The 60,252-nt window shown below is 45.4% G+C and overlaps 1 protein-coding gene and 2 pseudogenes across 3 annotated transcripts; all 3 read right to left on the bottom strand.

The window, feature by feature from the left end:
* Positions 1-5,601: 5,601 nt before the first annotated feature.
* SDHB (succinate dehydrogenase complex iron sulfur subunit B) lies at positions 5,602-40,632 on the bottom strand. The gene is made up of 8 exons (XM_082664708.1): positions 40,362-40,632; positions 30,336-30,463; positions 15,800-15,885; positions 13,060-13,196; positions 12,298-12,414; positions 9,775-9,876; positions 8,376-8,498; positions 5,602-5,815 (listed from the first exon to the last, which is right to left on the bottom strand). Exons 1-8 carry the CDS (start codon positions 40,431-40,433, stop codon positions 5,738-5,740), a joined length of 843 nt encoding a protein of 280 aa, XP_082520834.1. The 5' UTR covers positions 40,434-40,632; the 3' UTR covers positions 5,602-5,737.
* LOC309825657 (protein FAM210A-like) lies at positions 26,152-27,334 on the bottom strand (annotated as a pseudogene). The gene is made up of 2 exons: positions 26,955-27,334; positions 26,152-26,577 (listed from the first exon to the last, which is right to left on the bottom strand). The product of its transcript is annotated as a protein FAM210A-like (transcript).
* Positions 40,633-49,219: 8,587 nt separating the features above from the next.
* LOC309831894 (polyadenylate-binding protein 4-like) lies at positions 49,220-51,195 on the bottom strand (annotated as a pseudogene). The gene has a single exon. The product of its transcript is annotated as a polyadenylate-binding protein 4-like (transcript).
* Positions 51,196-60,252: the final 9,057 nt, after the last annotated feature.

Genomic DNA, 60,252 nt, shown 5'->3' with positions numbered 1-60,252 from the left:
AGAGGAGGACACTCAGGGAATCCGACAGGACAGCCCTCAGACACATGAACACATAGACACAAAGGGCTGGAAGGAGACAGAGTTGCGATGGAGAGTAATGGTGGGGGAGAGACTCCAGAGGGGAAGCAGGGAAGGCCTTGACAGTATCTGGTCCATACCGAGAACTCAATACATACACTTGATAACGGGGTACATATCGGCAGGACTTGCTGATGCATGGGAGGTGGAGGTATAGGAATGGAATCAAAGATGCCTCTCCTCCCTGGGTTTTGGTCTGAGCAGGTAGGGGGTGGTGGAGCCGTTCGCTCAGCTGGGGCAGGCTGCTGGTGGAGCAGCTTGACCACCTGGGGGATGGGGCTGGCTTCACTCAGTTCAGGTGAGAAGACCTGTTTCTTCTGCTGATGCCTCAGTGAGGGCAGCCTACTGAACTTCTCAGAGCCCCTGTTTCCTCCTCCAGGGCTTAGCTGGATGTCTGGTAGACCACTTAACCAGGGGAACCCTGATTTCCATGGCAGGCAGGATGGCTAGGTTTGTATAAATGACTTGCTCGATGCCCTTGCCAAGAGGCAGTGTGGTACAGTGGCAAGTGGCTGGGCTCTGGCACCAGAGAGACTTGGGTTTGGATGTGCATCAGTTGCTGTCTAGCTGTGTGAGCTTTAAAAAGTCACTTTCCCTCTCTGAGTCTCTCTCCTCATCTGTGAAATGAAAGCTGCTGGAAAGATGAAATGGGGGGCAGGAACTTGGCAGAAGCCAGTTGCTTTCTTGAGATCCTGGTGCTGGGCTAGAAGCCAGTTGCTTTCTTGGGATCCTGGTGCTGGGCTAGAAGCTTCATAACAGCGGGGGGCTTGGGGACTGCCTCGCAAGATTGGTCCCTCATTCTTCATATTGCTACTTGGCATTTAAGAGACTCCATCCTCTGAGCCATCTGGGAAGGAGCTGCACCTGCCGCTTGGTCCATGGTCTTCATGAGGCGGGAGACCAGATGAAGCTTCCTTCCAAACCACAGAGGATGTGGAAGGCCTCGCCTCTGCCCAGGGTTACCTTTGGGGAAGTGGCCCTCACTGTGGTCATCTGGGCGGTCTGTGGGCTGGGCTGCAGTCATCTGTGGGCTAGGACCCATGGAGAAGACTCCCTTCTGGGGCTGTTGCTCCCTTGGGGGCCCACAGGAAGGACATAATATGCCTGGTCCTGCCACCAGGTAGGGTAGGGAGAACCCGGAGAAAGAAAACCAGGCACGGCTTTCTTGACATAAGAGAAGCCGTCTTTTGTGATCTAAGCCTGGCCACGATCCTTGACCTAGAACAGGTCTCAGTAATTAATGATCTTAAGGGAACAAAAGAATAGACAACTGTTATCAGGCAAGAGAAGTAACAATAGCAAAGATATCAGTTGTAAAGACTCCCAGTTCTGTTTCAGTGGTGAAGATTAGCCTGAAATGCTCAACTGGAACCTGAGGGATGATGATGACCTTTTCTGACCCTCGTGACTTCAATCAACTAAAGCTTGGACTCTGTCGAGCACCCAAGCCCCTTCACGAATAGGTATGTACCCTTAGCTTAAAACTTCTCCAGTTTTGTTGTTGGGGAGACACTGCTTTAGGAGAGATCCCGGGGTTCTCCTTACTCGCTGCAAAGAATCAATCCTTCCTTCTCCTGACCTTTGCCTTGGTTGTGTCTTTTGGCTCGACACCTACCAAGAGGTAAACCCAGTTTTGGGGTAACAGTCCGAGTGGCAAAAAGCTGGAGAATTCACTAATTTGTACTGGTTTATTCTAGAGCATTGCCAAACTTCTCAGTTTCTCTAGTTTCACTAGATTTTTGCAACAGAAGGGATTTTCTCACCTAGTGACAAACCCCATGACAAGATTATGGCTGTCTAGACACATAAGGTGCAGTTTCAGCAGTCTGTCTTGTATACAGTTTCCCGGGCAAGGAGGAGGCTGGAAGAGAACTTGAGTGTTGGGAGTCAGCGGCACACCCTCTGGCACCCAGCAGTCAGCGTGATGTGGGAGATGAGAAATGAGCATTTTTAGTCTTGCACAGATAATCCATCCTCTGAACAGGAGGTCTCTAACTCTAGCCAGCCGTGTCGGAAATACACCAGTTTTCAAGTCCAGAGAGCTGTGAATTAATCACCTTTTTTTTTTTTCCTGGCTGTGCTGCGTGGCTTGTGGGATCTTAGTTCCCTGACCAGGGATTGAACCTGGGCCCTCAGCAGTGAAAGCGCGCAGTCTTAACCACTGGACCTCCAGCGAATTCCCAGGGAATTAATCACCTTTGTAGTAGGATTCAGCCTTCCACACAGTAGGTATTTGAGACAAATCAGTTAACTTGAGTTTATGGAGCATTTGCTCAACTGCAAGCTAGATGCTTTTCACATTTATTATTTTTTAAACTCATACATGTTAAGAATTTATTTTTAAAGTTCTTTTTTTTCAGCTTAAGTATAATTGACAACATCGTAAGATATTTCAAGGGTATGATGTGGACTTCCCTGGTGGCGAAGTGGTTAAGAATCCACCTGCCAATGCAGGGGACACAGGTTCGAGCCCTGGTCCAGAAGATCCCATATGCCGCAGAGCAACTAAGCCCATGTGCCACAACTACTGAGCCTGTGCTCTAGAGCCGGTGAGCCACAACTACTGAAGTCTGCATGCCTAGAGTCCGTGCTCCACAACAAGAGAAGCCACCGCAATGAGAAGCCCCCACTCGCCGCAACTAAAGAAAGCCCGCACACAGCAATGAAGACCCAACGCAGCCAAAAAAAAAAAAAAGTGTCTGATGTGATGATCTGATATATCTATATACATTGTGAAGGGATTTTTCCTCATCAATTAACACATCCACACCTCACATATTTACTTTTTTTTTCTTTTTGGCGAGAACTCACATTTATTCTTATGTAGACTTTACCCACAATTCTGAGAGGTAAATGCTCTTAATTCCCATTTTACAGATACGAAAATAGAGGCTCAGAGGTTCAACAACTTGCACAAAGACCGGGTAAGAAGGGATGGCTGGCTTCAGCCCTAGAGAAACTTGAAGCATTCCACAAGATGATTTTTGTGAATGAAAGCACATTGTCTGGACACTATCAGAGAACAGAAGTAGCATAAAGGACAAAACACTGTCTTTCTCTGCTCAAGCCTGCAGTTTTATTAGTAAAGTCTTTGTGACTTGAAATAGAACATTTGCCTGCAATCCAATAAAAGATTAAATAAGCAGTAAGTTAAACTATCAGTTGATAACATATTCTAATTTAGCTTGAGTTTAAATGGGGTGAGTGACCTACAGTTGCAAACTTGACGTCTGATGAAGCTGATTTGAAGTGGCAACACCCCAGCCTCTCCTCAGAAGCTGGCTGGTGCAGAACTCATCTTTACAAGCCATTAAATTAGTCGTGAGAAAAAAACCCATCTTTCTCCATACAGGTCTAGTGATTAGAAGCAAAGTCAAATTACCCATGAATCCAAGGAATGCGACCTTCCGTGGGGCTGTCTGAAACCAATTAGGTGTGAACAGACCTGGAAGGCAGATTTCGCCCTACTGCCCTCCCAGCCCGGGCATGGAGGGCTCCCTGAGGGTTTTCCAGTTCTCACTTCCGAAGCTGGAGCTTTAACATCTGAGGACTGTGTACTGTGTGGTCTTACTGAGGTGGCCAAGAATTTTTAGATGCTAACATAAGGGCAAAGACTGTGTTCTCTAAATTTCTAATAATTTAATGTTTGTTCCTTTTTTCTTGGTGAACTTGGCTCCTAGGTGGGAGGGGACAAATCTTGTTCATCTTTACCTTCAGCACCTCACCTCTCACAATGCCAGACACTAGTGCTTTTGAACCATCCCCCCCTTTTTTTTTTTTTTGCGGTATGTGGGCCTCTCACTGCTGTGGCCTCTCCCGTTGCAGAGCACAGGCTCCGCACGCGCAGGCTCAGCAGCCATGGCTCACGGGCCCAGCCGCTCCATGGCATGTGGGATCTTCCCGGACAGGGGCACGAACCCGTGTCCCCTGCATCGGCAGGCGGACTCCCAACCACTGCTCCACCAGGGAAGCCCGAACCATCCCCTTTTAAAGCCAGAAATGCTCATTAAGATTCATTCTTGGTGAGTCAGACGTTTTTCTTAGCCTCCTAATAAAAGAAGCCTTTGTTTCCAGGATGATCTCAATGCTACAACTTAAAAACAGCCTTGGAGTATTCCTAAGAGTGAAAATAGGGTCCACCCGAATGTGCGTTAGCAGGGGAAATGGGTAAATAAGTAATGATGCATCTACGCCACAGAGCAAGAAACCAGTGGTTAAAAAAGCTAAGGTTGAAAATAAATTTCACACACACACAGGTAGATCTTTAGCACCAGAGGCCCTTGTACATCGTTGGGTAAACGTAGAAAGCTGCTGTTATTCACAACAGCTAAAACATGGAAGCAACTGAAATGTCCATTCATGGATCAATGGAGAAACAAAATATGACACATACGTACAATGGAATATTATTCAGCCTTAAAAAGGAAGGGAATTCTGACACGTGCTGCAACAGGGATGAACCTTGAGCACTTTATGCCTAGTGAAATGTGTTACAAAAAAGACAAATACTATATAATTCCACTTATATGAGATAGAGTAGTCAAAGTCACAGAAATAGAAAGTGGAAGTATGGTGGCTAGAGGCTAGAGGAGGAGAAATGGGGAGTTAGTGTTTAATGGGCAGAGTTTGAGTTTTGCAAGATGATAACAGCTCTGGAGATAGACTGGAGTGAGGGTTGTACGGTAACGTGAATGTACTTAATACCACTGAATTCTCCATTGAAAAATGGCTGAGGTGGTAAATTCTGTATGTATTTAACCACAATGAAAAAAAAAGACAAAATAGAAAGTTGCTAATATCAATATTTTGTACCTTATTTCTGAAGGGGAAAAAACTTCACATATGCTGCGTGTTGTAATGACATAAAGGTCTGGAGGACATGTGTGAACTGTCAACAGGGGATGTGAAACTTGCGGAGTTTCCATTTTTAACTTGACAAACGTTTACACTGTTTGCTTTTTCAGTGTTACCGTTTTTGTAGTAAGCGTCAGAGCCAAGGCAGCAGTGGTGGGAATTCATGCTTCCCGTGCGAGGTCTCTGGAGGTCATTTGTGGAACTAACTGGAGCTTATAGCTGTGCTGGAAGTATCTGTAACCTGGCCTCAATGAGACAGAAAAGAACTTACCAAGATTTGGTTTGAAGAATTCTAATACTGAAAGCTGTAGAAACTGGGGTGCCGTATAATGACGAGCCACTGTTTACTGAGCACCCAGAGTAAGTGCAGGCATCCTCACACCAGGTGGCTGAGGGTGGCACAGCTAGGAATCCCATTTTACAGATGGGCAAATGGAGTAGCAAAGAGAAGGGACTTGCCCAGTGTCATCAGCTGGTGAATGGCAAAGCTGGGAACAAGCCCCAGGTCCTGCGTGACACCAATTCTATGCTTGTCCCCATCGTAGCCACCCCCAATGGTGGCTCAGTTCTGGAGGCCTGGCCCCCTCTTCAAGGACAAGGACTCCTCCTTCTGGCACCTTCACATCCCACTGCAGCAAGTACAAGGAACAGGCTTGCTTTTTTGTTAATAAAGTAGAATAACATTTATTTATTAAAATTTTTATTATATATGCTGTATTTGTGGGAAATCGAGACCTTTGAAGGAACTCAGATAACAAATTACGTTCAGCTGAGCTGGTTACAGTCATGTTTAGCACGGGAACACTTAAGCTGAAGCTTTCTTTTCCTTATAGGTTGCCATCATTTTCTTGATTTCAGCAATAGCTTTCCCTGGATTCAGCCCCTTGAAAAAAGAGAAGAGAAGCAATACCAAATGGTAAGTGAAACTGAACGGAAGAACCCCATGACCTTGGGCGACCCAGGACCTCCTGACCTAGCTGGTCAAAGCACGGTGATTACAAACCAAGTCCTTTAATACCCAGGGGTTTGGACTAAGAGCTCTCTTCTGTTTCCACTCTTAGACGTTTGAAAACGGCCAGCTCTCTCTGGCAGGAGCCCTGTCTCACTGAATTCCTGCTGGTGAGGCTCAGTGTGGCAGGTCAACGAGCCCAAGGAAGAGTCATCTCTTCTATGACTACAGTGTCAAAATTAGCCAGTTATCTCTAAAGGTTTCACATCATTACCATTATCATTCAATCATCATCACCAGAAATCTGCATCTGCAAGCCCTCAAGGTATGTGGGAGAAAGGAGCCTCTGTTAACCTTCCTAAGCACCACTGGTTAAGTGGCCCACAACACTGGATTAGCTGCAGTTGGCCTCACAGCTGTAACATCTGTCCTGCACGAGGTATGGCAATTAAACCCAGCGGGGCCAGTCTCCTGGAAGCAGGAAGTGAGATCACCAAATATTTGGTAAGATCAGACAAGCACTCATCTGAGGCTAGTGAAGCGTCCCCTTGTTCAATTAAATTAAATTGTTTATTTTATGTGGCTCTGCGCTGAGCGGCATGCAGAATCTTAGTTCCCGTGCCCCCCTGCAGTGGAAGCGTGGAGTCTTAACCACTGGACCTCCAGGGAAGTCCTGGGTCCCCTCATTTTAGAAGGACAACTTTAACTCTGAAATTAAAGTGTGCAAAGAAAGAAAAAGAAAAAAGATCTTCGGAGAGACAGAAAGGGAAAGAGAAGACACTCTTTAAAAGACGGATATGGAAGGATCCCCGAAATGTGTTAAGTGAGAAAAGGTAGACACTGTGACAAAGGACACGTGGAACATTTGCGTGTAGCACAAACTACCCCTGGAAGGACACACAGGAAGCTGATACCAGGAGGGGAGGGGGCTGGGGAAGGAGGAAGGCCCTCCACAGCACTTCCTTTTGAACGCTGAGCCTGCCCCATCAAAAGGAATTTAGAGTCAGTAAACAGACTGTACCCAGTCCCGGCGTAGGAAGAAGGCACTGGGAGGCGGGTGGCCTGCTTCTAGGCCTGCCCTGCCCCCAACCTGAGAGTGACCTTGGCAAGATGCCCCCACCCCCAACTCCCGCTCATGGGCTCAGCTTCCGAACCTGTAAAGGGGCTGCACTTGACGATTTTTGAGGTCCCTTCTAGTTCAAACAATCTGGGCCTATGTCTAGCCTCACAGCCCCAGTGTCCACCCCTGCTTTACTGAAGGGGAGGGCAGGACACAGAGAAGTCTGTCCTTGGTTGTCTGGTCTGTCTGCTGCCCTCTGCGATGCAAACATTCACGCCTAGGAGCGCACCGCAGGATCCTCCGCGGAGATTTTGAAGAAATACACAAGCCAGGCCCCAGCCTTGGAGAGGCTGTCTTCTGACTGACCGGCTCAAACGAACAGAAGGTCCCATTAAGGGCTTACTATGTGCCAGGCACTGTCCTAAGCGCTTCAGTGGCATGACTTGCCTCAGAAGCCACAAGGCTCGCTGAGCAGAGCCTGGGTAGAAACGCAGGCAGCAGGATGCGGAGCCTGAGCTCTCCCGCACTGCTCGGGACCCCACCAGGCCCCAGGCCCACCCCAATGCCGACGGCACATGAGAAGCATCTGGCAGGGGAAGGGGGGCCCTTGAAACACTGTGGAATTACCCAGTCTGGATTTCATGTTTGTTAAGATGCGCTGCCTTTTCTTTCTTTCTTTCTTTCTTTTTTAAGCTGCTAACTGGTCGTGCTAGAGTTTTCCATCTCGCTGCCTGCTTACTCACTGCACCTTTAAAATGAAATTGCTCTGCCCACAGTCTCTGCTCCAAGGGCAGCCCTGGCTGTTCCCCGCCCACTGACCGGCCCAGGGCTGGCACCTGACGGTAGCTGGCCGGCAGCTCTGACCGTGCGTGGGCTGTGCCGTGGAAAGCTAAGCTGGGCCAAGGAGACTCCCTCCGAGGAATGTGAGCTGAGAAATGCTGAGAGAAGCCAGGCAGATGCTGAAGCCGTAGGCAGGGTGAATATGAACAGGAAGCAGGAAGTATGAACAGGAAGAGGGAGTGAAAGCTAAGCAAGCAGGAGCCCCGAGACTGAGGAAAGACACGCAGAGGAGAAAGCACAGGCTGGCTGCCAGGGAGCCGCGCGGACCGGCAGCCATGTTGCCACACAGAGACCTTGGGGCCCGGAGAGGGAATGTAGCCCTCACAGCTGCCTGTGCTCAGACGGCTTTCCTCCCGTGGTTCCCACAAAGTCAGGGCAAACCCAGGTTCCTGTTCACGGGTCCTCGTGGCATCCTTGACTCCCACCAGGCCCGTGTGAACCCGACTTGAAAACCCTTCTCAAGGGGGCCTGAGTGAGCCTGTGGCCCGCAACTAAGCGCCAACACCCCCAGGCTCACACGGAGGGGAGAGTGCTCTCTGCTCCCCGCCGAGCACACGTCAGTGCTGGGCCGCGCGGGGGGCCGCAGCCGCGTACCTTGGGACAGGAATTCGTGCAGTTCATGATGGTGTGGCAGCGGTACAGAGAGAACGGGTCCTGCAGCTTGGCCAGGCGCTCCTCTGTGAAGTCGTCTCTGGAGTCGATCATCCAGCGATAGGCCTGGGGGAACCGGGGACTGGTGGGCTGAGCTGTCACCTTAACTGGCTAGAGCAGCCCTCTGGTTCAACTCAAAGCTCCAGGCGCGCAGAGGAACAGGAATTCTCAGCTTGGAAGCCATCTCCACACTTTACTTCTTGCCATCTTTCAAGGAAAGGCTCCCAACCCTTTGTAACGTCTCTTGATCACCTTGACTAATGAGCCCCACCAACCTTTGAACCACATGCCCCTGGTCGCTGGTGCTTAATAATATACCATCAAGCATCACCTTCTACTGATTTCGTGTTGCTCATTAGCTTCCTCCCTAGAACATGAATGAGCGAAGGCAGGGATGGTGTCCTCGACTCTCTTTAATTGCCTTCAGAGCACCTACCCACTGCCTTTGGGTGAACTGGTAACAGACCTGCACAGAGAGAACATCTGTTCTACTTATTGCTTCTTTTGATTAGCATACCCATCCCAGAAGCCTGAGATCAGCCAGCTGAAAGCTGATTAAGCTCCTGGTCACCGGGCCGGCTCCAGCAGTGTTACGGACACCACTTTTACCTTTCCCAACAACTCAGATCACTGGTCCAAGCGCCAGCTACAAATGTACCTCATTACTCAATCTTTAATTTGGCCAGGAATCAATCGGTACTGCTAACTGGTCACACAACCACAGAACTTCTCTTTTTGTGGGAAAATGAGAAACAAGAAGTTTCTTTGAGTTGCTTCAGAGTCTGTGAAGAGCACTGGCCACAAATCTAAAAAGTATGAGCTTTCTGGGAACAAAGACAGTGACTCTGTCTGCCGTGAGCTACACATATAGTGAAAGACGATGAGAAACAACACTACTTTCTTTCCAAGCAACCCCTAAGCCCAGTACTGCAGGCTTTCACTAGCCTGGAAACAATTTCCAACCTTGCAGCTGGGTAACTGCTCCTCAACGAAATTTCTCTCTCCCCTGCTTCCACGTTAAAAATCCCGTGAGAGGGAGATGGGGAGCCTTCTGACAGATGCAGTCCGGGGAAAGCGGGCAGGTGGGCAGGGAAGAGCCAGCAGCACAGGAAACATCTGAAACATCTGCAAGGCCTGGTGTGCCAACCCGCAGCCACCGCCCCTTGGCGTGACCCTCACCACACTAAATGAAGGCATTTTGCAGATGAAGCCCCAGATTTACTGAAAGCCAAGTGAAGGTGATGCAACCAATTACCGTTTGTAATGGATGCCAAAGAAGGAAGCCATCGCCCCTCAGAACGTCGGTTTCCATTTCTCTTACAGAAATGAAGGAGCGCCTTACCTGCATAAGAACCGCGGGTCCCAAGTACTTGTCTCCATTCCACCAGTAGCTCGGGCAGCTGGTGCTGCAGCAGGCGCAGAGAATGCACTCATAGAGCCCGTCCTGTGCGGGGAGAAAGGGCCGTCAGGAGCCCACCATGGAAGAGGTGGTCGTGTTCCGAGCTGAGTAAATGCGAGGTCTGGGGTCAGAGCACGGACGAAGTGCCCACTCGCACGCGAGTTTTCTTGGCAAGATCCTAGGAGTGGTTTGCAGAGATTTATCAGATTCATAAAAAAGATCTTGGAATTGAAATTTAGACATCTGCTGGATTAGAGCCCAGAGTTCTTAAGTCCAAGTACAGTGTATTCATCCTTTAATAAATACCCCTCACTTATCTTAAAAACAAAACAGAAACAAAAACATGAAAAGAACTTACCACCTCGAATGCAGTCTAGCAGAAATTAAAAAGGCCCTGAGTGCTGAGGCATCTGGAGTCTACACCAGCCGCTGCCCTGGCTCAGCAGACACCTCAAGTTTTCGATAGGAACATCAACATTATCCTAAACAGCCAACCAACACTGAGCACCACGTGCCTTACTGACGACCTCATTTGATTGTCACAATAACCCTGGGGTGAGTGCTATGAGGTTCCCATTTTACAGGTAAGGACCTGAGGCTCAGAGAAGTTAGGTCACTTGCCGAGGGTCACACAGCTGCAAACAGCAGAGCTGGGATGGGCCCCCAGGCGGCCTGACTCTGAAATCCGTCCTCTAACACTGCCACACTGACTCAACACGCCCAACCAGTTCTAACTGGACTTTCTGATTTGGAGAACAACAGAAACTGATTAAAAGTGGCAAAACAGGAGGGCACGCTGACATGTGAAGTGACAGCTGAAAAGAGATGACACAGAGTTGATGGTCATGATTGTAACCAAGAGTCTTCAACAAAATTTATGTTCTGTTCAGGCAGCTGGTGAGAGTGTAAACTGGCTCCACTGTCTAGAAAGCATAAGGTCACAGGATTAAGAGCCTTCACGATAGTCATATTCTTTACTTATAAAAGAGTAGTTGTCGATAGAGATTACCTTTGGGTGGTGGAATTATAGATTATTTGAAAATTAGTTTTCTTTTCCAATTACCTATAATGAGCATTATGGCTTTTAAAATCATGAAAAAAAGTTAGGTTCAGCAATATTAATTTGAAGAAGTGAAAAATGCTAAATAAGCAAATGTTTGGTATTTAAATGAGTGAATTTTGACTACCTAGAAAACATGCTCAGGGGAACCCTCCAATCCCTAAAAATAGTACATCAAGGAGATGTTTATAAGCTACAAGCTTTCCTACCTGAGGACTGTGAAATGACAAGCTGGGCCAGGGTGGCCAGTTCCAACCTGGACCCTGGGATGCGTCAGACTCCCTGGAGTTAGAAACTGGGCAGAGCTATGTCCTGAGAACAAGAAACTCTTGGAAGAGAAGGCAGCTGCTTGCTCTGAATTCCAACATCACCACGCTGACCCTCAACATCTCGATGACAACAGAGCTGGGCATTCTTACCAGGACCTTCCTTTCTTAATATTTTATGGGGAAGAGGAGAGGGGCTACATGTTCCCCCAGACCTAAAAGGCAGAATTCATTTATTCATTCACACAACTCATATTTGTTGATAAGACAGCACATGCCAGGATCCTGGGATCCAGAAAGGGGTATAAGACACAGCCCCTGCCCTTGAGGTGCGCTTAGTCTGCTAACGGACTGTCATGTAAACGAATGAAGTGGTGACCCTGAGACAGCACGAGTCCTTCCCTCGTGTAGGCATGATGTTGGGACCTATCTCCATCTGGTCCCCTTCCCACTTCTTCCTCTCCAAAGGACACCAAGTGTGCAGGCAGTGAGTGTGCGTGCCTCCTTCTTAGAGGAGGTAGAAGTGTACACGAGAAAGAGACTACAAGCTCGCTAATAACCCCTTCACTTGCAGAGACTTCATAGCCTGTACCCAGGGGTAGCAACTCCAAGAGTGAGTGGGCCTGCCACAAGCCCACACCGCGTCACTAGACGTGTGGTGTCAGGAAAGCACCAAGTTCTAGTTCCAATTTTGCTATCGGCTTCTCTCACTCCCATCTGCAAACAGGGTGGTGGCAGCAGGACCGCAAACAGCCGGCATGTGTTTTAGTTGCCCACAGGGTTAAAGAGTAACTCTGATTTAGCTGTCAACTTTTCAAGACCTGGCGATCGACATCCTGGTTTCTTTTGAAAAAGACAAATGTCTGGCAACACGGTAGCAGTGAGCCCCTCTAGGCAGAGCACTCCAGGGCCTTGGTCCTCTCTGCGCCCTTCATAGGTTCTCACTACCCACCTGGCCCCGATAGGATGGGTGTCCAACCCTTGGACAGATGGTTCTCAAGTTCCTTTCCAGAAGACGCTGAATGTTCTGCATGATCCCATGCTGTGCCCCCCATCCCCTCTGCCCCTAAGCCCCACTTCCTGACAAACATCTTTGCAACAAAATTCCTCAAGTCAAGACAATGAACAGGGACTAATGACCAGTTTCTCACGATCTTCTATGGACTGCAGATACTGCTTCTTGCCTTCCTGGGATTCATCCTTCTTCTTTAAATAAGGCTCAATGGACTTGTACTGGGCATAGAAGTTGCTCAAATCCTGAGGTTAAGAGGAAGAAGAAGAAATGGGTCAGATTCCACCACCACTCCTTAGCTTTCCTACTTATCCCATTTTTGGGACACCGCCCACTTTCCTGCCCTGTGACAGGCAGTAGTCAGACTCTCCTCCTTTGGCATTGATACATGCAAAGGTCACGAAAGGAGAAGTGGTCACATGTAAGCGTGGTTAGGGAATTTCTCCTTCACCCACTTGGGAAACTTTCCAATCCCACAGTCCTTTCTCCTCAGATGCCCTTGAGAACACCCAGTCAGGGAAAGGGAAGGTGGTCAAATATAGGGAGGTAGACATGAAAACACATAAGAATGGCTGCATTCCCAACTGGTATTTGCCACATGAACTCTTTGTTGTTATGGCCAAATTCTTCATTTCTGAAACTGTTCCAGGTCTAAAATTCTGTGCCCTGTTATTCCCAAACAATCCTCACCAAATGAGCTGCTGGATGACCTTCTAGGCCATTTATCTTCTGCCATTCAAATTCCTTAACTAAACTCAAGACAGGAAAAAACCCTGCCCTGAAGAACTGTAGCACAACACACATACCTCCTGCCCCCCTTAAAAAAAAAGAAGCAGGCGGGAGGTGCTGGGGTGGTGGGGAGACACACACACACACGGGCAGGAACTCACAGGAACAAGATCCTTTATCACATACATATGTGGAAGAGGGTAGATTTTGGAAACTTTGTTGAGGTTGATGTCAATCCTTCGGGTACAAGCGAGAGTGTTGCCTCCATTGATGTTCATGGCACAGGAGCCGCAGATGCCTGAGACACAGCACAGTTAACACTCCCCTACCCAGCTGGAGGCAGTCCAGCTGCAATTCTCCCTTCCCGACTGTCCTTACTCTACCAGCAGGAGTAGCACTGACATGGAATACACCTGTGCAGAGGTGCCCGCTGCCTTTTCTCCTTCCCATTCTTCTTAGAATGTAGATCTAACGGCTGTAGTTCCAAAAACCATGTTGTGAAACCAGGAGGCAACCCTGAGGTTGGAAGCTATCTGCTCAGGATGGCACTGGAACACAGACGAGCCTGGGGTGCTGCTGGCATCACGGAGGGCCCACACCAGTCCTAGTTCCTTGCTTCATGTATTTTGAGAGAAAAACCAGTTTTTTTTTTTTTTTTTAAGTCACTGTTATTTGAACTCAAACTCTATTTTTCTTAAGCTTTTTTTTTTTTGGCCGCACCACAAGGCTAGTGGGATCTTAGTTCCCTGACCAGGGATTGAATCCAGACCCACGGCAGTGAAAGCACAGAGTCCTAACCACTGGACCGCCAGGGAATTCCCTGGACTCAAACTCTTAACAGATATAACACCCCAAAATAAATCAACACTGTCTTGGTCATCTTAAAGTTGAAGCCTGGATACAGACTGTCCAGAGACAGATCTCATTCTATTGTCTCCACAAAGCCTACACTGGGGACATGAAACCCACAAAAGCTGCCTTAGCACTGACTTTTCAAGGAGGATGAGCTAATGTGAAACCAAACCAAAGTAAGCAAAATAAGGTGCTGACCAAGGACCCTGAAACGAGAATTTTCTTAGCCTGGACTCACTTCCTGTGTACGGAATTTCCTAGGTATTTCAGAGTTACAAATGACTACGCGCTCTAAGCCCCTGCTACCACTTCTTCTGAAGCTGTTTTTTCTTTTCTTTTTTTTTTTTTTTGGACTGAAGCTGTTTTTTGAAAGTAGTTAGGCCGGAGAAATGTGGTTACTTGTGAAACTTGGACTGGGTTATCAACTTTCTCTCCCCCTCCCGTTAATCTTAATAAAAGTATAATAGGACACAAGTATCCACTTAAGCAAATACTCCTACAGTTCCGCAAGAGGTCGAATATTATCAGCACATTTCTGTGAGCCTGGCATCCAGCAGAGCAGTGTGCTTTGATAAGAAATGGTATAAATACAATAATAATAAAAATCCAAGGAGACTTCTCTTAAAAAGGCTCCCCTGGAAATTCTCTTCACAAACTACAAGGGAAACAGAAGTAGCCACAATTAATATCATTCTGCCTCATTTTTTTTTTTGCCCACATGGGCCACACCTTGTGTTCTTGGCTCTGAAAGAGTTTTATGGGGAAGCTTACTGAAAAGCGTCTATTTCCTGTGTTGTCAGGACTTATGTGGGAAGGCTGGTACTTAATTACAGCAGAATGTTCCCTAAACAGCAGGATTCAGCCAAACTATCATACCCTTAGCATCTGCTACACTGAATCCAATCCTGTAAGATTAGCTGAATCAAAACAGATGTCTTAGAAGTAGGACTTTAAATGCTTGAGATGTACAGCAGAACACAGATAAAGAGCGATGGGCCAATAGCTATAACGACTTTTTCTTTTATGGAAGGTTATTTTAGGGAGAAAGTTCGATCACAGCCCTTGGTCTTGGCCCCAGCTGCCCTGTTTTGGTTTTATCCCAGGTTTTCCGAGCCCGGCCAGTAAGTGTATCACCTGAGAGTGTAATTCTGGAATCTGACAACTTTGGCTGAGTCCTGGCTCCCGACTCACCATCTCTGTGTCCTTTCAGAAGTCCCTTAACCTCCCTGGGCCTCAGTTTCTTCACATGTACGCTGAGTGTAAATGGTAACAGCACCTGTCTATCTCACGTGAAGTGCACAGAATGGAGTCTGCACAGTCTGTGTTCCACAGCCACCAGGATCAGTTAGCCGTCAGAGCACCCCCGTGTGATTCTTCCCACACCTGAGAACCATCTGAATGATTACTTAGGAGTTTACTTTAAATCAATTCATTTTACCTTAAAATTATATTTAAAAATCAGTTCTATCACTGTTACACTGTCATTAGTAATTATATTTTTCTAGTACATAAAATCGATACATAGCTATTAAAGAATGTTGGTATGCACACTGCCTGGAATCAGCAGCACACTGTAGGAATCGCTGTTTACATCCAGAACATTCCTACTGACCACCTGCTCTGTGCACGTGTAATGCTGGGAGCTGGAAGGGGACGCATGTCCCCCTTGTTGGACAAGTGTTAAGTGTGCACGAGCACCAGCTAGAAATTCCCCACTACTCCCCTAAAGAAGAGCTCTGCGGTGACCAGCTAGCATATCTGAGCTGGTCCTTGAAGGATGCAGCGGCTCACAGGGACTGCCAGAAGCAGTAACCATGCAAGTGAAAGCTCCTGAAGGGAAGCAGACTTAGAAACCAGAACTTATACCACAGTTCAAATTTCCAACACTTCTGCCTAAGAAAAGGAAGTGTGACTTGTGGCAAGGTCACCTGGCAGAGCGCTGCAGCCATTCTCCAGGTATCCCCTGGTATCAGTTCTGGCCAGCCCAGGCTTCTTTTGGGAAACAGAACAAAAGTGTCCAAGCCTAACAACAGGGAAGGAAATGCTTACCTTCTCTGCACGATCTTCGGAAGGTCAAGGTAGAATCAATTTCATTCTTAATTTTGATTAAAGCATCCAACACCATAGGACCACAGCTGACCAAAAAAAAAAAAAGAAAAAAACTCACAAAAATAAAAGACCCAGTTGTACTTATGTGAAGTTCAATCTCCCTACACTTTATCAAAATATGATCTGAGACAGCTGCATATATTAGCTGCTCTTCTTATCCATGGCCTTCTCAGGTCACATTCAGAATTTTTTCCATAGTTTTATTTTTGCACATTCTTAAACATTTTAAGTACAGCAGAATTCTTACACATTTTAAGTGCCACACTGCAAATACATTTCTAGGAAATGGAAAGCTAAAGAAGAAGAGAAATATTTAGCTTAGGAGACAACTTCCATATACTGGCAGTTTTTATTTTTTCTTCTAAAGCTCACTGAAAAGTTTTCCAAAATAATTTATTTCAAATTTTAGTTTTATTTTTTTGGACAAAAATAGTAAGTAGCTTTATATGGTTAGTTAACAGCTTCCTATCTACAAAGCACAGAGAGCAACGCCCACATCTCACAGGACTGCTGCAGGTGAATTAACATAGAGGAAAATGAAACACTCAGAGCAGTGTCTGCCACAGACATTTGGTCTCACTATGATTATCATCATGCAGAGACTGTGACTCTATGGAAATGGCTTATTCTCTCTGAGCCTCAGTCTCTTTATCTGTAAAATGGAATTATTATTTGTATCACAGGATTATTATGAAGATGAAATAAAAACATACAACAACAAGGTCCTACTGTATAGCACAGTGAACTATATTCAATATCCTGTGATAAACTATAACGAAAAAAAATATGAAAAAGAATACATGTATGTTTAACAGAATATATGTATGTATAACTGAGTCACTTTGCTGTACAGAAATTAACACAACACTGTAAATCAACTATACTTCAATAAAATTAAAAAACAAAACAAAACGTGCAATTGTTATAGCACCTGGCACAGAGAAGCGCTCAGCAAATCTACTTCCTGGTTGCCACTGCTACCTGCGCTCCTCTCAGTAATTTTCTATGAATGGGATTTAAAAAAATATGCGACCCCCCCCCTCCAATTTCCTTTCTTTGTCTCTATTTCTTTTTTCCCCTCAGCTTTGAGATTACTGACAAATAATAGTGTGTAAATTTAAAGTGTATAACATGGTAATTTGATATATAGTGAAATGATTACCATAATAAGGTTGATTAACATACCTGCATTATCTGTACGTATTTCTACCAACAATATGCTATACCTTTTTCACTGTACCTCTGCTAACACTGGGAATTGTAACCTTTAAAAACCTCTGCTATTCTGAGAACGGAGAAGCTATTACTGTCAGTGTTTTAATTTGAGATCTCTGAATACTACAGTGATTGAATATCTGTCATAAATTCACTGAGCTTTCCTCACTTACCAATTATTTACTGAAAGCCTGCTCTGTACCAGGTTCTGTTCTAAGTGCTAGAGATACACCAGAGGACAAAACAGATGCAAATTCCTGCCCGCACAGAGCGTTCATTCTAGTGGACTAATTCTATAGACTCAGTCTGTCCATGTTCTTTGCCTCTTTGTTTACTGAAGTCTGGGGATTTTTTTTTTTTTTCTTTTAAAGATCTGAGCCTACCATCTTCTAAAACAAAAACTCTTCTGTTTTTCTGTACTACTAACTCCCAATACTTCACTTCTGGTCACCAAATGTGTGGGTGTCTTTCCCATGCCAAGCAATTCTGCAACACCAAGTGGGTGTCCCACAGTGTAACTCAATTCTGCCACTATCAATCGGAGTGGCTCACAGAATTAAAAAAAAAAAGTTTACTGACTAGATTACTGGTTTATTATAAAAGGATCAACCCTGCAACAGCCAAATGGAAGAGACACACAGGGCAAGGTATGTGGGAAGGGGAGGAGAGCTTCCATACCCTCTCCTGCAGGCCACTCTCCCAGCACCTCCTGGAGTTTACCAACCCAAGCTCTCTGAACCGTGTACTTCAAGGATTTTTATGAAGGCTTAATTACGTAGGGATGATTGACTATACCACTGGTCTCTGGTAACTGATTCAACTTCTACCCCCTCTCCCCTCCTGGGAGGTCAGGGGATGGGGCTGAAAGTTCCAGCTCTCTAATCACATGGTTGGATTCCCTAGCAACCAGCCCCCATCCAGTGGTTATCTAGGGGCTTTTTAAGAAATCATCGCATTAATATAAACTCAGGTGTGGTTGAAAGGGGCTTGTTATGAATAACAAAAGATACCCATTTCACCTTTATTATTTTCTGAAGCTATTTCAGGAACTGGGAACGAAAACAAAATATAACAAAAGATGACCCTATAGTTCTTATTCTTTAGGATTACAAGGGTTTTAGAAGACAGAACAAGACCAAATATATACCACAGCATCACACATCTAATACATCTGTTGCTAATCTTGCTCCCGCCCTCAACCAGCAAGTGGCTATCTGACTTCTGATTTTGGTAATCAAAATTTTTTTTTCACTTTTATTTTTTCTTTGAAGGCCGCTCCACGCAGCATGTGGGATCCTAGTTCCCCGACCAGGGATCAAACCCACGCTGCCTGCACTGGCAGCGCAGAGTCTTAACCACTGGCCCCCCAGGGAAACCCCCAGTAATCAAAATTTTCAAACACACATAAAATTTAAATGTTTACATTGTTAAAAACTGACCACTTTTCCCCTTATGATACTATCCTCTTTTAAGTCTAAAAGACCACACTCCTTCCTGAGGTTTGATGAATATTTTGAATTTTCTTCCATTTTAAAATTATTTCCCCCAAGTTGCAAAAATTGCTAATCAACTGCCCCAAATCACTGACTGACTAAACCCTCTTTTGCTTCTGATTTGTGATGCTCCCCCTCCAACCGCCCCATTCTATACTAGAATTTTATATATAATGTAGTCTATTTTGGAACTCTTTTTTTTTTTCTTTTTTTTGGCCACGCCACGTGGCTTGCAGGATCTTTAGGGGAAAAATCCCCTGACCAGGGATTGAACATGGGCCCTCGACAGTGAAATCATGGAGTCCTAACCACTGGACTGGCAGGGAATTCCCTAGAACTTTTTTTATTCTAATGATCTGTCTATTCTTGTCCTGGCATGTTTTAAATTATGTACATCAATTCTATTTATTCGTTTTCTTTAAGTTACAAAAGTTAGTATTTGCATTTTATAAAAATTTCAAATATAAATAGCTAAAAAGCTAAAGCTCTTCCCTTAACCTGTCTCATGCTAAATTTCATAATAGGTAGGCAATATTAAGAGTTTGGTATAAATTTTCTCAGACTTAAAAAAATGCAATATATATATGATAGTATCTTGCTTTTTTCATTCAAAACAACTCGGCCAAGGGACTGTAATTACGTAACCATTTTCCTATGGAAGAACCATTTTCCTATGGAAGAACACTTAAAATCCTTCCCTGTTACACACAATGCTGCAAATAACATTTTGGTACATAGAAATCGCTTGTTCTGGCTATTCTTTGCCCCTTGCATTTCCATATGAATTTTAGGATCAGCTCGTCAATTTCTGCAAAAAAAGGCTGCTGGGGTTTGAGAGTGATTACAGTGAATCTGTATATAAACTTGGGGGTGCACTGCCACCTTAAAAATATTAAGTCTTCCAACCCAGAAACATGAAATATCTTTCCATTTATTTAGGTCTTTGTTAGTTTCTTTCAACAATGTTCTATAGTTTTCAGTCTTGCATTCCTTTTGCCAAGTTTGTTCCTAAGTATTTTATTCTTTTTGATGTTACTGTAAATGGAATCATTTTCTTATTTTAGGATTGTTCATTGCTGGTGTACAGAAATAAAATTGATTTTTATATACTTATCTTGTATCCTACAACTTTGCTGAACTAATTTATTGATTCTAATAATTTTTTGGTGTGAATTTGTTAGGATTTTCTATATACAAGGTCATGTGATCTGTGAAAAGAAAGAGTTTCCTTCTTACTTTCCAATTTCCTTTTCTTCCTTTTTGTTGCCTAATTTCCCTGGTTAAAACCTTAAAATTCTGAATGGTTGATGCTAGTATAAAAAAATTATTTTTGCATATTGACCTTGTATCCTGCAACCTTGCTAAATTTACTTAGTATGTTCTTGTAGTTTTGTAGATTCCTTGGATCCTTGGAATTTTATATGTAAACAATCAAGTTATTGGTGACTACAGACAATTTAATTCCCTCCTTTTCGATCTTCATGTCTTTTCTTTCATTTGCCTTTAATGCACTAGTTAGAATGTACAGTAAAATGCTGAATAGAAGTGGAGAGTGGACATCTTTGTTTTGTTCCAGGTCTTATGGATAAAGCATTCAATATTTCACAATTAAGCATGTTGTTAGCTGTAGCTTTTTCCATACATACTCTTTTTTTTTAAAAAAAGATTCATTTTTATTTATTTACCTGTCTATCTGTCTATCTTGGCTGTGCCGGGTCTTAGCTGCGGCATGCATGCAGGATCTAGTTCCTTGGCCAGGGATTGAACCCAGGCCCCCTGCATTGGGAGCGTGGAGTCTTACCCACTGGACCTCCAGGGAAGTCCCTAGATACTCTTTATCTGGTTGAGGAAGTCTCCTTCTTTTTCAAATTTGCAGAGTTATGGCTTTTCTCCTTTATCCTTTATATGATGAATTACAATGATTGATTTTCCAGTGTTAAGCCAACTTCATATTCCTGAGATAAACTGAAACTTGGTCATTAAGGCATTATCCCTTTTTATAGATTGCTAGATTTGAATTGCTAAAATTTCTTGAGGATTTTTGTGTCTATGTTCACGACCTATACCAATTTGTAATTTTCGCTTCTGTAATGTCTTTGTTAGATTTTGGTATCAGGTTATGATGGCCTCATAAAATGAACTAGGAAATGAATATTCCTTGTTTATTTTCTGAAAGAATATTTGTGTTAGGTTTTTCTTAAATGTGTGATATGATTCACCAGTGAAGCCACCTGGGCCTGGAGTTTTCCGTGTGAAAATGTTTTTGATAACACATTTAATTTCTGTAACATAGAACTATTCATATTTTCTATTTCATCTTATGTCAATCTGGTAAATTGTATTTTTTCAAGGAATTTGTCCATTTCATCAATTACTGAATTTGCCATAAAGTTATTCATAATACTCTCGGTATCATTTTAATATCCATAGGCTCTCTTTCCATCTTGATACTGAGATTTTGTTTTCTCTTATTTTTCTCCAGTCTGGCTAGGAGATGATCAAATTTGTTTCCAAAAAAACCAACTTTTGGTTTCATTTTTTTCTACCAGCTGTCTTACCCCCAGCCCCCATCCTATTTGCTCTTATTTTTATTATTTCATTTTTCTACTTGCTTTTGGTTTACCTTGCTCTTACTTTTCTGCCTTCTTAGGGTAGAATCTTAGATCATTGATTCTAAACCTTTTTTCTTTTAATGTATGCATTTGAAGCTATAATTTTCCCCCTAAGCACTGTTTTAGATGCATCTTGCATATTTTGAAATGCTATATTTTTATTATCATTTAGTTCAATATCTTCTCTAATTTCCCTTGTGATTTCTGCTTTGATACCTAAAATATCTTGCTGTTACTGCTTTAAATTTTAATTCTACTGTGGTCAGAGATTATACCCTGTAAGATTCCAACTTTCTGAAATTTATTGAAATTTGTTTTATGGCCCAGTATCTTGGTGAATGTAGCATGTGCACTTAAAAAGAATGTGTATTTCATAATCACATTTATGATTGTTATGTCTTCCTGATAAAATGATCCCCTTATCATTATGAAATGTTCCCTCTTATTTCCAGTAGTGTTCATTGCCTTGTAGTCTACTTTATCTGATATTACCATAGCCACTCTTTTTTATGTTTAATGCAGATTGCATGTATATTGTTTTCCACTCTTTCACTTTCAACCTATCTGTGTCTTTATATTTAAAGTGCATTTGGGGGGACTTCCCTGGCAGTACAGTGGTTAAGACTCCACACTTCCACTGCTGGGGGTGAGGGTTCGATCCCTGGTCGGCGAACTAAGATCCTGCATGCCCCACAGTGTGGCCAAAAAAATTTTTAAAGTGCATTTTTTTGTAAATAGCATGTGGTTGGGCTTTGCTTCTTTACTTATTCTGACAATCTTTGCCATTTAATTGGAGTGTTTAGTCTCTTCATTTGATGTACTTACTTATTCTGACAATCTCTGCCATTTAATTGGAGTGTTTAGTCTCTTCATTTGATGTACTTACTTATTCTGACAATCTCTGCCATTTAATTGGAGTGTTTAGTCTCTTTTCATTTGATGTACTTATTGATATGGTTGGATTTGGGTCTATCATTTTACTATCTGTCCCAACACTTTCTCCCTGTTCTCTGTTTCCTGCCTTCTTTTAAGTAGTATTTTTAGATTAAGTAAATGTTTTCAGAATTCCATTTTGGTATACATATATTTAATTTATATATTCCAATTCCATTTTAGCTATATATCTCTCTGCATTAAAAAAAATGGTTACTCTAGAATTATATGTCCTTAACTTTTCAGTCTATTTAGAGTTAATATTGTACCATTTCATGTAACAACATTCCAACCTCTATGTATGTTATATTTTATGTAAGACAATGTTACAATTTTGTTCTGTTTTTTTTTTTTTTTTTTTGCGGTACGCGGGCCTCTCACTGCTGTGGCCCCTCCCGTTGCGGAGCACAAGCTCCGGACGCGCAGGCTCAGCGGCCATGGCTCACGGGCCCAGCCGCTCTGCGGCATGTGGGATCCTCCCGGACCGGGTCACGAACCCGCGTCCCCTGCATCGGCAGGCGGACTCTCAACCACTGCGCCACCAGGGAAGCCCCTGTTCTGTTTTTAAAACATGTTATTATTTATTTATTTAGGCTGCGCTGGGTCTTTTAGTTGCGGCATGTGGACTTCTTACTTGTGGCAGGCGAACTCTTAGTTGCGGCATGCCAACTCTTAGTTGCAGCATGCATGTGGGACCTAGTTCCCCGACCAGGGATCAAACTCGGGCCCTCTGGACTGGGAGCGTGGAGTCTTACCCAATGGACCATCAGGGAAGTCCCTATGATTTTGTTTTAAACAGTCATATCTATTTTAATAAAGTTAAGACAAAAAAATGGTTTTGTATTTATCATATATAGTGCCTTTTATTACTTTTCTAAGAGTTGAGTTTCCACCCGGCATTATTTTTCTTCAGCCTGAAAAACTTCCTTTTTCATGTGGCATAGGTCTCTGGCCCACCTGGTATTATTTTTCTTCAGCCTGAAAAACTTCCTCTTTCACGCAGTACAGGAAGCTATGACTCCTTTTACTTTTTGTTATCTGAAAATATCTTAATTTCATCTTCATCTTGAAGGATCTTTTTGCTGAATACAGAATTTCAGTTGACAGAGCTTTCCTTTTAGTAACTTAGAGAAGACATTCCACTGTCTTTTGGCTTCTGTAATTTCTGATGAGTAGTAAACAATCATTCATATCCCTGCATACAATGTGTTTTTCTCTCATAGCTTTCAAGATTTTGTTTATTTTTACCTTCAGTAATTTGATTATGATGTGCTTGGGTGGTTTTCTGTAATATCTACCCTGCTTGGAGTTCACTAAGATTAAAAAAAAAAATCTATCTATCTATTTACTTATTTATGGCTGCGTTAGGTCTTCGTTGCTCTGTGAGGGCTTTCTCTAGTTGCAGCGAGCGGGGGCTACTCTTCGTTGTGGTACATGGGCTTCTCATTGTGGTGGCTTCTCTTGTAGCAGAGCACAGGCTCTAGGCGTGCAGGCTTCAGTAGTTGTGGCACATGGGCTTAGTTGCTCCGCAGCATGTGGGATCTTCCTGGACCAGGGCTCGAACCCATGTCCCCTGCATTGGCAGGCGGATTCCTAACCACTGCACCACCAGGGAAGCCCTCACTAAGATTCTTGAATATGTAAATTATGTTTCTCACAAGTTTGAGAAATTCTTGGCCATTACCTTTTCAAATATATTTTTTGCCCATTCTCCCACCCCACTCCTTCTGGGACTCCCAATTACACGTGTGTTAGACCTTCTGATACTGTTTCATGGATCAATGAGGTTCTTTTTAAAAAATCTTTTTTTCCTTTTTGTCTTAAGAATAGACACTTCCTAGTAATTTACTTTCAGGTTCACCAAATCTTCCTACTGTCATTTCCAACCTGCTGTTAAGCCTATCCAGTGAATTTTCTATTTCAGATATTGTATTTTTCAGTTCCAGATTTTCCATTGGTCCTTTTTAATTATCAATAGTTTCTAACTCTCTGCTGAGATTTCCTATCCCATCATGAGCGTATCTCCCTTTATCTATGAACACAATTATAATTGCTTAAAATCCTTTCTGCTAGTTCCCACAACTGGGTTGCTTCAAGGCTGGTCTCCACTGATTGTCTTTTCACTTTTCACTGTTTCTTTGTATGATTAGTAATTTTGGGTTGTATGCTGGACCTTATGAGTAACATGCTGTAGTAACCCTGGACTGTATCACGCTTCTCAGAAGAGTGATTTTTTTTTTTTTTTTTACACCTTCAGAGAATGTTTCACTAGAGAATTTCAAAGCACTCCCCAGCGCCTCACTTTCTGTAACTGGACAAACACAACACAATTATGAAACTGGATGGCAACAAATCTCAAATGGGCTGAACCAAAGGTGGAAACTCAGGATTATTAGTGCTTCTAAAACCCACAATTTATCCTCATTGGAAAACACGCCCTATGCAACGTGAAAAGTAAATTTCATATAACACATGATTTTAAACCAGGCAGTCTCAGTGGTTAAAAATAAACAAATTCGTTCATATCTATCTTAGCATTTAATATACTCAAAAATGTGAATTATTTAATAAACAAGCTAAAACATGTTCACTGTTTTTGGATTTGAAAATGTGCTTTCAATTTGAAATCACACGTTCGATCTGTATCAGGAGACAAACCATCCTGCCTTATCAGGCCTGCATGTGGCAGAGTGAGCCCTGCCCCCTCACCACTCCACCCACCCCCACAAAGAAGAGTCCAACCACAGCACAGCCAATATAATGATTAGACGTATCAAATGTAAACATTATTTTCCCTTTAACGTATTCTCAAAATTTGGCCAAACTCAGTATTTAATACGAAAACCCAGCCTCACAGCAGTGATGCCTGTGGGACTATTTCTGGCATTCTCTTGCCTTATCAAATCACCCATAACAAAGACAGTCTAGAAAGAGGCCCGTTCCCTCTTTCAATTCAAAGGTTAGAACTGAAGTAAAGGCAGAGCAAGAGGAAACACACAAACACATCCTCAAACACACCCACACAAACTGCGGCAACTTCCACATCTGACATGACTGAATTTCATTCCAAGCAGGTTTTAATGATAGCTTTGCTATTTAGAAAATTCAAGTAAAATGCTCAAGTAAGGATGTTTCAATGCAAGAGGAAAACAGCGGCTACAACCTTAAAATTTTACTCCAAAATGGAATCAAGACCGACTCTGGCTGGTGGAGACCAGGTGGCAGGGACAGGCAGGTCCCATCCTCCCAAACCTGCACTGCTGAGAACCACAAGCTCCAGGAACTGCTAAGGGTGTCTGATCTCCACCATAAACTTAAGGTGTGATGATTTTCCCTTTTCCTCTGAGAGATCAGTTGGAGAGGACATGATGCAGGAATTACAGTTTTACGTTCTGGGTGAGAAAGTGCTACGCTGCACAGATTTGCTTAAAAAATTTGATTCTGGCAAGCTTCAGGTAAAAATCGTTTTTAAAGGGTCAATTTTTCATTTACATATAACCAATACATCTTATTTACATATACATGACCCAATTTTCATTCAGCTTTCTTCATATGAAGCCTACATTTTAACTGGTATGTAACCGTTATATACTGTCTTTATAGAAAGACTAAATATCCTCTTATTCACAAACAGTTCTGATGATAACAGTTTGTCTCCACATTGAGAACTGAATATAGTTAAAACCTCAATGAATAACAAAGATGAAGACCTAGAGTTAAATCTGTGGAGGGCTGCATCAGCTATTCAAGGAGAGAGCAGCTGCATCTAAACACAAAGCAAGGATGACTGAAGACATGGACGACTGCTTAACGCTGCTACAGACGTGAAATTCTTATACTGGATTCATTTTTTCTTTTCAAAAAACACTGATTTTTCTAGTGATGTTTAACTTTAAAAAGTTATCTTAGTTCTTTAACCCTCAAAGAACTGCTATATTTAGGCTGCTAACCAAAAAAATAATCAAGAGCATGTACCTTTGTCCATAGTCTCCAAGGGTTAAAGTGCAGGAACTGTCTATAACCTGGTATATAAGGCACCCTATTCCACTTTTTTCTTAAAAGAAGCCTTTCCTTTGGTCTCTTGCAGTTTTTCACTAGCCTGTCCTTTGTCTCCTCCAGCTTCTCTGTGAGGAGCTCTTTTGTCTCCTCCATCCTGTCTTGCGGATACTCCTTCACAGGAGGTGGCGTCGACATGTAGCCGTGGCTGCGCAGATACTTCACAGTGAAGGAGGTCCCCCCCAGGGTCACAGTGTACTGCGTAGGCATTGCAATCTTCAACAGGGCATATGCTGTTAGTGCATTTCCACTCTGGGAATTTTTCAGAATGTTTACTACGCTGTCAGGTAACCCAGTAAGTTCTAGAAAAGGAACGACATTCACTCCTTTTATGGCTGCATAATAAAACATTCCAAACCAAACACCGGAAGTTATTAGATGCACTGGAATCAAAACTTTCCCATATTATCTAAATGTTTTCTTTTTTTAAAAAATAAATTTATTTATTTTTATTTATTTTATTTTTGGCTGTGTTGGGTCTTTGTTGCTGTGTGCGGGCCTTCTCTAGTTGCAGTGAGAGAGGGCTACTCTTTGTTGCGGTGCACCGGCTTCTCATTGTGGTGGCTTCTCTTTGTTGCGGAGCATGGGCTCTAGGCGCACAGGCTTCAGTTGTTGTGGCACGTGGGCTCAGTAGTTATGGCTCGCGGGCTCTAGAGCACAGGCTTAGTAGTTGTGGCGCACGGGCTTAGTTGCTCCGCAGCATGTGGAATCTTCCCAGACCAGGGCTTGAAACTTTGTCCCCTGCATTGGCAGGCGGATTCTTAACCACTGTGCCACCAGGGAAGCCCTAAATGTTGTCTTAAATCGTTGGTAAGGACTAACTGATCTGTCTTGTAAAGGATCAGGTTCTTCCTTTTTTTGGAGGGAGTTCCTGGGGATGTAGCACTGGATGACAGAACCCTCTTGGGTAAGATATCCTGCTCCCACCGTTTATGGTGAAGGACCCCTGGTTGGCGTGTATGAGCAATGAATGGCTTCCTTTCCTTTGCAGCACACTGGGCAGCAGGTAAGTGCAGCCATCGTTTCCGAGGGCCCGGCACCCAAACCACTCTGGATTCCGACGTGTATAAAAGTAATGGCTCCTTTATGTTTTGACAGTGTCCCCAAAGACCAGCTTTACCTGGTTCCATGCATGTCCTACATGCCAGTCGGAACACAGTCTTTGGTACATTTCATTGCATTTTGAAGAACGGAGACTGATGGATGTCAGCTTCCATAGAGACTCAGGACCTGAGGCCGCTGCTGCCGCTCCTCGCTGTGCGGCTGCTCCGAGCCCCTCCACCGTCCCTCCAGTGACAAGCCGAGCGTGGGTCAGGGTGCTGGAAGCTGCGGACTCAGCTTCCGGCCCGCCCACCCGACACACCAGCTCCACCAGCCACCCGCTCGCACCCGCTTTTGCCGGTGCCCTCAGTACGGCCTGATTTTTTTTTTTTTTTTTTTTGCAGTACGCGGGCCTCTCACTGTTGTGGCCTCTCCCGTTGCGGAGCACAGGCTCCGGACGCACAGGCTCAGCGGCCATGGCTCACGGGCCCAGCCGCTCCGCGGCATGTGGGATCTTCCCGGACCAGGGCACGAACCCGTGTCCCCTGCATCAGCAGGCGGACTCTCAACCGCTGCGCCACCAGGGAAGCCCCTGATTTTTTTTTAAAGCAACAATTAGTATGGCTGAACTCAAGATCTGGGCACAGTTCATAAATAGAATTTGGGGCTCCCCCTCTGTACTTCTTTCCAGGATTTCCCCCTCATTTTCTGGTGCTATGGTAGCTTCCAAGTATATCATCTGGTTATTCAAGCTAGTGACCACACTAAGACTGTGGGGTTTTCTTGTCTTTGTTTTCAATAAATTTATTTTCGGCTGCATCGGGTCTTCGTTGCTTCGCGTGGTCTTTCTCTGGTTGTGGTGAGCGGGGGCTACTCTTCGTTGTGGTGCGCGGGCTACTCCTTGTTGCGGTGTGAGGGCTTCTCACTGCGGTGGCTTCTCTTGTTGTGGAGCACAGGCTCTAGGCGTGTGGGCTTCAGTAGTTGTAGCTCGCAGGCTCTAGAGCGTAGGCTCAGTAGTTATGGCGCACAGGCTTCGTTGCCCTGTGGCATGTGGGACCTTCCTGGAACAGGGCTCGAAACCATGTCCCCTGCATTGGCAGGCGGATTCTTAACCACTGCACCACCAGGGAAGTCCCTAGACTGTGATTTTTTTAAATCGAGTTTTAGCCCTTGCACTCCCACATCAACCGGGGCTTGCCCTCAGGTAAAAAAAACATGCAGGGGGCTTCCCTGGTGGCGCAGTGATTGAGAATCTGCCTGCCGATGCAGGGGATGAGGGTTCGAGCCCTGGTCTGGGAAGATCCCACATGCCGCGGAGCAACTAGGCCCGTGAGCCACAACTACTGAGCCTGTGCGTCTGGAGCCTGTGCTCCACAACAAGAGAGGCCGTGATAGTGAAAGGCCCGTGCACTGCGATGAAGAGTGGACCCCGCTTGCCGCAACTAGAGAAAGCCCTCGCACAGAAATGAAGACCCAACACAGCCAAAAATAAATAAATAAATATTAAAAAAAAAAAAACAAAACAAAACATGCAAAAACCGTTTATTTATCCAAGCAACACCCTATACTTCCAAGTGTCAACTCCCTTCCAGTGTCTGCCTGCTTTGGTCACTCTCCTGTGCCTTCAGGTCATTGCTTCTTATATTTATCTTATAAATCAGAGTGTACAGTTATTATTTGTTGAAGGGTTAGTATGAGGGAAACTATTCTGCCATTACTGGAAGTAAACGCAATCACTTTAAATTTTATCTTTAAGAACAGAGTTATGAATTTAACTCTTCCAGTTTTAATCACATTCTGTAGTTTTAATTTGCAATGTTTTTATTTTCTAAGTATCTGATAATAATATTTTTATTATTCCTTAATCAAGTAGTTATTTAAAAGAGTGCTTTAAATTTCCAAGTAATTAGGGTTTTTTTGTTCTTAATATGAATTTTTAGTTTTATTGTATTACGGTCAGAAAATGTGGCCTGTACAATTTCCCTTTCTTTGAATTTTATTAATAATTTTTGGTTGCTGAATATTTGATAATTTTGTCTGAGAAGAAGATTATATATCAATTAACTCTATCTTATTAAAAGAGTTTGTGTGTTGATAGAGTTTAAAAAAAGCATTTAAAGTACCTGTGGTTTTCAAACAATTTTTTTGGTGCCATAGAAGCTTTTGTTCAAAAGAAATACTTACTCATTTACAAATAAAACAGATCATAAAACAAAACAGCGCTGGTTCTACTTGGGAGGTGGAGATGTGGAGTGGTGGGAAGCTAGAGCCCAGCCCACTAGACTCTTCTTTCCTTTTGGCTACCTGTGGAGAGTCTTTAAAGATGGAAGAGGAGTGGTTCAGGACTGTAATGTGAAGGACTCAACGTGCTGTTGCTGGCTTTGAAGATGTGCACTATGAGCCAAGGAATAGTTTCTCTAAAAACTGGGAATGGCTCTCAGCTTTTAGCCAACAAGAAAACAGGGACCCCGGTCTTACAACCATAAGGAACTAAATTCTGCCAACAGCTCGAAGGAGCAGAAAACGGATTCTCTAGTCTCCAGAAAGGAACACAGCCTGCTGACACCTTGATTTTAGTCACGAAAACTTTACCAGACTTCTAACCTACAGAACTATAAGATAATAAATCTATGTTGTTTTAAGCCACTAAGTTTGCGGCAATTATTACGACAGAAACAGAAAACTAATACATAAGTATGGATCATTTTTAATATTTAAACTACACCCTATCTTGGCCTATCACCATTCCAGCCAAGTTTACACCGCTTATCACTGTTACAGAATACACAGGTCCATATACATAAATTAACATAAAAACACTGAGTATTTTTAAATTGCTAATGTGTTAATGACTTCAGATACTATGCATAATGCCATCTCTGTCAGTATTCCTAGAAACTGTTATGCTTTGATTTGCAGGAAGGAAACGAATTTTGTAAAAGTTGTTCTTCTTGGTATTATGTTTTTCAATCAGGTATCTACCTTGTTTTAAAAATAGATGATAAATTCCAGAGCCATTGGATAATCTGTTTTTAAACCTTCCAAGGATGGGAAAAGCATGTCCCTGAAATAGATCAAGAGCTCACCTTCATTTATCAAATACCTAGCTTTCAGAGAGATACTCACTTATTCAAATCAATTTCGTAAGTTTGCATATGAGGTTTATCTCCAGTCTTGTCTGGGTCCCATCGATAGATGGCAAATTTCTTGATTCGGGGAGCTGTGGCTGCAGCTGTCTGGGCCCCACGGCAGGCCTGAAATTTAAAAAGTTCACAAGAAGGAAAAAAAAATCATTAAAAATGCAAGATAAGTCCTTCATTTAGTTGCCACTATAAACTGCAATACTGGATACAAACCCACACATTACTGTCACAGTCTTGGAATAGGCAGTCATCCAATATCCAACACACAATACTAAGTACCTGTAATATGCCAGACATGGTGCTGGGGGCTGGTGAAATGGTGCTTAATAAAACAGACATAGCCTTTGCCCTTATAGAATCTACTTTGTAGTGAACAAGAAATGAAATATTCACAATAAAGTGTAGAGAGGGAAGAATGCAGCAGAGACTTGCACTAGTCTAAGTGGTCGGGGAAGGCTCTATAAATGATACTTAAGCTGAGGCTTGATGTATAGGGATGAAGGGGAAGGAGAACAGGGTGTTATAAACCTAGGAACAACACATGTAGAGGCCCGGGTGGGGGAGAGCACAGGCACCTGTGAGGACAGAGAGAAGTCCACTGTAAAGCAGGGTGACTTGACAAGGGATGGAAGAGCGGCAGACTCAAGGAAGTTAAGAAAGACTTGTAAGTTTTCATTTTATCCTAAGAGCAATAAGAAGCTAATAAAAATGTATCAGGTGGGTGACACAATCATTTTTCTTTTTGAGAAGAACATCACTGGCTTACAAAGGAAGAATTGTCACATGACATCTGGGGAAACCAGTTAGAAAGCCACTGCAGTTGTCAAAATGAGATGCTGGTGTTTTTAGATTAGGTGTCTTAGTCTGGGCCATTGTAAAAAAATCCAAAGACTGGGTGGTTTAAACAACAATCATTTACTTCTCACAGTTTTGGAGGCTGGGAAGCCCAAAATCAAGGTGTCAGCAGATCTGATGTCTAGTGAGGACCTTCTTGGTTTGCAGAGAGCTACATTCTTGCTCTATCTTCGCATGTTGGAAAGGGATCTCATGTCTTTTCCTCTTTTTATAAAGGCATTAATCCCATCATACAGGTCCTACCCTCATGATCTAATTTAACCCTAATTCCCTCTCATAGGCCCCATTTTCAAATACCACCACAGTGGGGATTAGGGCTTCCACATATGAATTTTGGAGGAACACAAACATTCCATCCATAGCATTATGGCAGGAAACAAGATAAAGAATATTGTATCTTAAAATAAATTTAGGGAACTAACAAACAGCTGAGACCTGCTCTCTCTGATGATTCTGTTCCATCTCCTGGGCACTTACAGTCCCTGCCAGTGGGTTTCACACAGCGAGCCAAGGAATCCTAGAGTGCCACCCAAGGGCTGCCGGGATAGGATAAGGTTAAGAGGGTAGGCCTGACTTCCCTCACTCCTTCAGCCAGAACAGCCTCCCCATAAAAACATATTTGCAAAAAGGGTGCTGTTGCTCAAAAAAAGTTTTATATTTAAGTTTATACTCATTAAAAAAAACACTATTATTGCCTGGCACCAAATTAAATGCTTTATATTAATTACTCCATTGAATCTTCATTTTAAAGATGAGAAAAATGAGGCTCTGAGATCAAGTGATGGGCCCATGATTACAGAGCTGGTGAGTGGAGCCAGGATTGGAACCCAGGTCTGTCTGTCTGGCTCCAGAACCCATGTTCCTAAACACTGTACTATTCATTTGTGAACATTCTCAGGTCTCTTCTTGGTGCCGTTTTCTTCTCTTTACGTCTTAACTCCTTAAGGGCAGGTGTATTAGTTCGGGTTCTCCAGAGAAACAGAACCAATGGTGTATACATATATATACACATATAGGAAAAGAGATTTATTATAAGGAATTGGCTCACGTGATTACAGGGGTAACAAGTCTCAAGATCTGCAGGTGGCAAGCTGGAGAGCCAATGGTATAGTTCTAGTCCAAAGGCCAGCAGGCTCAAGACCCAGGAAGAGTCGTTATTTCAAGTCCAAAGGCAAGAAAAAAAATCAGTGTCTTAGTTTGAAAGCAGTCAGGCAGGAGGAACTTCCTCTTATTCGAAGGAGGGTCAGCCTTTTGTTCTACTGAGGCCTTCAGTTGATTGGATAAGGGAGGGTAATGTGCATTACTCAGTCTATCAATTTTTTAAATTTAATTAAAAATTTTTAATACAATTTTATTTTTTTACTTTATTTTCTGGTTGCGCTGTGTGGCTTGTGGGATCTTAGTTCCCCGACTAGGGATTGAATGCCGGTCCTCGGCAGTGAAAGCGCGGAGTCCTAACAACTTACTGTATACAGTAGGTCCCCTACATAAGAACCTTCAAGTTACAAACTTTCAAACGTGCGAACGTGCATCTGGTTCCAGCAAGGAACCATCTCCCACCTCCTCTCCCTCCTCCCGTCAGTAATTCTTCTTGTCTGTTCACTCGATGCCAGCCCCTGTACACCAGCTGTTATACTGTACTATTGTACTTTTAAGGTACTGTACTGTAAGATTAAAAATGTCTTCATCTTTTGTGTTTGTTTTTTATGTATTATTTGTGTGAAAAGTATTACAAACCTATTACAGTACAATATAGCCGATTGTGTTAGTTGGGTACCTAGGCTAACTTTGTTGGACTTACGAACAAACCGGACTTACGAACGCGCTCTCGAACGGAACTTGTTCGTATGTAAGGGACTTAACTGTAATGCTAAGCTGCCCCCATCCCATAGTTCTTGAAGCCCTTTTGCATTTAGGCAGATGAAACAAGGTCTCAACAAGTCCTGCTGAGCTTCCACTATGGTGATGAGGGATCCTGCCAGTCCAAAGAGCATTTATAAGTTGAAGATAGAAATATTCAGATGGTATTCCAGGCCAGCTATTTCTCTTATACACTGTTAAAGAAAGTAAAAACTCTTAAGGTTAACTGAGTAATTACAAGAAATGCAATGGAGTTTATTACTTGCTGGCAAAAACCGCCCCAAATTAAGTGAAGCTGAAAATATCAGCTCTCAGCATAAAAGAAGAGAATATATGAAGAAAATGAAAGTGAAGGTGAGGATGAAAGCTGTATTTTATCTTATCACCAAGCTGGCTAAGATCCTTAATAAAAGGAAAGTCATTTCTGCAAATGAACACTCTTCACTAGGGGCTCCAATGTGAAATGACAGGAACGTTTGGCTAATGCCACCTTGTGGTGTTTAAGAGGAAGTGGAGGAAGTGAAAAGATTCCTGAAGACATTATTATTATTTTTTTTTGGCCGCGCTGCATGGCTTTCGGGATCTTAGTTGCCCGGAACCTGCAACCTCGGCAGTGAAAGCGTGGAGTCCTAATCACTGGACCACCAGGGAATTTCCTCTTGAAGATATTAGCTCCAGCCGCTTTCGCTTGCTTAACACACCCCCTTTTTTGTTTTTGTTAGATTTAATGAGGTATATTCATTACAATAAAATTCACTAATTTTAAGTGTATAATTTGGTGAGTTTTGATAAAGTTATATAACTTCTACCACAATTATGACAGAATATTTCCATTCAGAAAGTTCTCTAGTGTTTCTCTGCAGTCAGCACTCTCTCCCTACCCCTGGCAATTGATCGGCTTTCTATCACTACAGATTTGCCTCTTACAGAATTTCACATACATGCCATGTGACAATACATCTTGAGTCTAGCTTCTTTCACTCAACACGATGCTCTGAGACTCATTCACGTTGTTGCATATACCCATAGATTTGTTAGTTTTTTAAATTACACTTCTCATTTGGAAATAACTGTAGAATCACATGCATTTATAAGAAATAATACTGAGATCCCGTGTACTCTTCACTCAATTTCCCCCAGTGGTAACACTGTACAGAACTACAGCACAGTATCATAACCAGAGTATTACCACTGATATAGTCCAGGTACAGAACATTATTTCCAGCCCGGCAAAGATCCGCTCTTTTACAGCCACAGCCATGCCCCTCAGGCCTCCCATTCCTACTCCTTCACCCCTAGCAATCACTAATCTGTTACATTTCTGTAATTTTGTCATTTTAAGAATGTTATATAATGTAATCATCTCATACGTAATTTTGGGAGACTGGCTTTTTTTCCATTCAGCACAACTCTCTAGAGACTCAGCCAAGTTATGTGCCTCAACAGTCTTTCTTTTTATTACCACGTAGTGTTCCATGGTCTGATGCACCTCAGTTTGTTAAGCCATTCACCCACTGAAGGATATGCAGGTTGTTTCCAGGTTTGGGCTATCATGAATACAGTTTAATGAACATTTGTGGACAAGTTTCTGTGTGAACATAAGTCTCCATTTCTCTAGGATAAATGCCCAGGAGTGTAATTGCTGGGTTGTATGGTAGTTATATGTTTAACTTTTTAAGAAACTGCTCAACTGTTTCCCAGAGTGGGCAGCTGCTATGCCTGAGGCAGGTAGTAGGGGGAAAGGGATAAAATGCCTTTAAAAAATATACAGGGGGGCTTCCCTGGTGGCGCAGCGGTTAAGAATCTGCCTGCCAATGCAGGGGACACAGGTTCGAGCCCTGGTCTGGGAAGATCCCACATGCCGCAGAACAACTAAACCCGTGAACCACAACTACTGGGCCCGCGCTCTAGAGCCCGCGAGCCACAACTACTTAGCCCACGAGCCACAACAAGCCCATGCGCCTAGAGCCTGTGCTCCGCAACAAGAGAAGCCACCGCAATGAGAAGCCCGCGCACCGCTACAAAGAGTAGCTCCCGCTTGCCACAACCAGAGAAAGCCTGCGATCAGCAACAAAGACCCAATGTAGCAAAAAAAAAAAAAAAAAAAAATTAAAACAAACAAAAACCCCACACAACAGAATATCTGAAGGCGATAAAGCCCAACATAAGTTTTGGGGTACCCCAAAGTGTCACTAATTTTTTTCCAAAACAATTTAAATTCATTTTGAGTTTTGTACACAACGTATTTTATACAACATTTGGTGGGGTAAGGGGGGGCTAAAAGGAATGAAGAGAGAAGATACTGAAATCAAAATGGCCAGGGCAGGTTGTGGTTCTAAAAGTGATGGAACTTTGTTCACCTTGAGGGCTGAACTAAGAGTTAATCCACAGGATTATGGGAGCTGTGATTAAAACAACATTCCCCAAACAAAGAAATCTAAAAATTTGTTCTGTAGGTGTCTATGTAGTAGAAAGTAATAATAATAGTTTTCATCACTCAGCCCTTACCACGTGCCAGATGTCATACTAAATTATGTCTAATCTTTACAACATCTCTATGAGGAAAGTTTTTTATTCTTAATTAAAAAATGAGAATAAGGTCATATAACAGAAGAGTCAGTATTCAAACATAGGTCATCTGACTCCAAAGTCCAACCTTTTAGCTGCTATATAGTGGTGAAAATGCAAATCCAAAACAGAACAGCACAAAAAGATAATTCCTCTCCCCCAAAAGATCCACAGAGCAAAAGTTTTTACTCTACTTATACAATCAGCAAGATTTTAGGCGGTAGTTGGTCCAGATATAGTCATTCACTTATTTGTTCAACTACTATGCTCCAGGGACTGTTCTGGGCTTTGGGGGAATCAAGGACCAAACAGACATACATCCCAGTCCTGTGCAGCTTACACAGTGATTGGAGGAGACGCACACAAATAAAACCTATAGTTTGTCAGGTGGTGATAAATGCCATGATGGGGGTGGAGGGAGGGGTAGAAGGGGAATAGGGATCCTGGAGACAACTCTAAATGGGGTGGCCAGGGAAGACTTCACTGAAAAGCTGACACTTGAGCAAAGACCCAAAGGAGGTGAGTAAGCAAGCCACACATAAATCTAGGGGAAGAGCACAGAACGCAGAGGGAGCACGGAGCACAAAGATCTTCAGGTGGGAATGTGTCTGAGGAGAAACGAGGCGCCGGTGGTAGCTGAGAATGGAGTGAGTGAGAGGGACAGGAACAGGAGAGGAAATCAGGACGTTAATGGAAGAAACAGACCACGCAGGGCCTTCGAAGGACTTTTGCTTCTACCCCGAGTAAGATGGGAAACTACTGGAAGGTTCTGAGAAGAGGAGTGACAAAGATAAGTTTTGAAAGGATCATGTTGTCTCCTGTTTTGAGAACCAACTGTAGAGGTGCAAAGATGAAAGCAAGAAAAGCAGGAAGTAACTGCGATAATCAGCTAAGAGATGATGATGGCTTGAACGAGGCTGGTGGCTGTGGAAATGGTGAAAAGCAGTTAGTTTTTAAATACACTTTAAGAAGGAACTGACAGATTTGCTTACAGATTGGGAGTGAGGCAAAGAGTAAGGATGACTCCAAAGTTTTTGGCCCAAGCCACGTGAAGGATGAAGTTGCCATCAACTGCGATGGGAGGGAAAGTTGGTGTGTGTGGCAGGATTTTGGTTTTAGGCAAGCAAAGTTTATTAAATATCCATGAGGAGATTTTGAGAACATAGTTGGGTGGCCATCTGAATCTGAAGATTTGGGGTGAAGTCTGGGCTGGAGACATAAATTTAGGAGGTTTCTAAAGCCCAAAGGAGTGTCTATAAAGACAAGGCCTAAGGACTGAGCCACAGCATTTAGAATTTGGGGCAAAAAGGAGAAATCAGCAAAGGGAGACAGAAAGAACTGCCAACGTGCAAGGGGGAAAACCTGAAGCCTGGGATGTCCTGGGAGTCAGGCCAAAGAAAGTGTTTTGAGGAGGGAGTGAACAATATGCTTCAGAGAGCCAAGTACCATGAGAACTGAGGACTGACATTGGATTTAATAAAGCCAAGGTCACTGGTGACCCTGACCCAAGTACTTTCCGTGAAGTGGTAAGTGTGAAAAGTCTGACTGGAATAGGTTCATGGGAAGATGTGGGGAGATGAACTGTGGTCAGCGAGTTTAGACACCTCTTGAGACATTTTTCTATAAAGATGAGTGGAGAACTGGGGTGGTGGCTGGATCCAGCTTTTCTTTGTTTTTTTTTTTAAGACGGAAGAAATTACACCATGCTGTGTGCTGCTGCTGCTGATCCAACAGAGAAGGAAAACCTGGTAAGGCAGGGGAGAGGGGAGACTTTCTGGAGAGCTATCTTTGCCTCTTTATTTTTTCACATACAAATCTTGTGGGGTCTTAGTTCCCTGACCAGGGATTGAACCCATGACCCCTGCAATGGAAGCGTGGAGTCTTAACCACTGGACGGCCAGGGAATTCTCATGGAGAGCTATCTTTTTTTTAAAAAGATAAATTTATATATTTATTTTATTTTATTTTTTATTTTTGGCTGTGTTGGGTCTTTGTTGCTGCACGTGGGCTTTCTCCAGTTGTGGTGAGCCGGGGCTACTCTTCATTGCAGTGCACGGACTTCTCACTGTCGTGGCTTCTCTTGCTGCAGAGCATGGGCTCTAGGTGCGCAGGCTTCAGCAGTTTGGCAAGTGGGCTCAGTAGTTGTGGCGCACGGGCTTAGTTGTTCCGGGGCATATGGGATCTTCCCGGGCCAGGGCTTGAACCCATGTCCCTTGCATTGGCAGGAGATTCTTAACCACTGAGCTGCCAGGGAAGCCCTGGAGAGCTATCTTTGAATAAGCAGTGGGACAGAGAGCACGAGTGAAGGGCAGCCAGTGGAGTGCTGCCGACTGTCCCACAGTAACAGGCAGAAAAGGAGGATATACAGGAGGAAGTGGGGAGGTGGGCAAAAATTTGAGTTTTTTTTTCTTTGTAGCCTGTCCGGAAATTTATACCACAAACCCATGACCAAGGTGGCGGGAGCGGGGGGGGGGGGGTGGTCCTTCAAAAGCATTTCTACCTCAATCTACAAAACTAGTGAGTATTCAAGGCTTAGCGCACCTTTGTAAGAAATCTTGGATAAGGTGAAACCCACAGTTTATAATTTAAGGGAAGAAGCAAGATCATCAACAACTGGACTGAAACCGGACGGAGGATGAGAAGGGGGAATTCTGGATCATGCTGAAGGCAGCTTGTTATGTCCCTAGGAAAGCCTCCTTAAGGAGCAGGCTTGGAGCTAGATGCGTGAGTGGCATGGGTCCAAACCCAAGCTCTACCACTTAGTAGCTGGACGTTCTTTGGCAAATTACTTAACCTTTCTGATTTTATTTCCTCTTTTGTAAGAAGGTTGGGAGTATTAAAATCTACCTCATAGGATTAACTAGAGGGCCAAGTTTCTAGCATGGCTCAGAAAATAAGTTCTGCTTTTTAGTATTGGCAACCGTACCAGTTCTCGTATTATTCTGATTGGCAGATAGGTATCCTACGCCCTGCCAGTGCTAGGAGCAATGATATACACAACTGAAAGTAGGTGGTAATTGCCTTCAAGGAATACAGAGTCTAGACGAAGAAATGAGGCAACAACACAAACAACAGTTAATACATTACAGTTAAATACAGGCAGAACTGTGGTTCGGTGGTGCAAACTAAATAAAAGGAATTCAGAAGAGAAATCCTACTGTGTCCTAGACTCCTAGGAACCTGAATGTACCCAGAGCTAATACACCAAGCTCATTACTCTTTAGGTGGCTTTTGTGGGTCTGAATGCATATTCCTACAAGGGGGTGCATGTGTGTGGGAATCTTCTATTTTCTCTGCCCTCAGGAGGCCCTACAATGGCCTCACTTGGAATTGCAACACTGACCTATGAAACCAGCCTTTCCTATAATTCATGCTTGGAAGAGGGACCTGAGCTTTAGTACTCACTCTCATTGGTGGGGTTCTCACAACTTAATTGCCTGCTCAGCAGCTATAAAAGGAACTGGTAAAAATGTCGTTACCAATCACCAATTTAATGTTCAGAGGGCACCAGCTTGAGGTTCTGGTAGGCAGTCCTCTTTCTCAGCCCTGCTTCTCAGGGAGACTGTAAAATGACTCGTCTAAGTTCACGTATAGCATAGTGGAAAGAGCTAGCATTAGAAGATGGGCCATATGCACGGTGCTGCGCAGCCAGAGCAGTTTCTTAAGATGAGACGTATTCTCATGGGAGTGCAAGAAGAGGAGAGGACCGAATATTTCTTGTACACCTACCATGTGCCCAGATCTGTGCTAGGAGTTTTTCACACATTATGTTCAAAACACTGAGTTTAGGTCCTGGAACAACTGGTTCTTGGCTGCGATATTTTTGAGCAAGTAAAAAAATCTTCTTTCTGGGGCCTCAGTTTTCAAATCTCTAAAAAGGAAGTTAGAATTCCTGCTCACCCACCTTACAGGGTTTTTTCAGGAGCCCAGAGGAGGAAAAAAGATTTGAAAGATATTTGTAATACCTCAGTCCCTGATATACACAGATTGCAATGGCAGTTTCCCTTCCCCTTCTACCTGTTTCCATTTAGAATGCAGATCAGAAGTGTGTAGTTTCCTGACAATACAAGGGGCGCGGAGGAAACGTATCAATGCACCCGCAATAATATAAACAAGAGCAGTGCCAAGCTCTGTACCTGTGATCCAAGCCCAAACTCTGTCGGTATTATGATACGTCCTTTACAGACAGGGATACTGAGAGGATGACGCTGCTTTAAGGAACCCAGATAGATCCTCAGGGGGCTGAGTGGATTTTCCTCCGTTTCTCCCTTCCCCTCTTTACTGAGCCCTCAACCTTTGCACCCCGGAGGAGTGCCTCGCCTCCCAGTCCCAACCTTCACGCCCTTTCTCAGAGGGGATGGTTTGGTGGCAGAAAAAGGGCTTGGCGTTCAAATGTTTGGACTCGAATTCTGCTTCCAAGCCAGTCGTCACTCGCTCGCCATGTGACCTTGGGCAATTCAAGTCCCCTCTCTAAACTTCTTTTTTATTCTTATGTCTAAAAAAGTCCTCTCCGCCCAGACCAACTCACAGGCTGCAGAGAGATGCAGAATGATAACCAGCAGGTATGCTCCCGTCCAAAATCAGAGCCCTGAGCAAACGGGAGCTGGTATCCTCCTCCCTGAGGCCTGGCCCTGTGCTCCCCTCAATCTCCTCCGCCGCCCCCTCAACTGCAAGCCATCTCTGTGACTTTCATCCCTGCCCTTCCCACCCCAGAGCCGAAGCTCACCTGCAGGCAGGCTCTGCCAAGGGTTGTGGCCGGGAACCGGCGCCTCAAGGAGACGGCGACCACCGCCGCCATCTTGGATCCTGACGTCGAGCCCCACCCCTTAACCCCTGTCACTCTCCGCCGGCGTCCCGCCGAGCACCGCGGCACCGAGCCAGGATCCACCGAGGACCCGCTAGCCGCGCAGGAACCACCGAGTGGGAGGCGGCTTCCGTTTTTCTGAGGGGGAGGAGGGAAGGAGGAGAAAGCCAACAAGAGCGTGCGCAGTTGCGGTGGGCTCAGCGCATGCCCACTTGGCTTCCCGCGTTGGAAGGTGACCTTCCTCAAGGAAGGGGGCGGAGTCTGAAAAGGAGGGCAGTGGAAAGGGGTGGGACAAAGAGCATGATGGGGCGGAGCCATCTAATACAAGTCTTAATCCGATTTTTTTTTTTTTTTTTCGGTACGCGGGCTTCTCACTGTTGTGGCCTCTCCCGTTGCGGAGAACAGGCTCCAGACGCGCAGGCTCAGCGGCCATGGCTCACGGGCCCAGCCGCTTCGCAGCATGTGGGATCTTCTCGGACCGGGGCACGAACCTGCGTCCCCTGCATCGGCAGGTGGACTCTCAACCACTGCGCCACCAGGGAAGCCCCTTATCCCGATTTTAACCCCTTTCTTCCTGAACATTTATCAATCAATCACGTCACTCAACTCTGTCGCTGAGTTCTGTCAGACACAGTGCGGTTTGCCTGAGACTGTCCAGGTTTCAACACTCCCACATCCTGAGAACCCCCTTAGTGGCGGGCAAATCAGGGGGGTTGGTGAATGAACCGCGGGGACTTCAAAGATGACCGGCAGAAGTGTCATTCATTCATTCATTAATTCTGATCTCTGGTGGCCTCCGCCTTGCAGCGGCTTGAAAGAGGGTTTCAGTTCCTGGCCAGTGATTGAGGTTAGGTCGCAGCGGTGAGAGCACGAAAACTAGCCACTAGACCACTGGTCAGTGGCAAGGCCTTGTTTCTTCAGCTTTGCAGAAAAAGAATTCCCACAAAGAAAGTAGTGAAACAAGTAAAGTGTTTATTAGGAGAAAAAAAAGAGTACAGTACGTGTGGCTAGATACACGGGTGGACTCATAGAGAGAATCGCACCCTTTTGGTTTGAATCACTTTTATGGGGCATTTCTTCCGGGTTTCCTTTGATTAGTCATCTTGCTTTGCCTGGTTCTGAGTCGGTATTTGGTATATCTCAGGGTCCTCCCCTGTGTGCGTGCACATCTCTTAGCCAAGATGGATTGTAGTGAAGAGGCCTATGGGTACTTCACATCACTTACTATGAGGTGGCGCTCCCCTCCTCCCTTTTTGACCTCCAAGGAGCCTTTCTTTTTTCTTTTTTTTTTTTTTGCGATACGTGGGCTTCTCACTGTTGTGGCCTCTCCCATTGCGGAGCACAGGCTCCGGACGCACAGGCTCAGCGGCCATGGCTCACGGGCCCAGCTGCTCTGCGGCATGTGGGATCTTCCCGGACCGGGGCACGAACCCGTGTCCCCTGCATCGGCAGGCGGACTCTCAAACACTGTGCCACCACGGAAGCCCCCAAGGAGCCTTTCTGCACATGTGTAGTCGAGGAGGTCTCCCTGATTCCAAGAATGAGGAATAGGTGGTCTTTTATCTCTTATCTGGTCAGGGCCCAACTCCTCCATCATCCTGTTTTTATGGAGTTTCTGCTATTATGGAGTTTCTGTCCACAGAGGAGAAACTGTTCAGCCTGGGGCCCATCTATCTCCTGCCTCAATTCATTTGTTTGTTCGTTCCTTCGTTTGTTCAAAAATCTGCCTGGAGCACCTATTATGTGCCAGGAGCTGGGGTGCTACAGTGTGTGAAGCCAGGCGTGGTTGCTGCCCTCACTGAATTTACTCTCAAATAGGCAAGCAACTGGACGATTGCAATACAGTAAGCTCTGCTCTGTAAAAGAGGGGCGAGAAGGGAACCAGGCCCTTCATGGCTTAGGCATTTAGTGTCAGAAACCATTTCTTGAACACCTGCTATGTACCAGACGTTATGATCCATCATCTTACATAATCCCCACAACAGTCCTATGAAAGTGTTGTGTGTGTGAGTGTGTTTTTTTTTAAATTACTTTTTACTGGAGTATAGTTGCTTTACAATGTTGTGTTAGTTTCTGCTGTGCAGCAAAGCGAATCAGTTATACATATATATATATCCACACTTTTTTTAGATTTCCTTTCCATTTAGATCACCACAGAGCATTGAGTAGAGTTCCCTGTGCTATACAGTAGGTTGTGTGACTGTGTTTTAAGGCTCCATTTCAGTCATCTCAGCTGCTTTTCCCAGACCCCTGCTTAGTTCATCTCAGACCTGGGACCTGGGACCTGAGACCCTTTTCTGCAGTGCTTGTACCTGGACAAATGGCTCCTGGAGCAACAAAATATAAAGAAACTATAAGGGACTAAAAATAACTGCATTCATGTGCAGTTTGGGCAAATGATGGACAACAAGATACAAAAAGACCAAAAACCTAACTGCCACTTCTGAAGAGCCGGGAGCAAAAGCAGGGTACCGCCCATGCCCTCCGCACACACCACCACCAAAGGGGAGGACAGATCCCCTAAGCCACCCCCCTGGCCTGACCCCTGGACACACCCCAACCCAGCTCACCCCTCCTCAGTGAGCCAGCAAGGGAACCTGTAACTTGTTCTCACTCCCCACTGTTGCAGCAGGAGCCCCAATAAAGCCTTGCCTGAATTTCTTGTCTGGCCTTTTATCAATTTCTATTAAGGAGGCCGAGAACACTGATCGGTAACAACTCTGGGGGCTTGATTACCTTGGGCAGGTGTGGCCTCTGTCTTCCAAGTCACATGGTCTCTTCAGTCACCTCCCGCAGTTCATGTAGTTAGCTAACTTTGCAGGTACCTGTGTTTCCCAGGATGATGTTTTTCCTTCTCTGCCCACTTGTTTTTCACATATGAAAGGCAGGTTTTTATTTTCCTTTTCTTTATTTATTTAATAAATTTATTTATTTATGTTTTATTTTTGGCTGCGTTGGGTCTTCGTTGCTGTGTGCGGACTTTCTCTAGTTGCGGCGAGCGGGGGCTACTCTTCGTTGCGGTGCGCGGGCTTCTTATTGCGGTGGCTTCTCTTGTTGCGGAGTATGAGCTCTAGGTGTGCGGGCTTCAGTAGTTGTGGCTCGCGGGCTCTAGAGCACAGGCTTCAGTAGTTGTGGCATACGGGTTTAGTTGCTCCACGGCATGTGGGATCTTCCCGGACCAGCGCTCGAACCCGTGTCCCCTGCATTGGCAGGTGGAGTCTTAACCACCGCGCCACCAGGGAAGTCCAAGAAAGGCGCCTTTTTATTTTTTTATATATATATTTTAAATATTTATTTTAATTTATTTGGCTGCACTGTGTCTTAGTTGCAGCACATGGGATCTTCATTGCCGCATGCACGATCTTTGCCGCACGGGAGATCTTTAGTTGCGACATGCAGGATCTAGTTCCCTGACCAGGGATCAAACCTGGGCCCCCTGCATTGGGAGCGTGAAGTCTTAGCCATTGGACCACCAGGGAAGTCCCTGAAAGGCACCTTTTTAAAACATTGAGGGAGTTCCCTGGTGGCCTAGTGGTTAGGATTCGGCACTTTCACTGCGAAGGCCAGGGTTCAGTCCCTGATCAGGGAACTGAGATCCTGCAAGCTGCGTGGCATGGCCAAAAGAAAAAAAAAATTGAGGTTATAGGTTATGTATAATATTATATAAGTTTCAGGTGTATGACACGATTCACAAAATTTAAAGGTTATGCTCCATTTATAGTTATTATAAAGTATTGGGTATATTCCCTGTATTGTACTGTACATCCTTGTAGCTTGTTTATTTTTCTTAGTAGTCTGTACTTCTTAATCCCCTACCCTTGTGAAAGGCACCTTTTTATATTCTTTGGCTTCCACACTCACATAATTTAGATGCTACTGGAGCAATTAAGGTGGCCAAATGAATTGGTGGATGAGGCTTAGTTTCTGGAGTCCTGGGCTAGATCTGCCATGTGGCCTCATTAGAGGAGGTGTGTAGTGAGGCCACAAGAAACAGCCAGGACCCCTGGGTCTAACCTTGAACCTTCCCCTGGAGACTGTGTGACCTTGGACTAGTCCCTCCCCATCTCCGGCCTATAGTTCCCTTGCCTGTATCATCAGGGTGTTGTGCCAGCTGATGTAAGACTCTGTGATTCACATGGCTGCCTTGGGGGGCTGCCTTGGGCGGCTGCCCTAGGGGTAACTGGTGACAGGGCTGTGGTCACCTTGACTTTTCACTGGGGCCGACCCCGCACTGGAATAGGGCTCCTCCAAGTCTGCCTCAAGGGGCTACTCAAATTGGATGAACTCATGGGAAGATTATCACCCTCCCTTGAAGTCCTCCTGGTTGCATTACCTTCTGAGATGAAGGAAGAGCGACCTCTCCTTCTGAGGGATGTGTTTCTAGAGAATTGGTCCTGTAGGCATTTGCAGGGTTCTTTCTTCTCAGAGGCAGATGCCACTCCTAGGTTAGTGACTACACTTTTGCTTTGCTCAGTCACCTTGGAAAAAGCAGTCTGAGGCCAGCGGGAGTGAGACCTTGATTTATGGAGGTGCTCTTGGTGCCAATGGGCCCACGCGCCCTGCAGTCACATCATTCCTGGGCTTCATGGGGATTTGGGGAGCTCAAATTTATGGAGAAATAAATTCCTGGGCAGCTGTACCTCCGCCCTGAACTTTGGGATTCCAGAAAGGCACAGCTACAGGAGGACTTAGAGATTTTCATGGCCTGCTCCTGACATATCTTCCCAAGGTGTCTGTGATAAGACCCAAAGTTATTTGGTTTGTTTCCACTTGTCTAGCTAGTGAAGTACTGCTTTTCGCCGGTTAGCTAGAGGCTTTATGTTTATTCTGAACTCCATCACTCACAAAGGTGTTTACGTAAGCAATCTCCTTTAGTCCTCATAACAACTTTTTTGGGGGTTGGCATAACTAACTCCATTTTACAGACTTCAGCCTTTGGATAACGAGAAAGCTGAACAGTTATGGGTGGGGATCTTGCTTCAGGACCTCTTTCTTCTCCAAGGGCTGGAAATTAAAAATTAAAACCAAAAAGCATAGAATCAATTGTCATTTGTACACTCAACTATGTTTTGAGTGTCTTGTGATTTAGGGCAACCAGACTGGATTCCTTCCAGGCATAGGGCTAAGGAAAGTTGAATTTAGGGGGGAAATACCTGATGATTTTATAGCCTGGGAGAGTTTTGTCTCTGAGAAAAACTCACTCCACCCCAATAGATCCCTGTGCCGGGACTCAGGGGCCTTCTCATCTAAAATTCAGAATTTTATTTGCCTTCGACTAATGGGCCATCGTCTTCCATCTCTCTGGCTGACCCTCTCTCGTTTCCAGCCGTCTTCTGAGCATTCCCACCTGGGGTCCCAGTGGCCTCCAAGACTGGCCCCTCCTGTCTTGTCTCTCCCTGTGATGAAACCAGCTCTGCTCCCCTCCTTGTTCCTCACCTCCAAGCCTTTGCTCACTTCCATATTGGATCTGGGGTGCCATTTCCTCCTTTTCCATGTGGCCAGTTCCTCACCATTTAAGATTCAGCTCCAACTTTCTCCTCCTTGGAAATCACTTCTTGTCCACCTCCATTGAAACATCCTCTGCATCTGCCATCCATGTACATAACACCTGGTTTAACAATTACCCATTTATATGTCTGTCTCCCCAGACTGTGGGCATTTTGAGGACATGGCCTATTCACTTTATTTTCCTTGTAGAACTTATTGCTATCTGCAATAAGTTTGTTTTTAATTCTTTACGAATATATTTATCGTCTGAACTTCTCACACCAGAGGTCAAGAACTATGTCTATCTTGTTCACTGTTGTGTCCCCAGAGCCTGGCACAGTGACCGGGCACCCAGAGGTGGCCAGAAAACATTTAATGAATGAACAAGTGCGTCTTTGTCTCCAAAGTGCCTGGCTCGGGACCTAGCACATAGTAGGTATGTAGTCAGTATTGGTTGAAGGAAGGAGTAAATAAAAACAAAGGGTGAGCTGTCCCTGTTCCTTGTAGAAGGTGAAAAGAGAGATGGGGTTAAGGGTGGGTTGTTTGGGGAGAAGGGAGCCCAGTGGAGACCCAGGCAGCTTTAATCTCTGGGCCAGGACTAGTGCAAGGTGAGTGTACAGAATTTAAGATGGTCAAAAAACTCGGTTCATTAAGATAAGTAATATTTTAGTGCACTATTAAAAAAATGCAAAAAAATTAATGACAAACAAAACATCAAAAATTTTTTTTTTTTTTTAGCTTAAGTGGAGTAGATACTCCCATTTATGAAGTTCTTTACATCCAGACAACAGTTCTTTGGAGAGACAGTTATTATCACATTCATTCATCAAATGGTCACTGTGTGCCTCTGTGTGGCAGGCACTTTTCTAGGCATCAAGCATTCAGTGGTGAGCAAAGCAGACCAGTTCCTGACTTCACAGGCCTCAATACCCTTCTTTTCACTTAAAAGGAGTGGAAACCCCTAAAAGCTCACAGTCTGCCTCAAATCCTCCACGTCGTAAACGGCAGAACCAGTTCCCCTAAATCAGGAATTCTTAACTCGAAATCCGTGTTGGGTGCTCTTGTAACATTAAAACATCAAAATTTTAAGTAAAGGAAGTATTCTCCAAGAAAAACCAGAGAACTGAGTCAGTCAGGGGAACTGGGAGCAATCACCCTGGTTCCTTTTTGTCCTGGTGAAGACCAGCGTCTACTCTTCCTTTACTTATTTTTAGTAACTTCTCCATCTTATCTTAGTCTTGCTAACCCCTGTTTGTTTCCCTGAAGTTAGCATTAGAGACCTTTTAGGATACGTCAAGAGGGTTGGGTGCCTTTGCAGGGACCAGAGTGAAGGAAGGAGTGAGCCTGGGTGGGCAGGAATGGTGGAGGAAACGGACGGACGGTGGTGATCACAGCCCAGGCCTCCGCCTGGTCCAGCCCTCTGATCTATGGGGGGTGGGGGGAGGTGGGGAGGTGGAGGGAGGGGGAAAGCAGGACACCCTTACAGAGAGGCTGGGGGCTGAGTCACGGTAGGAGACAAAGTTAGACAGAAGGGACTCCTTCCTTCCCTTCAGCTGTAGAAAGAGTCCCTTCTGTGGATCAGTGTGAGTAGGTCCACCACTGTGAGATTTGCAAACATCTGGGCTCCTCCAAGTATATCCCAGCTCTCTGCCTGGGGTATTTTGCTTCCAGGGAGCAGTGTAATTCGGCACCGTGGGGCTCTAGGGAGAAGAGGAGGCGAAAACTGTCTCCCAGAATTGGAATAGACATAGTTGGTAAATCAAAATGCTTTCGGGCTGCCTGGCCCCGATTTCCTCCAGCCCCTGCCCCAGCCCTGCCTGTGCTTGCTCTCAGAGAAGCCTTTCTCCCTCTGCTAGATCACTCCGTCGTCATCTTTACTATTGTTCAAGATGCCAGTGACAGTGATAATGGGGCTGCTGCTGCTACTGCCTCTGCTGGTAGTAGCTGCCACATTTGGAAGACTTACTGTGTACCAGGCCCTCTGCAGAGCAGTCTGGGTGCATTTTCTCTCTCTGATCATTACAGCAACTTCATGAGGTAGGGGGTTTTGTCCTTTACGGTTGGGGAAACTGAGGCTCAGAGAGGGTCAACCACTCACCCTAAGTCACACAGCGAGGAGGTGAGCATCTTCTGTTAGGGGGATGGCTGGGCTACGGACATGCCCAGGCCCATGGGAACACAGTGGTTGCAGCCCCTCTGGTTTACCTGCAGAGGGCACCCCTGCCTCGCAGAACTGCCCAGGGCTCCCTATCAGCCCTTTCCAACCTGCCCTTAGAAAGGGCTTATCTAAACCCTCTCCCTTCCACCCTCACTATATAATTAGACTTCTCAAAATATTCTGTCTGAGTGGGATGGGGACAATCATATGCTACAGACTTCTCCGATTTCATGAGCAGTCTCTATGAACTCCCGGAGCAAAAAGGTCACAAGCCACCCCCATTCCAGATGGGGCTGCGTTTCACACAGCTGAAGTCAGCTCAGCTGCTGGGACTTAGCAAGTGGCCTGAGGCCTTCTGGGGACTGTCACGTTGGTGGACCCTATAGCACCACACACACACACACACACACACACAAATTAGAGCTCACCCACACTGCCAACCTCTGTCCCGCTCTCATCTGCCTGCCACATCACCAGCATACTCTCAAATTAGCAGTTCATTTGGTCTTCTGGATGTGTGTGGGTGTGTGCTTTTTAAACACAGTATGTGATAAAACTCCCTTTCCAGCTGAGTCTGAATTTTGAACACCCCTTTGTATCAGAGACAGAACCACGTAAATGAAATGCAAAAAGGGAATGGTGGTAAATTTCATTTGTAATGGCTAGATATCGGCTCAGTGAAAGCAAAAGAAGTCAGAGGGATGCAGAATATTAAAAGCAAGTTGACTTTCCAGAGAGGCAGGGAGATGGAATGGTTAAGTATGCAGTCCTTTGGGAGGTTCAGATCCTGTTATTTCAGTCATTTTTATTTATTTATTATGGAGATTTTTTTCTTTATTGAGAAACTTAAGACTTGGGTACATCAAACAAAACCAATTTCTGGGGGGAAAAATCAAAACTCACAATAGAAAAAAAAAGTTAACACTGTCTGGGCCATATCAGAACCCAGAGAATATATTCTTTTAATTGAAAAATTCTAGGCACGTCAAAATTGACCTTTTGATACAAAATGACCTACTAAAGGCGCAATTTGTGGGTCTTGGTGTTGAGGTCCATAGGACGAGCTAGGAAGTCTTCAAACCTTGAGCTGAATTCCATGAGGGGTTATTTGGTTTGTGAATCGCTTTGTCCTTGTCTAAGAGGTAGCAGCAGCGACAGCGCCCACCTTCTGGGCACCTTCTTTCTTGGCATGATGAGCCTGTAGGACCGCCACAGCTTCATCCATGTGGGAGCGGAGAGATTCGGGGACTCCAGCACGTGCAGCAGCTCCGAGCTGTGAGCCTCCAGCAGCATCCCCGTCATCTTCCCGGCCAGGTTTGAGTGCATCATCTGGATGAGCAGGAACAAACGTTCACCCAGAATCTGCTTCTGCTCCTTGGGGGGGGGTGCTGCGGCCAGCATGGAGGCGGTCAGCGGCTCCTGCCCCTGCACATGGACTGCAGGCTGGGGTGCCTGCAGGGGCTGGATGGCAGGGTGAGGGCTGCGGACACTGGAGGCGTATTTGTAAGGTGCAACAGCCCGAGCAGCAGCGGCAGCAACAGCAGCACGAGGCGCTAGGTTCTGCCCAGCTGTGGGAACACCTCCAGACTGGCAGCTGTCAGTCGGCCCTTGCTGGGCGGCACCAGCCCCACCAAAGTCCATAGCCAAGCGGTCTGGGCACTCAGATCCGACTCTCTGAGCGGTAGTAGGGAGGCCGCGAGAGGCCAGAGTATTACCAGTTGGAGCCAGATGGCTAAGAGCTGGACGAGGCCCAGACTGGCGTATAGCACTTGGCATTCCTTGGAAGCCTTGAGGTCTCCCACCTTGCTGCAGCGTGGATTAGGCCTCATCTGTGCTAACTGGTTAGGTAATACGGAGGTCTTCCCTGGGCCTGTGGAACTGCTGGCACAAAGTAGCCCCCAGCTGTTGGAAATGATTTAAGATGGCATTGGCAGGGACTGCTCTCATCCTGGCCACCCGCTGCGTATACTGGTTGGTCAGCTGAGCCTTTCTCTCTTCCTTTCTCTGGGCCAGGGCAACATACAGTGGCTTGAAGCCCACAATGCGTTCGTTCATCTCCGTGACTGCTTTGGTTGCCTCTTCAGGGGATGAGCAGCAGACAAAGGCAAACCCTTTGCTTCTCCCATCCTCCAGCATCACCTTAGCACTGCTGATTGATCCAAAAGGAGAGAACTTTTTCCTTAACTTCTCACCATCAATGGTGTCATCCAAGTTCTTAATTTAGAGATTCACCCCCTGATAGCAACTAATTCTCTCCTGTTTGAGCTGTTCAAATTTTCGCTTTAACTCGGCCTGCTGTTCCACTTTCTTCTGTGCACGGCCGACGAAAATGACTTTCCCACTGATTTCTTTTCCATTCATCTCTTCCACGGCCTTATTGGCATCCTCGTGTTTTTTGTAACTCACAAAGCCAAAGCCTTTGGATTTCCCACTAGGATCTCTCATCACCTTGACACTCAGAGTCTTATCAAACTGGCTGAATAGCTCTTTCAGACTCTCATCATCCACCTCTTCCCCAAAGTTTTTGATATAAACATTGGTGAATTCCTTGGCTTTGGCTCCAAGCTCAGCTTCCCACTCTTTTCGATACTTGAATCTGCCCACAAACACTCTGCGGTCATTGAGGAGCATGCCGTTCATCCTCGCGATGACCTTGTCGGCAGCCTCCTGGGTCTCAAAGTGGACAAAGGCATAACTCTCAGAGCCGTTCTCATCACACACCACCTTGCAGGACAATGTTTCCAAAAGCAGAAAAAGTATCATACGGTGCCTTGTTATCTGTATGTCCAGGTTCTTGGTGAAGGTATTTCCCACACCAAATTTTCTCAAAGAGGGATCCCTCTGAGCCCACATGATACGTCTTGGCTTTGCCTTAATCACATCAAAGTTCACGGTATCCAAGGCCCGCTCCGCGAAAGCTGTGTGCTGGAAGTTGATGTAGGCATAATCCAGGGAGTGGCGGGTGAGCATATCGCGGCAGACCCAGACAGACAGCACAGGCCCCGCAGGACTGAACTTTTCGTTCAGCGTGGCCTTGGTGACGTCCGAGTACAGGTCACCCACGTACAGGGGGGCCCTGGGGTAGCTGCTGGCCGCAGCGTTCATCTCCCCACCACCCCGAGCCCCGCCAGGAGGACTTCTTAGAGGGACCACACAGGACAAAGGGGGCTCCCCTCCGAGCCAAGGCCCGTGCCGCGGCTCACAGGTGGCCGTGGAGCTCAGAGAAGCTGGAGTCGGCTCCGAGGGGAGGGCCTGAGAGGAGTTCGGGGACAGTCCGGACGAGAATGCCAAACCGCAGACAAAAGGCTCTCAAAAACAATATGGCTCTCCCTGGGAGTTTGTAAGTTTCAGCTGTCCTGGTCTGGAAGCTCCCAATTTCAAAAAATGAAAAAAATTAAAACGGGGACTGCCCTCCAAATTACAAAAATTCTCCCAGAGGCAACCCAGTGGTGCCCACGGCGGCCTCCGGAACGTGCGTTTCTCTATAAATATAGGCCTCGGGCTCCCGGCAGTTTAAGATTACAGCAGCCCGGGGAAGAGGGAAACCAAATACTTGTTGGTGCCCACTCGGCAAGCCCGGGGCGGCTGGAGCGCGCAGCCGCCTCCCACGCCGGGCGGGAGAAGGGCTGCGCGGACACATGGAGCGCGGAGGCCGGCGCGCCGGGGGCGGGCGGAGGCGCGTGAACACGGGCGCGCGAGCAGCTCACCATTGCACCAACGGACGGGGACCCACGGACGCCTAGGTGCGGCGGCAGCGGGCAGGCCGGAAGCGTGCAAAAGTGACTGCCCCGCGGGTCCTACGAGGAGGATTCGCTCTTTTTTTTCTTTCTTTTCTTTTAAGATTAAAAAAAAAATTATTTATTTAATTTATTTATTTTTGGCTGTGCTGGGTCTTCGTAGCTGCGCGCGGGCTTCTCTAGTTGCGGCGCGTGGGCTTCTCGTTGCGGTGGCTTCTCTTGTTGTGGAGCACGGGCTCTAGGCGCACGGGCTTCAGTAGTTGTGGCTCGCAGGCTCAGTAGTTGTGGCGCATGGGCTTAGTTGCTCCGTGGCATGTGGGATCTCCCGGACCAGGGCTCGAACCTGTGTCCCTTTCATTGGCAGGCGGATTCTTAACCACTGCGCCACCAGGGAAGTCCCTGGTGGATTTTAAAGCGTTTTGGGTTTTTTTTTTTTTAATCCTTTTCTCTTTTTTTTTTCAGGCTGCTAGGCCCGAAAGCGGCGGGGGCTGCAGCGACCCGGGGCGGAGAGAGGACAGCCATTTATTACGTGACCTTCAGCAAGTTACTTAACCTCTCTGTGCCTTAGTTTCCTATTGTGTAAAATGGGGGGAAAAAATCATAGTCACCTCACAGGGAGGAGGAGAAAATGAATTAGTATCTGTAAGGAGCTATCAATTTTCAACTGGTGGTGGGAAGCCCAGCTGGGGGGAGAAAAAAGTAAAAGAGAACTGTGAATTATTGGGAGAAAGAGATTATGCTAATCAGGATGGAAAGACTTCAGCATAAATAAGATGCCAAGGGTTTCAGGCAGCTTTAAAAACTTATTTAAAAGTACATATGTAATTAAATTCTCACTGTGTAAAAATTTCAAGCAACACAGATAAATTTTAAATCCCCTCAGTCACGCTTCTTTTCCCAGAGGTGATTACTATTGTCAGTTTCATGGGATTGCTCCCATACCTTTTTCTTTGCGTGTGTATACACATATATGTGTCTACGGAAATCCATGGCTTTGCTTGACGTTTTTTTTATATATCAAGTGCTCTGTCTTGGAGCTCTTTCCATGTCAGTACACATAGATCTATTTCATCTTACATGCTACAAAATATATAAATGGGATGTACCATGGTTTGATCATTCCTCAGGTAGTTTCTTTTTAAAAAAAATTTTATGTTATGTGTATTTTTTAAAAATATTTTATTTATTTACTTATTTATTTAGTTGCGGCAGGCAGTCTCCTTAGTTGTGGCATGCGAACTCTTAGTTGCACATGCATGTGGGATCTAGTTCCCTGGCCAGGGATCAAATTTGGGCCCTCTGTATTGGGAGCACGGAGTCGTAACCACTGTGCCACCAGGGAAATCCCTCCTCAGGTAGTTTCTTAATAGCAACAAAGGAATATATGTTACTGTCCTCTTTCTAAAATACAGGATTGGTCATGTGACTGCAGCAGCCCCAAACCTTCAGGGGGTTCCCATTGCTCAAAACCTAGTATTTCCAGTATGACTTCAGTCTATATCTTTGCCATTCCGTATACTCACCATTTCTCAAGCTTGTCAAGCTTGTCATATACTTACACCCCTTTGTGTCCTTGCTCAGCTCGGCAGCCTTTCTTCCCTTCTCTGCCCAGTCATGCGTTCCTGCGTTCATTCAACAGTCTAGCCCAGATGAACACTAAGGCCACACTTGGTCACTCTCCTGGCTGGAAATAATTGTGTGTGTGTGTGCGCACGCGTGTATGTATGATTCCACAGCTTTTGTGCCTTATTCATTCCTCCATTCAGCAAATATTTATCAAGTGTCTATTCCATCTGTTTGCCTCTTTGTTCTCCTGTCTCCCTGACTCTCTCAGTTCCTTGAGGGATGAGATCATGTCTCAGACACAGGGTTTTCAGGGAGAAGAGACATCCTGGTTTGCTCAGCATGGTCCCAGTTTTCATCTGTTAAACTGGTAAAATTATTAGTAGTGCCCCCTTTCATTCTGGTTTAGATGAAAGATTATATGATCGCTCCAGTTTTACACACAATAGATGCTTACAGTAATATTAACAAAAAAGAATGAATGGGTGGATGAATGACTATAATTTACATTTCATGATTGTGAGATGCCATCTGACTCTGAGCGGAAGACTTGAAAGCATATTCTGTATTATGTAGAAGTTATTTCACTTTGGGCTCTATTGCCTTTGAAGGGTTTACAGGAATCCTATAATCTCCAGACACTTGCTTGCAGGTAGCAGGTGTTCTCGTTATAAGATTCGAAATAGTTCATCCAGTATGCTAAAAATTGACAAGTGCAAAGGCAGCATTTATGAAGAAAAGAACGATGACTCATTGAACTCGGGTTAGAAAGTTGTTCCTAAGATGAGGTAGTCAAGAGCAGGGGTTCAGCGGGCGAGCTCTGGAATCAGACCACTTGGGTACAACAAATCCAGGTTCTGCTGCTTCCTGCTGTGTAAACTGGAGCAAGTCACTTCCTCTCTGAGCCTCAGTTTCCTCATCTATAAAGTGGGGATAATTCTCACAGCTTTGTTGTGAGAATTAGATGAGATGATGAATGTAAACTATTAGGCTGAACTATATGAAATCATCTCTATTTGACCCTTGTGACCTTTAAAAATGACATTTCATATAGTTCAACCTGGCAGGTGCCTGACAGGTAGTCAGTGTTTGAGAAATGGTGGCTATTATTACCTCATCTGATTGGGCTATTTCCGCTTCCATTGCCTAGCTGAAGAGGCGTTTCATTGTTTTATTCAAAACATATTTGCTGAGCACTGACTATGTGCCAGGAACTGCCATCGGGAGGAAAACAAAGCAGTCCTTTTAAAGGTGTCTTTTAACATTTCAGTGGCAGAGAAGCTTATGAGTAGGGCCCTAGAATGCCAGTCAGAGACTGTCCTTAAAGGGTCATCATGGGGTTTACCCGTGACTGTGATAAAGGGGCCTTAGCTTGCAGACCGTGAGGGGCTGAGGCAAAAGCAAACTGAACTGGGTAGTTTGCTTAGAGACTAGCTAGAGACCAGGCCTTTGCTTTCTCAGAAGTCAGGGCTGAACCGGAGCCCAGCTGGCTGGGGGGTGAGGCATAGGTAAAAAACCAGATTGCCACATCAGTCAGGCTTGAGGCAAGGCTGCAGAACTGAGCTCTCTGCCTGGACATGTCTTTTTCTGGTTGTCCGGCTAGAGGTAAGATTCCACATGCTGCCATTTGGTGTCACCGCACTGTATTGAGTTACCAATAACATTGCCGTCAGTCCCCTGGAGCTGATGCCACTTGGGCAAGGATCCCGGATGAGTCCCACTGGGCAGGCAGAGCTCATCCCTGGCTGCTCTTTTGTTTAGGGGGGAGGGATCCCACTCCCACAGGCTTTTGGCTATGTCAGGGTCTGGATCAGATCCTATCTGGAATGAAGGGGCTGAGATAATGGGGACCCCAACTCCCCTCACCTGGGAACCAAAGACATCTTACATTAAGATGCAGAATCAGGTTGTATCCCGGGGAATGATGAGGGAAAAGAGGCTAGAGGTGAGGGAATTATGTTTTCCCTTTCCATGGGGCTGGTGGGGATTTGCTTCCTAAAGTGGGCAGAGGGGACTTGGCCAAAGGCACTCCCCTTGCCAAGAGAGAGGCCAGTCCTGGTAACGTGGCAGCAGCCACGGTTCAGGCAAGAGGACCTTCTGAAGGGACAAGGCTCTGTACACCAGGGCCAGGGAGGGCCGATGTCTATCTTCTGTCTCTCTCTCTGGTATTATAACAATCAACTTTTAGGAATTCCCTGGCAGTCCAGTGGATAGGACTCTGCAATTTCACTGCTGCGAGCGCAGGTTCGATCGCTGGTCGGGGAACTAAGATTCCGCAAGCTATGTGGTACAGCCAAAATCAAAAACAAAAAAACCCACAGTCAGCTTTTGTTAGCGTTGCAGTTGGCCTAGCTGGATTCTGGGGATTTAAGGAACGTGCCTATTTCTATAACTGGGACTCAGCCTGGTAGACAGGATTCTACAACTGCGCCTTCCATATGATCCGCTTGTGGCTATCGAACACTTAAAATGTGGCTAGTCTTAAGAGAGATGTGATATAAGTATAAAACATATATCAGCTTTCAAAGACTTACTACCAAAGAAGAGAACGTGAAATATTTCATTAATATTTAAAATTTTTGGTTACCTGACAAAATGATAATTTGGATATACTGCAATAAAGAAGACATTATTAAATTAACGTCACCTGTTTTTCACTTTTTAAAATGTGGCTACCAGGAAATTTAAAATTACATATGGGGCTTGCATTGTATTTCTTGTCTTTTCTTTTTTTTAAGGGGATGGGGAGCTCTCTGGGAACTCTTGTTTTATAAATTTATTTATTTATTTATTTTTGGCCGTGTTGGGTCTTCATTGCTGCGCGTGGGCTTTCTCTAGTTGCGGCGAGCCAGGACTACTCTTCATTGCGGTGCGCTGGTTTCTCATTCCGGTGGCTTCTCTTATTGCGGAGCATGGGCTCTAGGCACGTGGGCTTCAGTAGTTGTGGCACGCAGGCTCAGTAGTTGCTGCTCACAGGCTCTAGAGCACAGGCTCAGTGGTTGCGGCACACGGGCTTAGTTGCTCCGCAGCATGTGGGATCTTCCTGGACCAGGGCTTGAACCCGTGTCCCCTGCATTGGCGGGCGGATTCTTAACCACTGTGCCACCAGGGAAGCCCCTTGCATTGTATTTCTATTGGAAGGTGCTGTTCTAGATGTCTTAGGGTGACTTTCAGCAATCCTGAGGTGAGTGAGTGGCCAAGATGTGAAAACACCAGCAGGATGGGTTTAACACACCAGCATCCCTTGGGGAGTCTCAGAAATAGGTGCGTCAGGAAAACCCCATAGAAGATTGGCTTGGGCCACATTAGTTGGGTATAAAAGGGAAGAATGACCTCAGAGGGCTGGACCCACGGACTAAGTCCAGGAATAAGCGAACTAGTGATTTTCATTTTGCAATGGCCTTTGTAAATGGCTGCGTCAGAACATCTGTCCAGAAACCCAAGATGGGGCTGAGGGGTAAGAACCCCCCAGGTGCATACCAAAGTGCTTGGAAGTAGCTTCTAGGTGTAGCAACCAACTAGGTGGTTCTATTTTAGCGCCTCGGGGGTTTGTTCACAAAGACCCTGTTAGATCGTGGCTATGTTATATGGATTTTATACCGTGGGTCAAATCATAAATACCCACGTGCAACAATTCCATATTACGAGAACATGATATTACTCAGAGCAGTGGACACAGTCAGTGCTCTGCCCAGATCCTTTTCTGGCCCATTCCCCAGCTCTTGTGACTCTGCTGCTAAAAAGTACAGCTGTGGAGAATTCCCTGGTGGTCTAGTGGTTAGGACTCTGCGCTATCACTGCCGCCAAGGGCGCGGGTTCAACCTTTGATCAGGGAACTAAGATCCTGCAAGCCATACGGTGTGGCAAAAAACAAAACAAAACAAAACTACAGCTGGATGATTGCCCGTAGGCTACGGGTGCCCCTGTTGCCTGTTCAGAGAGCCAAAGTCCCCATAGCTAATGACCGACTCGTGTAGGTACACGAAACTCGGCCTCCAGATGGAAGAACTGAGCTGCCACTTATGCTCTAGAGCTCTCCTGTGACCAGGCTGAGGCTACATCTGAAATCACGCTCTTGGCTTCTTCCCGTTCCTGGCCCTGCTCCCTCCACTCCCTTCCTGGTTTCTCCTGGAGGCTCTTCCTTAATAAGTCACTTGTTCCCAAACGCTCACCTCGGGGTCTGCTTTTGGGGAGTCCCACCAGAAACACTGTCAGACTTTACTGTGGGTGTTGGTCTTGACCTTGGGTGGTGGCCATTTAATATACACCTACTGAATGCGTGTGGGATTCCAAACCCTTGAGATACCCTTGCTGAGAGCCCTGACCCTGTGCGCAGAGGGGCAGGGGCTGGAGGACCAGGAGAGGGCCCGCGTATGGCCTGCCTCCTTCCAGGCCGTGGCCGTGAAGCAACCATGAACATCACACCAAAAGCCACATGACTTCCCATCTGACCATTTATTTTCTTGCTGTTTACTCAGGTTCTTCCCCAAACGTCTTTTGATCTCCAGCATGGCCTCTCGTCCAGAAAGCTGAAACTGTGCCCCGCTTCTTGCCATCTTCATGATACCCCCTGCTCTCTTATACAAAATATTTCAAAATAAAGATTGAAACAGGAACTTAGCTGAGTTTTGCAACACACAAGTGTATTCTAGGTCTACATTTATAGAAAGTGGTGGGTGGGGAAGACTGATGAGTCCAGGGGGGACTGGGGGACATGTCCGTGCCAAGGGTAGTCACATGAGTGGGCAAGCAAGATGGGAATGAGTGAGTCCTGGGGGCTCCAGAATCATCAGAAGTTACTGACTTATTGATGGGGAGAGCCTTAGAAAAATCTAGAAGCACACACTGTCTCCACCTGGGAAGCACTCACTTCCCTTTAAGGCAGACTAGAAAAAAATGAAAGAAGGCCCCCAAACCCATATTAACCAAACACACACACACACACACACACACCCCAAAGTCTAAGTCTGCAGATAAACATCCACAAATAGGCACTTGGTGTCTTCAGCTCTGGGGTTGGAGAGATCTGGGGCTTTGGCCCCCAAAGGCAGGAGCCACTGTCCCCAAAGGGGGGGACAACAGCTTCTGAAGGCCCTGGGGTCTGATCTGTTAGGTGGTACTGGCCCAGCTGGATGGGAAGGAGGCCTGTTTAAAGAAGACCCAACCCCCTCATTTCACTGAGATAGGGACTTGCTGGAAGCTCTGTGTCCTGTGCATCTCCTGAATATAGTGAATTGGTATTTCTCAAGAGCGCGTCCCTGAAAGGGCAAATGCTGGCCATTTAAGTGTGGGCATCTCAGGCTGGGAACTGACCGGCTCCGTGAGGCAGGGGCCAGATGCAGTTTGCTACTAAGCACTGTGTCCTCGGGGCCCACCACTGTGCCTGGCACTTAGGAGGCATACAGTATATGTTTGCTGAATGACTGAATAATCCAAGAAGAAAATCCCATTCTCTAAGAATACACATTTACCACCTTTTCATTGGTTATATATCAGTTCCTCTCTAACCCTCAAAGTGGAATTATAATTCACTTATTCTCCTCAATCAGCTGGCCTTAAAGGAATTTTTTTTTAGCTGAAACTGAGTCTTTTCAGTTGGAGCCAGAGAATGAATCTGATTATGTCCAAATGAGAGGGTCTTCAGCAAATGCACTGAGAAACTTCAATGGGATAATCAATCCGTCTCTAAGGCCAGCAGCTGGCCCAGAACTGGCTGTTCAGGCTGGAGGTTAGGACAGGGTCTTTATGTGTTGGATCTGAGGTCTGGAGAGGAGAGGCAGGTCTTTCACTGTGTCCTGGGGGAAGGTCTGAGCCTGGCTGGTGGGGAAGAAGTCCTTGTCTAGCTGTCTGGAGAGACGGCATTGGAATAGGAAGTGGAGGCTGTGAGAGGAGGGAGGTCAGGGACTGGCCAGAGAATCAAGGACCCAGCAAGAGAAGATGGATCTGGCTCACCCTGGAGCATCTTGATACAGTGAACTCTCAGGCCACAAGGATGCTGGTGTGGGGAGCAACCCCCAAGCATCTGGGAGAGCCTGGGTCCATGAGAAAGAAGCAGCATAAGAATCTTGTAAACAGGGAAGGCTGCTCTGATAAAGTCCACTTCCAGGGAAGGTTGTAAGCTCAATTACTGGACCCTCAGGGAGTCCAAGTCTAAGGAGGCTAGCCAACGGTGTCTACACGGCAGAGGGAAAGCCAAGGGGATTTGACAGAGGCTGTTAAGGAATGAATAATTGGGGGTGTCCAGGTGGCCAAGGGAGGTGAATTTCAAAGGATGATGACAGTTCAAGGTACATCTGGGGTTCCAGAATCCCTTTCCATGCCATCTACCTTGACCCACAAGGCATGGCTACAGGGACAACTGGTCATCCCAGAACCTCCTTCCCTTCTCCCCTCATTCAGTTTTGGACAAGAGACTAAAGATTCTTTGGGGAAGGGTTTGGGTAAAGCGGTTTTTGTTTTGTTTTGTTTTTCACGTCAGGGCTATACAGACACTGGCCAAATGTCCAGCTATTTTCGGAAAGGACAGCATGGAGGCTCAGGGGGTGACTTCGTGGACCCTGAGGCCCTTCTGAGGGAAGGCAAGGCACAGATATCTCAAATCCCCTCCCCGCGTCTGGAGGACGCGGCCTCCAGTCCACGTCAGGCAGGGGGATTCTCTGGGGGTGTGAAGAGTCTGGAGAACTCAAGGAAGGAGGGAGGTGCCCAGGCCCCTGTAGTGTGAACCCTGACAGTCAGATTTTCTCCTTCTTCTAATACGAGGGCCTGACTCAGCTATGATTGCTAAACATCCACTTCAAACATGGCGATCTTGAGTAAACACGTTGCCAGCCACACAACTAGATGAAGAGCCAGGCCGCCTCCCCCCACT

Source organism: Grampus griseus (assembly GCF_964374135.1).
Source record: "Grampus griseus genome assembly, chromosome: 1".
NCBI classification, from domain to species: Eukaryota; Metazoa; Chordata; class Mammalia; order Artiodactyla; family Delphinidae; genus Grampus; species Grampus griseus.
This window is presented reverse-complemented; position numbering and strand designations above follow the sequence as displayed.

Excerpts from the sequence above, each read along its gene's own strand:
- SDHB (XM_082664708.1), bottom strand. The coding sequence starts at position 40,433 with ATGGCGGCGGTGGTCGCCGTCTCCTTGAGGCGCCGGTTCCCGGCCACA. Across the intron at positions 13,197-15,799 it reads CCGAAGATCGTGCAGAGAAG|GCATCTGCGGCTCCTGTGCC; the intron begins GTAAGCATTTCC and ends GCTGTGTCTCAG. Across the intron at positions 12,415-13,059 it reads TGATAAAGGATCTTGTTCCT|GATTTGAGCAACTTCTATGC; the intron begins GTGAGTTCCTGC and ends TCTTAACCTCAG.